This window comes from Pseudopipra pipra, chromosome 2 (assembly GCF_036250125.1).
Source record: "Pseudopipra pipra isolate bDixPip1 chromosome 2, bDixPip1.hap1, whole genome shotgun sequence".
Lineage (NCBI taxonomy): Eukaryota > Metazoa > Chordata > Aves > Passeriformes > Pipridae > Pseudopipra > Pseudopipra pipra.
The window spans coordinates 38,651,335-38,723,090 of record NC_087550.1 but is presented as its reverse complement, the minus strand read 5'-3'; the positions used below and the strand labels follow the sequence as shown (position 1 = coordinate 38,723,090).

Genomic DNA, 71,756 nt, shown 5'->3' with positions numbered 1-71,756 from the left:
CACTTGCCAGGTGGGTTTCCAAACCCTCCCTGTTTCTTGTCAGCTCACGCACAGCACCCCTGGCAGGCTGCCCTGCTGAATCCCAGGCAGAAGTATTGTGGGTACAGCAAGTTCCTGGAGTTTCCCTCTGTTGCATCAAAAGAGCCCAGCAAAAGTGACCGATCTCAGGGTTGCCGTGCTAAGAGAGCCATCCTCCCTGAGTCTTCTCATTGAGAGTCTTGGGGATACTTGTAAATGGTTGACACACAAAACACTGTCTTAACACTTTCTCAAGTGACTTTTGGAACTTTGCCATTTCGAATGTTTATTTGCTTTTGGAGTAACTTTTTTTTTGTTCCATCTGTGGAACTGAGCATGGAATAAAATGTAGATCTATCTGTTCAAACTATCAGTTACCTCTGACTCCATCAACAGCGAGGTGTTGCTGCACCGCCTGCAAATGTTTCTGGGAGTAGACATGACCTCTCCTCAGCAGCTTCATTCTTTCTCCCTGGGAGATCTCCACAAATGCTCCCACTCCCCACACATCCTCTCAAAGGGCTCTTGACTGTGGGGCACCACAAGGTGTTAATCCTGACAACCTCTCTTTCCTTGTGGCCATAAGAAAAGGCTATTCAGCAAGATGCAGCATTCTTTTCTTTTTATCGGGTCTGGAGTGGCCAAAGTCATGCCACTGTATCCTCTGGTCTGGAGAACACAGGTCAGCCTCTACAGGAGACCAATTGGTAAACTGCCAAGGACAACCCAGAAGGAACCCAAAGAAGGTGAGATGAGGGTGATTATGGCAGCATAGAGACATGGTGAAAGACATGCCCGCTCTTTTGACTACTGGATTGGACATTCTCATAATTCAGGGAAAAACTGCAGTTCAGAGCTGATTTTAGTTTCCATGCTTGTTCCCTGATGGGTTTGATTACAGCAGTGGCACAGACAGATTTGCAGAGTTCGGGTCTGCCCAGCAGGCTGTGAAAAGGGGAAGCCCATCTTTTCCTCTCTTTTCTCACCTGTGATCATGTGACTGCAAAGCCCCAGAGTGTTCTATAGATGCTGCAGTCAGAGCCCTGCAAGAGCCTGGCTCTCTAACCAAGTACGTGAAACATGCTGGTTCCCAAGAGGAATTCAAGAAAACCCAAATAAAAAAAAAAATTAAAAAAAAAAATCACATTTAAACATCTGGTGTTTTTTAAGCCAGTCTGACATTTTTCTGTTGAGAGAGGGGGGGATCTTGGGGATTTCATATGGTGCAGTGCCAGGCATAGCCAGGGAGCAGCCGGGAGCCCCTGACTGGTACAGGGCTGGGCTGGCAGCTGATCGAAAGCACTTGGTTCATTCTTTAAAGAAAAACTTGAAAGGCTCCACCATGGGGAAAGAAAAACACAAAAGCAGTGGTATGAGGAGCTGGCTGAAGGGACGGGGACAGGCTGCAAGCTGGGGTTTAGCAGCTGAAGTCTGTTAAATGGACAATTCAATCAATAGCCCTTTTAATGGGAAGGAAAGATCAATCTTTTTCTCTTTCCCTGCAAGGGCAACAAAGCTGATGAAGTTTATAGAGCACAAGTCTTATGAGGAGCAGCTGAGGGAGCTGAGGTTGTTTAATGTGGAGAAAAGGAGTTTGAGGGGAGACCTTATCTCTCTCTACAACTACCTAAAAGTAGGCTGTAGTGAGGAGGGGGTTGGTCTCTTTTCCCAAGGAACAAGGAATAGGACAAGAAGAAATAGCCTCAAGTTGCACCAGAGGAGGTTTAATTTGGATATCAAAAATTTCTTCACCAAGACGGCTGTCAAGCACTGGATGAGGCTGCCCAGGGAAGTTGTGGAGTCATTATCCTTGGAAGTATTTAAAAGATGTGTAAATGTGGCACTTGGGGACATGGTTTAGTGGTGAACTTGGCAGTGCTGGGTTGAGTTGGACTCAATGAACTTTGAAGTCTTTTCCAACCTAAACAATTCTATGTTTCTATGATTCTGTGGCTTACTCTTACTCCAGCTCCCTTGTATTCACTTCCTATAACCAGGTAAATCCAGAAGAGCTGGACTTGGGAGGCTGGATTTGGCCCAGAAAATTTGCACTGGAGCAGGACCCTGCTGGGCTGTGCTGGCTGCAGCAGGAGTCCCCAGTCCACCCCAGTCTAGCCACTGGTACTTACCAGCCCCTGGCACTGAACTTTGGGCTGTGCAATGGCCACACAACTTGGGGCAGAGAGGTAGGAAGTTAGTGACAGCCATGCTGGTATAACTTGTTAAAAAGTCGTACTGTTAAACATCAGTCAGGTACAACACCTGGTTTTGATCAGACTCAAGTGAAAGAGAGACATCCTTATGATTTATATCTGCAGCTGAGGGGGCCACTCTTCTGTTTCCCACAGTGAGCAAGGGTGGAAGCTTCACAAGAAGGATCAAGAACTTTCAGTAAGCAGATGTGGTGTGTATTGACTGGAGATTAGCTTCAACCCTACCATGTTGCTTCAGAAATGTTCTTTTCAGCATTTTGCAAGGATGTACTTGTTCATAGGCAAGCAGAAAGCCCACCAGCCTCAAGAGACTAGCCTTCAGCCGTGGCTAATTCTCTGCCTACTTAACTCGTAAAGCTCCCGGGCACAGGCCTGTGTGCCCGCCGGATTGCACAGCCCCCATAGAAACATGCAGTGTTCTAGACATGATTTTTATTCAGAGTCATGAAAATAGTCCACCCAGTCAGACAGCTTTGTATTGTTAGGAGCTGATTCCACTGGGGAATTTTTGAATTCAGATTGCCCAACTCTAGCTCGGCAGGGCGGGGTGCCAAGGTATTTGGGCACAAAACGGTCAAGTGAGGTTTCATTCTTTTTTTGTAGACAGACAATATTTTTATGCCCCGTCATGGCTAGGCAATCAAAACAGCAATTAGGTTGCATCAGCAGATGTGCTTGCTTTTAATGACTGTCAGTCTCAGCAGCGCACAAGCTATATTCGGTTTGGTACAAAGATCTTTTCATTTCCAAATAAAACTTGGACCTTTACAGTGCTTTGTCAACCATCTGAAAAGCTGAGCAGGATTGGCATTTGCTTTTAGCACTCTCAGCCCAGAAAAGTGCAGATGTTTATCTTTAGCACTCCCGTAAGGTGAGCAGAAAATGGAGACCTTGAACCTGTTTGGTGAAGGCAGAGCACAGCCTGTGCCCTTGCTCACAGTCCTGCAGAGGAACAACAGAGCAGATTTTGTTTTCACATCAGCACAAAATCAGCCCAGCTTCCCAGGTCTGGCCAGCACAGCTCCACTTTGTTGCTCTCTCCCTTGGTGTGGTCTGGCCCAAATATAAGCAGCTGTTCTGAGAGTCACTTAATGTCCTTCTGTGACTGGGGACAGTGGCGGTGCTGCAGGAAGAGTAACCTGCCATGAGTTTCCCAAGTTCACAGAGAGAAGGGGTGACTCACATGGTCCTGAGCATCTTAAACAGAGGGGAAAAACCCTCTGGTGAGGACTCCTGCCTCTGCAGGTGACTGGAGGAGATGGGCCACCAAAACGTGGCACTTAACTTACAGATGACCAAAGTTAGGTGCCATGAATCCTACCCTCTACCTATACATAGCATCTGCACCCATAATTTCCCAATCATCCTGCATTCCCAAATCCACCAAGCAGCAATGAAACTTGCTGGTACCTGTCACTTTGGAAAGTCAGGTCTCAGCCATGCCTCAAGCTTCACAGGAATTTTTGCAGGTTAGAGCAACTAGGGGATTAAGAACAATAATATTTAAGTACGTAAATTTCACTCAAATTAGCTGAGATGCAGCAGTGCAGAGGTCTAGGAGAAAGACTGTCTCCTACCAGCTCGTCATCATGGATGCAGCCACAAGCCCATCCTGGCACCAAGGGAGGGCAGGAACATCCACCTAGCAACATGGGCACCTTGTTTTACAGCACACCACCCTGGAAACATGGTGCAAGGAGACAGTGCAAGGAAAGCTCAGGGTTTGGAAAACACATAAGAAAATAGGGGTCTATTTTCATTTGAGCTTCTTTGATACTAACAGAATATGAACAGTTTTAACAGGCTATTATATACAGCAAGAGTACAGCCTTATCGTCTTTGGGTTGTCTGTAGGCTGCCTGCGAGCAGAACAGTTTCACCTCTTCATGTTACATCATTTCTAATAATGTTTGAAGTTAAGACCCTTATTTTTTTCATATTGATCTTATTTCTGTTATATTCACTTTGCTATTTTTTCCACCTTTCTCTCCTCCCAGGTCTGCACATGTGTATTTGCGCTGAGGACGATCAGCTTGTATGAAGTACATCATTAACTGGATGCTAAAGGGACTGGCTCAAAAATTAATTCTGAGTCTGAGGTCTGAACTAGAGCAAGTGAAGGTCACCTGAAAATCTCTTACTGACTTCAGAATAATGCTGGATACTTTGTACATGTAAGAAGACAAAAAAAAAAGAAAAAGAAAAAGAAAAAGAAAAAGAAAAAGAAAAAGAAAAAGAAAAAGAAAAAGAAAAAGAAAAAGAAAAAGAAAAAGAAAAAGAAAAAGAAAAAGAAAAAGAAAAAGAAAAAGAAAAAGAAAAAGAAAAAGAAAAAGAAAAAGAAAAAGAAAAAGAAAAAGAAAAAGAAAAAGAAAAAGAAAAAGAGAGATAAGCAAATTCTGAGCCTTCCAGATTTGGCCCTGGCCTATCAGTTAGTCACTACCTGTTGCAGTGTACAAAGCACCAGCTTTGTGGTGAATGTGGGACAAACTGGAGAAAGTGTTCATGAATGCTGAGAGGGCAGGGACTTCTTCATACGAAGTTGAGGCTCTGAGCTAGGGATGATGGAGTGGCTGTGATGGATGAGCCCAGCACTGCGGGCCAAAAGGCTCCAAGGGCGCCAAGGGGGCTTTCTCCCCAATGTGTCCATTGTGGGCAGATTTCATTAGATGCAATTTAAAAGATATCAAGCTCTTTCCTAACTTCATTTGTCTGTATAAATAAGTACTGCAGATGACAAAGGGCTGTTCCGGGATCTTGAAAAGGATGGCAGCTAGTAATCAGAGCTGGAAATGGGAGGACAGACTTGAGACAACAGTGTTTTTTCCAGATGGACTGTCTGGGGCATCCTTTAAGCCTTTGCAGCAACCTGAATCCTCATCACCTCCTGCAGGACAAGGCCATGGAACAACCCAGGAACCACGGGGTGTCCCCGAACTATGCTGACTGCAGTACTAGGGAGAGCATGGCTATGTGCACAGAACACATCTACAGTATAAGCAGGGTTCTTCACACCTAGGCTAACAGTGGAACCCAAAGGCCAGAGTCAGACAAAAGTAAACCCTGAAATACTGACATATTGTAAGGCTTAAGCTCATCCTATATCATCCACAATTATAGCAATTTCCGGTGACTCTTTGGATATCAAATAGGCTGATTTACCTTTTGGAAAGAACCATCCATCCAAGCTCACTGCAAAGGGAGTCCAGTACTCCTAACTTTAACACCTCTACTCTGCATATAACTTAGTTGAGCTGAATAATGCCCAAGAGTTGTCCGTGAACCTGTGCAAACACATGCTGAACTCCTGAGAGAAAAATGTTTGTTCATTCCTTGATCCCTTATCTGGTGCACTGCAAATGTTAAAACAGGCCAAGGAATTTGACTCTAGAATAGTGATGGACTAGGAATGGAGATCAGCTTTCTGTGCCAAACAAGGGTTCTTGATGCAGAATCCCTGTTCTGGCATTTTGAAACAGGTGGCAAAAGGAGGGTATGAACTGCAAGCGAAGGTGCGGTTTGGTTTGAAAGAAAGCCTGAAGCTTTTTTTTTTTTTTTTAATACAAATTCAGTTTTGAAGTTGCCTAAGCATCTTTTCTTTTATCCTACCTCATTCTTACATGATGGACAAATGTAGAGGGTAAGCAGGGGAACTGCAGCACCCTTTGTGAGTCATTTGTGTCCCTCACCATGCTCTGTGTTTCAGCAACTACAGCAGAAGTGACCAAATGCCTACCAGAGCAACTTGTAGCATAGTGCTGGTGTTGCATATATTCAATAAAAGCAGCCATTTGAACATTTTATTCCACCGTGGATTTTTCAAATTAGGTTTGCATCCAAGGACCTGCTTTATTTGAAATGATTAGACAGAAAGATGAACAAAATAACTTCTCATAGCAGTAGCTGTTATAAAAATACTATTGTTCAAAATCTCCATCTCACTTGTTGGATGCTATCCCTTTAGATGATGATTTTGCAGTATCACTGGGATATCCTGTGCAATGCCCTTAACAAAAGAGCATCTCTGCTGGCAATTGATTTTTCTGCTGGTGGGGGAGAGCTCACAGTACAATCTAAGAGTATAGTCAAGTCAAATGTTTTCTAGAGTGCGCCACTTTAGAAAGAGAGATCCAAAAGTTCAGTTCTCAGCTGTGCCCATGACCTGGGCCATGACCTGTGCCAAGTCACTTCATCTTCTCATGCTTCCATTTCCGTTCCAACCTTTTTGCATTTATCTCTGGCTTTTGAGCTGGGCAGATGAGTTTCATTGTGTTTGCACAATACATACTAAACCAGAGCTGTCAGCCTGATTTGTGCCTCTTGGCACTGCCAGTGTTAGAGTTCTTGGGAGTTTACTGAAGGTCTGCATGTTTGGAGGCTCTCATGAAGTCTCCTTTCCTGGGATGTTGCACTGAATTAATTTTTCATTCAAAAGCAAAGTAGATTTTTAAGCAAGCTCGAAAAGGCAAGCACTAGAAGTTCATAATTCAGAATACATGTAGAGGTGAGATGGTGTTATTTTGGGTATGATAATCATTATTTTTAACACTTGGTGTTAAAAATGGTAGCAGAATGGTAGTAACACAAAAAGAGCACAAATGACATACCCACAACAGTAAAATTAGTAGAGAGTCAAAATGCTCCTGTTGCAAAGGCACTAGACAAACAAACATCTGATTACCATGTTTCAACAGTATGGAAAACCAGTTAATTTACCAGGGGTTGCATAATGTGTCTGCATATTCTGTTTACAAAGGAAGATGCTGCCATTCAAAGACTATGGGGTTGTCGGTGGGGTTTTATTATGGTTTATCAGGCCAGCCTCACACTCCTCTGCACTCTGCTGCACACAACGCTGGCGGCCCAGCACTCCTCCCCTCCTCCAAACAGCACTGCCGAGCCAAAATCTGCCTGCTCCCTATGTGCTGCACAGGGCAGCCCTCCAGGGAATAAAAAAAGGGGCTGGCAAAGAGGAAACATAGACTTTCTATTTTTTGTTGTTGATTCCGTGGCTGGCTTCTTACGGAGTGTGATGTCCACTAGCCTGCCTCTAAAATGGGGATAATCAGTCATTATTCTGCCAATAACAATGTGTATCTTTATTTAATTCTCCTCCCAGAACCCTGGTTGCCAGCAGGTGATGCAAATGGCCCAGGGTGGGTGACAGGGAGCAACTGCCAAGCAGCTGGGGTGAGTGCTGAGTGCCTGCGGAGGGTGTACATACACCACGCCGGCAAGGTGACACCTCCCAAAAGCCACCTCACCCACTGGCCTTTCGGGAAGGTTCTCAGGTGGGAATCCACCACCCCAGAGAGCTGAGCACAGTGCAATGCGTGGGGGGGAGGTGGAAAGCCCAAGGGCAGGGCTGCAGTCCACAGCCAAATGCCTCCCATTGCATTCACTTTCCTGAATAAAATACAAAAGCAGGTTTCTGGAATTGCCCCTCTCAAGGTGGGAAGAGAAATTGCTTGCCACAGGGTCACCCCTGGAACCTGTGACAAAGTCCAGCCTGCAGGCAGATTTGTGAAGGGAGTGAGAGATGAGACCTTCCTCAGATCCTATCCACTTGCATATGACATCCTGAGACTGCAGGAGGGAAAACTGGTTAACTTACAAATAATTTGATAAATTTAATTTTGAGGTAAGCAAGTCAAATTGTGCTCAGATCCATCCTACCTTGGTAGTTTATGAGTTTTCCCCATATATCTGATGCTGGATGGGTGCACCGTGCAGCCCCACTGTGCCAGCCACCGCTGTGCTGTGCTCTGCCATCGGTACCTGCTCAGTCCCATCTCTGCCTTAACTTGGCATCAGAACTTGCTGTGCTGGTGTGCTGCGTACAAACCATTACATGCAATAACAAGCAAAGCACTGCTTGAACCTTAGCACAAAGAAGCAAAAAGCCAAAACAATAAATGCATTTTCCACAAGGGCAGAGACAGCGGCCTTTGAATAGGAATTGCTGGATCGGCTTATGACTCAGCTGGCTGCTCCCAGAGCACTTCAGCACATGCTCAGCTTGGGATGGCAGATGAGGCTCTGCTGGCTTTGTTGGATTCAAAGCGAAATGCACGCAGAGATGCATTGTAAAGAATATGGTAGCAGTCTGCAGCACTGTTGGGGCAGGGGGGATGTGTTGCCCACACATCCTCCCTCCAAGCAATGCGGTCACCCCGGTGCAGGCAGCCCCTCAGGAGGAGCCCAGGTGTGAAATGGCAGGTGAAGGGCAGCCCATGCTGCACAGAGGGCTCAGCATGGCGTGAGGTGCAATGCACAGAGCTTGAGGGATGCGTTTCACCACCCGGGTCAAGCCCTGCTTGTTGGAGTAGGAGGAGGGAACCAGCCCAGGCGCCAAAATGTCTGTGACTCTGCTTAGATCATACTTATGATGTTTTTCTGCATAGGGATCTACGTAAATAGAAAGGAACCATTCATCTCAGCTGGGAGGACTGGCAGCCTTTGGAGTCACCCTGTCCACTGATATTCAGCCACCTTACTTTTTGCCCACTCTTTGATTTCTGCCCTCCTCCCCCCACCAGCACTGTTCCCAGGGCATCGTCTTCATGAAATGGCCTTTTGTTCAAAGGTGCCTGAAGCCAACGTGCCTCTTTGACTGGCTGCTTCATTTCATGCCGACACCCTTAACTGCTGGTTTCATCTTCCTGGTAGCGATTGTCTCAGATGAAGTTTCAGTATCGCTGTTTCTCATCTGCGGCTTGAGAGTCCCATTTTCAGCAGCCAAAAGGCAAAACCCTTGCACTTGCCTGACCTCTGCAATTACTGGCAGGACTCTTGCTTCACAGCACTGCAGCCTCTGGCCATGGGGAACCTTTGGAGCAGGGGCCATTTGGATAAGCCACAGGAAACATAGAAATGGTGCAGTTTGTTTAAAATGTCTGGTTCTTCCTGCAGTTTCATTCAAATTCACTGCTGTGACCTCACTTGCGATTACAGTGTCATTTGAAAACTGCCTGTGATGGCAGAGTGCCTGTCCTCACCTGTGGAAGATCTTCCTCTTTTCTATTTTTTTGCTTCTTAATCAAAGAGAAAAGTTGCTAGCCACTTTAGGCTGCAAGCCTGCTGTGGATCTTCATGGGCAAGAGACACAGCAGAAGCACAAAGGAAAGCATTAAACAGAGCTATTTGGGGATTTCTTCCCTCCAATGCATATCTGTGCAAGAACTTATGCAAGTCTCCTGGTGCTGCTCAGGATATTCTGCTAGATGCACACCACCTTTAGTTTTCATCATACCAAGGCAAACCCCAAATATTTGCCAATGCCATCAGTAGTGTGAAGAGCCCACAGCATGCATTTCTGCCATCCTTTTAAAAGATGAAGAGCAAGGTATATTAATACTTCCAGAACAGATTAAGTGGGAAAATGGCAAGCACGCCACATGCCTATAATGCTCCTGCACAGAGTGGGTCTGTTTCTGATTTCAGGTAGCACATTTCAGCTCCAGAGTGTGGAAGTCAGGGCTGGAAACCCCCTGTCGAGCTATTTGCTTGGGCATGTTCAGGCCCAAATGTAAACTTTGCAGATCAGTAAGGCACACAAAAGCTGGTGGCCAGTGCAGCACCCATGGGAAGCCTGGCATTGGACCAGATCACCATAACTTCAAGTCCCCTGGAAATTTTGCAGCATTTTGGTAAGACATTTAGGATAATCAGTGGCCCAGGACCTGCTTGCCTTCATACAGGCTCTTCTAAAGCAGATCTTTGTCCTCTCAAAGAATAGAATGCAATGAGATGAAGACCCATGATGCTCATTGGCTGGAAGAGGGATGGGCATTTAAGCCACCATTGAGGAAATAACTGGCTCAGTTCATGGACCAGCCCCAGCACACCACTGTCTTGTGTGGCAGTACAAGCTCTAGGAAACACAGGCTTGTTGGTCTGGGCACCATGCTCCAGCACAGTCTATGGCCATGCCTTGGCTTACCCAAGACAAGAAGTAATCTCCTTTTCTGACAGCACACCAGCTTTCAGGGATGGATGCAACTGTGGTACTGAGGGGGAGAGATAAGCTGCCACTCAGCTTTTCCCCTGCACTAACTAGTGGCAGCTAATTAGATGGCTAATGTCTCACCAGGCCTCATGGCTGTTCTAGGAAACCCTGACTTGGCTAATCACTTTAGCATGAACTGCAGGAAAAGTGTGGATAGCAGAAGAGAATGAGCTCGTGATAAAACTATCACACTGTCTTTCTTGTGAGAAGAATAAAATTCATTTCCGTCAGTCACTCAGATAACTTCAGACACATTATGCATGATCTCTTGAGTTCTTCCCATTGATGCCACTGTCAAGAGCTCAGCAACCACATCAGCTTTGTCTTCAGTTTGAGTATTTTCCTGTTTTACTTTCTCTGCAGCTTATCGAGTATAGACACTGTTCTTTGATGACTTCACAGATAACTGCTCTTTCTGGACTTTTATTTTCACCATTCATGAAGCACCTTACATGAGTGGATCTCCATGTACTTCAGGAAGCGTTGAAAGGGAGTATCAGGAGGCAGATGGAGTCGATTCTCAGACTTGCCTCATGCTGCCCTTTATAATAACATAAAGCCTAAAGACCTTCAAAGCAATCCAGGTATGGGAAAGGAGAATCCAGTTTCACAGAATTACAGATCCTGACTGCTTTTCATGATGAAGGTGGATGCTGGTGAGCATTGTGTCTCTAGAGAATATTTCTTCCAGAGAAGAAGACACAAGAAGTCTGTGGCATTCCCAGAAGGCAGCAGTCAGCTGTCCCAGCCCCTCTTACCTTGCTTTAAGAGAGAGCCTCAGCACACAGAGCCAGTGGAGTCTTGGACTCGGGTACCAGGCTGCTTGGGAAGATGACAGTATTTTTAGTATTTAGGAGTTTCATTGCTGCCCAGATGCCCCCCAAGGGACATGTCTCCACAGCAGCCAACCAGCATCTCTTCTTGTTTCTGGGTAATCTCTCATGTCCATCTTCCCAGTGGGAAAAGGAAAACACGCTGCAGACAGGACTTGACTCGATTTTTTTTTTACAACTATTTTTTCCAATCTTTTCCATATTAAATGTCAGTTTCTCTGCTTTGGGACGGCCATCTACAAGTCTGCAAACCCAAAAATGTGATTTATTCACTTGTGACCCTCCCTCTCACCCACAGTCAAACAAGTTGGCAATGCTTTAACAACAGCTGCACATGGCAGCTCAGAACACAACTGACAAAATTACCTGGCACAGTTGCAAGTTGTTCACCGCACTGACAAACAGTTACCAGTCACTTTCTTCTGCCTCCCCTAGCTTAATCCTGTTACAGACACCACTTGTAAACCACATCCTTCTGCTGCAGTATGACTTTTTCCCACTGCTTACTACGTGTTTTCTGATTAAATTCATGAATGCCGTGTTTTATTGCAGGGAGAAATAGTTGTGGAGGTTCAGAGGATCCCCAGTCTGCACAGAGGATGCTTTGCCCACCAGCTGCAGGAAGTTGCTTGAGGCACCAGAACCCCCTTTGCCTTTAGCCAAGTGCTGTCTTCATCCAGTGGTGGACTTCTTGGCACTCTTTCTCCAGCACTGTTGGCTCACACATTATAGGCTCGATAGCACATCACTGCTGCTTTACTCAAAGGGAATCTAACAATCCTGCCAGAGAAATAAGGAAAGAAACTGACTAGAAAGAGACAAATTCTCTGCCTACCAACAGGAACTTGCCTATGAATAGTCCCTGTGTAAACACAGATTGCATATTGCAAAACGACATCGAGCACGGTTACTGCCAGCCATCTCTTCCTGAAATTCAATAGACATTGATATTTATACCCAGCCTTTGAGGTTTAGCATGCTTCAGCACAAATATACATTTATTAATATCGCATAACACCAGGCCTTATCGACTCTTATTGAGTCTCCTTTCACTCACAGATATACATTTTTTCCAGGACTGTCATGCTCGAAATAAGTTAGGTCAAGAGTGAATGATCTTTCAACAGAGTAAGTAATATGCTTAAGGCCACATTCAGAATTATTTCCCTTACTACCCTTGACCAAAGTGATATTTATAGAGAGGTCTACATTCTGCTCAGCAGTAGATTAGTGCTTCTGATATATGACTCCAGTGGTTATAGCAGAGTGGGTCTGAACGTATATTGACAAAAGAGAGAGCGGGAATTTGGCCCAGCATTCTCAGAATAAGAGCACTAGGACTGGTTGTGCCAGGGAAGAATTTGGTCCATACTGTTTCTGAAACAAGAGAGCCAAATAATACAAAAAGGAAGCTGATCTGTAGTCTGTTTACAAGAAAATCCATAATCTCTAGTGATTTAAAGAGTCTAGATAGAAGAAGGTTAAGTTTCAAAAGCAATACTGCACTACTAAAATAAGTTATTTCTCCCTGTAAAAGGACATTTTAATAAAAATGAGGATAAATAAAATTCTTAAGACATGACCTTGCTATGGAAATACAATACTTTCATGTTTCCATCTCAAATCCTGCTTCTATGCTGTACAAAGACATCACTTTGCCTATCAAGCAGTCATTCCTCTGCCTCTGCTGTTCAGAATTCTCCCAAATCTTTGTCAATATAAATGCTTCAGTGGCAATAGTAAGTAATCTAGTCTGTGTGCCTGAGGTTCAGTTATACCAGATGGATCTGGCAGTTAGCAGAGCAAGATGCAATGACCCTTGTTATTATTCATTTAGTTGCCCAAACAGTAGTTGGTTTCTGTCATTTCCAGCTCGGGAGTCCCAGCACTAAAACAGTGACTGCCAGCACCAACAGAGCAAGGTGCATGGCTTAGACTCCTTTTTTTCCTTCCAGACTGAGACTCTCTTTTCCCTCTCCTGATATTATAAATAGAGCTCACGTCTACTGCAACACTGGGCTGAAATAGGTCAGGAAGTCTTCAAAGGAAAATCTCCATGCAGGAGTCATACATTTCCATCCGGCAGCAGACAAACAGGCAGGCTAGAGGAGACAGGAGCAGAAAGGAGTTGGCTGATGTTGGTCCAGGGGAACTGCTGCTCCTTTTCTCTTGCTCTGAAGTGCCAGATGGCTGGGCCCATCCTGTGTGCTGTATTTTGGTGTATCGCAGCAGGCACCACCTGGCTGTGCTGGAGGGAGGGAGGCAGAAGTGCCAAGGTTAGCAGGTTGCGTGGCTCAGCACAGGCACACTGTGCTGCTGATTCAGTCAGTCGACTCATCTGCAGGGGTCTTTCTTTAAGGCTGAATCTCAGAATTTGGGACCTCTCCTGTCCAAAACATCTCCAGCATCCAGATAGCGATCAATGAAAGAAGAAACACACCATGCAAACAAGCCTTCAGCACTTTGTTGATTTTGCTGGGAAAGATCCCATGTGCTAGCTGCCTCCACTCACATGCCTAATTGCTTCTAAGTGTGGTACCTTCTGAGAAAATCCCAGTTGCACTGACACTCTGGTTTTCCAGGGTGTAACCATCAGAAAAATAATGAAATAGGGTAAAAACATTTTTAAAATAAAAATAACCAAGTCAATAACAGATGCAAATCTTTCAGCACTTCAGCTCTTCTTTCTCTAGAAACAAAGAATAAAACTCCACCATAATTCAGCCTGATCTTCCAACATATTTATGTTGATATCTCATGGTCTTCAATGAGAAATGGACATAAAGTATGTGCCATATCCCAAAAGTTGCTGAGTTTTGTATTTGTTTTTTTCTGTATTTGTATTTTGTATTTGAAAATAATGAAAGCCATAACTCTACCAGTGAACACAGGAAGCTAATTTCACTGATCAGCTCCATCCTTAATGTGTCATCATGCTGTACCAAGTGCTTAATTTTCAAAACAAATAGACAAGTTCACTGCTTGAGAAATTTTAGGGGTTTTCAGTCAGACAAAGACATTTGTGTGCTCTGCACTGGCCGGGCACAGATCCGAGCCAAAGCAGTGGGAGGAAAAAGGCAGCAAAACCCCAGGTTCCAGTTCGCCTCCCCAGCCAGCAAGTAGCTGAACCAGCTGTGTCCTGCTTGCCCTCTTCTGTCTCCTTGGCTTTTGAACTCTTGGCCTTATGGTACCCTGTCTGCAAAAGGAAGGCTCGAGGTGCTGTACCCAGCCTGACATAGTCAGGTTGTACTCTTCAGTGATATGTAATGTAGCCAAAGCAATGGAGCCAAGGCAGGAGCTCCACTTTCCAGTCAAAGGCCAGCAGCATTTCTTGAGGAAATCTTGCTGCTCAGACCCAGGCCCACAGCACTGGAGGACACCTGCATCTCACAGAGATGTCATAACTGCAGCTTTGATGCAGGTACACATGCTTAGGAGAGGGATGAAACCTCGGGCACATCCGTCCCAGTGCTGCAACTCGTGCCTCATGTTGTGGTTGTGCAGCCAGTGCTGAGACCCAGACTTGTCCCTGCTCCATGTGTATGACCCCAGGCATCCATGTCCACCCTGTGAACTCCACCTCCAGTCCTGGAAGGGAGAGGCATTTCTGTCACCAAAGGTAGTCCTGCTGCTTCATTAAATCTGCATGGTAGGATTATCTTCAGTATTAATAGGAATACATTACAAGAGATTATTTGCAATTCTCTTTTTGCAGGGAGAAAGACCAGGCTACCTTTGTCCTGCTTTTCAGATACTTTTTTTTATTTAGTGCATTTCCACACTGTATCACTCCCAAAAATTCTACAGGCTGAAATAATTCCTAAGTTAACTTGAAGCATAACATATTTTTTTTCCAGATGATCCCTCTTTACAGACTCACAGCATTGGCCAGTGTGGTCTCAGAAGGCTGAATTGAAGTAAACAACATGTTGAAATATATTTAGCAAATTGTCATTCAAACCACAGAAGAACATGAACAGAGAGAGAGGAGAATAGGTTTCTTGGTTGTGTAGTGATTTCATATTTTTTTAGAGTTATTTAACTGTCAAAGTAATTAGCTATTAAAAAGGCATATTAGGTCAGTGAGAGCAGCTCTCCTGGCCCAGGCTATAATTGTTTTTTTATGATAAACATAATTTGAAGTGCTTTCTCTAGTCAGGGTTTAAACTCTGCAAATGAAAAGGCATGTACCCCCCCCCCGAGGAAAAATTCCACAAATCATCCCATCTCCCTGTCTCACACAATTATCTGAACACCCATTTTGCAAATTAGGATGTGTAATTGTAAGGATAGGAAGTTGTTTTGTAGTGGCAAAGTGTGCATAACATCACTCAGGGCACAAACTTTATCTGTTGCCCTTCCTCCCCATAAAAACACAATATAAATGCTGCGCAAATGATATTAAAACGGTGCAACAAAAATTATGATAATGACAGCAGGACTATCACTCAATTGACATCATGTCAAGGGGCTGGATTTCTGGCCTGGAGCAACTACATCTATTTTCCTGTGTATGCCTGTTCAGTATGGCTTTACTGAATGACTCATGGAGTCATGAAATGTAAGGCATGTGACATGTGTCAATCACCTCGTTAACCAATGCACTTTACTGTGGCGGTCAGACAGGGAGAGTGGGTAAGGCTCCAGAGCCAGGTGCTCAGGCATGCTCTCTCTTCCTGCTTCTGGGCAAAACTTGAAGATCTTTTAATTTCATGTGGGATTTCTAGTCTTGCAGCAATCCAGTCAGAGCTATTGCATGGCAGCTGCCCCCTCCCATCTTTTCTCTCCAAGCTGCTGGATGCCTGTGTATCCCAAACGTTTTCACTGCATAACAAATTTGATTTTACAGCACTTGATCTTGTCAATCCAACCTTTTCAGGAAGCATCAAGCTGTTCATTAATGTATGAACAACAAAAGCACTGCTCACTTTTAGAGTAGGTGCATATCTTAGGGAAGCATCTTGTGGATTTTGTAAGCACTCGCATTGCACCTGCACAGCACATTGCAGCTAGGCTGACTGTTCTGGGACACACAGCATGGTCAATACTGTACAGTCAATCTACAGAGCATCTTCTTTTTGCTCTTGAAATAATTAGTTTATTGCTCTGTGCTCTCTCACAGAATGGTTGTGCAGTGGATGGTTGTTGGATGTGATGCTTTCTGGAAGACAGCAGGGACATATTGTGTCCAAATTCCTGGTGGAAATATTGCAGCCCAGCAGAAGCTCAAAGCTGGCATCTCGCTGTTAAACAAACAATATGAGTACTTGCTCTGGGGGAGGAAAGCAGCTCGATGTTTGGATGCACCTATGTCTCCGAGCTGATCCGTTTGAGCCATGTTAGCTTGAAGGCTGCATAAGGTATTAGGAAAACTTTGACCTTCTAGCAAAGGCCATCACACCTCATCCACTCCTATGGCAAGGGCAGCAGTCCATTCCTGACTGCAATGTGTCTACCAAAAATGTATCTGATGATTTCAGGAGGCAGAGAAATCCTTACCTCCTTTGGAAGTTTGTTCCTGCCTTGTTGTTTCATCATGGTGTTTGTTTTTTGAACTTTGAAAAAGTTATGATCATTGATGATAAAAGTCTATTTAAACCAGGATGTGATGGTCTCAAACCAGTATGCTCCATATTATCAAGATGGAAAAAAATCTCCACCTTACCCATACACAGCAATAGCTCACAGCCTGTCTAGGTGACCTCAGCAGAGAGGACTGGTTTGGTTTACAGAATTGTTAATCTTAAAATTTTGAGGCAGGTCAAGACATCATGCTGCTTGTAACTCAAATACTTTCTAATTTCAGCATTCTACTTTCCTTAATGACTCAGTAGCTGGGAAAAAACTGAAGGAAATCCACAGCAGTGGATGGTGAGACGCAGTTGGATCATAAAACTGCCAGACAATTGTAAAGAGAGCACTGGATATTTTTGCATACTTCTTTGAGAAATAAGTTTAAAAGGAGAACTTTCAAGAATGTCGATATGTTCACCAAGAAACCAGCTTGTACAAAGGCAGGCTTTTATTCTGCAGCACTTATCCACATGTTTAACTCAAAATGGAATGAGTCAAGAGCTCAAAATCAGGCCCACACGCACAAGCCTTTGCAGGCAGCAGGACTCTGCAGATGGCACATACACAGCGTTTTACAGGATCGGTGTCACACGGATCACAACAGTTCATTTCCAAACACTGCATCTAGACAGAGTTCAGATGTTTTGAAAATTCTGATACTCTCTCTAGTTTGTACACTAATTATCTGATACCAGGTAAGCACTGTGTCTGGCCCTGTTAGGTATACTTCTGATCTCTATTAGGCATTAAAACTCTTTATAAAAAGAAAATGCAGTGGGAAAAATGAACTTCAGAAAAGATATCCAAGAGAGTTTTTGCTGGGTGCAAGAAAGGGTTTTAGGCAACTTCTATTTGCTGTATTGTTTCCAAAAACAACTAAACCCTTTCAAAGTTTATGCTTCTCTTGACATTTCTCAGATACAAATGTACTGAAAGGCAAGACTGGGAACCACAAAGGTACTTAAGTGCTTATTGTTTAAGTGAGGGTTAGTCCACCAAATACTTCAAGCATCTGGGCATGCATGTCCCACTCTCTTTCACAAGACCTTTGAGGCACAACAGAGACTAGATATCAAATTTTTTTAATTTTAAATTGCCTTACAAGTCAGCCTAACTTTCATGCCTGGCTAATGCCAAATTTTCCTGGGTTTAATGGACTTTGCTAAAGATCCGAAGTTGTCACTCAAGGCAGAAATAATTTCAGCAGGGGAATGGGACCCAACTACATTTCTGAGGATGTCTAGTCATGTGCACTTGCCATTGCCAATATAAAATAAATGAATGGATGCTATTAATGAAATCTGAGTATTTGCCAATGTTCCAATGTTAAATGTAAGGAGTAACACAGCCAAAATCTTCCCCTTATCTGTGTTTCAAACTTGAACCAGACGCTTTAACAGCAAATGATTCAAAGTGATCTTGCTTGAGCTGAAGAGTGAACTCTCCTTTGCTTGTGGCTTAATAACTGATCCTCCTCTGCTTCTTTTAAAAATTCTTATTTCAGATAACATTACAATGGAGTTCAGCAAGAAATAAAAAGCTATTTACATAACTCATATTGTTTACTTAAATTTTAGCATTACATTCATATTAGATGATGGAAACTAACCTGTTTGGCTACACATCTTCCCTTGTTTAAATAGCACCATGCTGCAGTATGTGGGATTCAGACATGGCACAGCAAGTACCTCCACTCAAGCAAACTGTTTTCTCGTGTTGGGATACCATTTCTAGTACACTGCTTGGGGGGAAAAAGAAAACAAAAAAAAAAAAAAAGACAACCCTCCTCCATTTATTTCTCTCCAAGCATTTTGTACGGCTGCCTGTGACTGTAACATTTGGATGCATTCCACACTGAATTCAATGGCAATAGCGAAGTCCACAGAGCGCCTGTCTGCTGAAGGCTTCATTGCCTGAGGAAAAGATCCCTTTGGAAACCCATAGAGGGGAAAGGATGGAGGCGAATGTTATTGTAGATGGGGTTTTGTTTACAGTGGCAAAGTCTGATCTGAGAAACGTTTCAAAGTTCTCAAAGACAGATCTAGGTTCAATTAGTCTCCTTTAAGAGATGTAAATTACTAATTGCATTGTGCTCTTTTTAGCCAGTCAGTTGACTAAATTACACAACGCTTTATTTTGCAGAAATACAAAGTATTCCCAGACAAAGCAGATCACAGTTCTCAAGCAGCTGATTGAAAATTGTTCTGCCGGGAGAAACCTTGAAAACAATATAACATTCCAAATCTGCTTAGAAATTTCATAGGGCAATAGCATTTTGCTCCCGTAAAATACCCCAATCCTTCTACACCATCATGTTTCAAAATAGGAATTATATAACGATCGACACTTAATGAACTTTTATTGACATCGGTGTGACTACTCATGTTAAAGCTCTTCTATGCGCATCTTAAAGCTGAAGAGCACACGGGCAAGGGAAACTGCAGCGATGCCGTGATGCAAAAGAGAGGTTCATAGCCTAGCTCTCCGAGCCTGCAGATTACAGATTTGCCTCTGTCCTAATTATACACTCCATCTCCGCTCATTAGCATGGAGCCCAGAAACCCTGACTCATCATTCCTAACAATCCCGGCGACCTGAGGCAAACACACACACACACACACACACACACACACACACACACACACACACACACACACACACACACACTCGCATGCGTGCTCCTTCCCCTAGAGCAAACACCTCATCCTGCTCTGCCTGGCAGCAGGGCAGTCGTGTCCCTACATGTGCAGCCCGCCGCCCCGGGAGCGCAGCCCGCCCCGCGCACAGGCAGCCCCCCGCCCGGGGGAGGGGGCACCCGGCAGGATGAGGGTGGCGATGGTCCGGCACTGGATCTGGCCCCGGGGCCGGCAGGCAGGCAGGCAGGCAGGCAGGCAGGCAGGCGAGGCGGGAAGCTGACCCCAGGCTGGGGATGCCTGGGGACCCTCCCGGAGGGAGCGGGAGCGGCGGGACCGACTCGAGGGGCACCGCTGCCGCCACCAAAGCCCCTGCCCTGGGGGCGGGGCCTCCCCGCCTCGTTTGCATAGTGCCCACACTATTGGCCGGGGGAAGGCACGCGCCGAGGCGCCGGCCCCGCCCCGCTCTCCCCAGGCTGCCCAGAGACGAGGCCGGCCCCGCCCCTCGACAGCTGAGGTCCCGCCCTTGACCCCGCCCCCTCTCGCAGGCTGCCCGGAGATGGGAGCCGGGCAGGGCGCTGCCCATTGGCCGGCGGCGGGCGACCCGCCGTGATTGGCCGGCGGCGTTGGCGCTGGGCGGTGCGGGCGTTGCGGATTGGTGGGGCCCGCGGGGGTGTGCGCGGGGGGCGGTGGCGCGGAGCGGGCGCTGGGGCCGCGGCCGGGGATGGGGGCGGCCGGCGGCGCGGGCAGCTGAGCGCCGCGGAGCCGGAGCCGTCCTGCGCCTCTCGTCCCGCCCGGCCCTCGCCGCCACCGCCGCCACCATGAACCGCCTCGGCTCCGGGCCTGTGGGCAGCGCCGCCGCCGCCGCCGCCGGGCAGTACCGAGTGTGCGGCAATTGCCGGAAGGTGCCGAGACAGGTACCGGAGGGCGCCCGCTGAGAGGCGGCGGGAGCTGCGAGGACTGCGGGAGAGGCTTCCAGGAGGGATCGGTGGAGCGGGCGGCGGTGGGACAGAGACTTGACTGGGGGGGGAGGAGAGAGGACGCACGGACAGCGAGAGTGGCGTGAGGAGAAATGGGCCGTAGGGCAGCGTTGCGGCGGGGGGATGGAGGAGGGCAGTGGGAGAGCTGGGGGGCAGCTCCCCAGTGGGCTGGGAGCTCTGCCGGGAGGTGAGTGCCCGGGGAGCGTGGGGTGGGGGGCAGCGGAGGGGCCAGGGGGGATGTAGCCCCAGGGGGTGCCCAGGGGTGCTAGGTCCGGGCCCCCATCGCCTCCCTCCCCCTCGGGTCGGCTGTCACCGACCCCTGCCCCGGGCTGCCCCCCCCATCCCGAGGGGTTGGAGGGCGCCCAGCCTCCCCGAAGGCTGGGGGGGGGGGGGGGGTCATGGAGCCCAGCCAGGCTTGGAAAGTTTATTATCCACGTATTTCAACGGTGGAATTCACCACCACGATCTCCGTCAAGTGGGGGGGGCTCCGAGCTTAGAGCCTTAAAAAAATATAAAAGCGCCGAAGAACCCCCCGCCCCCCAGCCCGCTAAGCCCCCATCCCTGCAGTGCCCAGCCGCTTCCCTGCGGACCCCCCGTGCCCCCGGAGGGGTAGGATGGCTGCACCTCCTGCTCCCGACATCTGCCTCACGGGGAGCATTAGTGGAGGTGCTTTTTGTTTGTCCAGTGCAAATGAATTAAAATTGCTGAGCTGTTCAAACGCGCCGAGTCCCCGAGCGCCCAAGATGAACGCGATGCCGGTTTTGGTTTTATTTTAATTCAATCTCTCCCAACACATTTTGCTCCAGGTTGGTTCTTGCAATTGCTAAGAAAGCCTGTAAGTCAATGAGCTCAAATATTTGCGCTCTTTGTCCAAAAACTGTTTTTCTTCCTCTGTGGGTCAGGCCAAGTGCCAATCAAAGTTGTTTTTCAAGCCTCTCTTCCCTGCAGTAGGACTGCTTTTTTTCTTTCTTCCTTTTTTTTTTTTTTCTTTAAGGGTTTGGTTTTTGGAAAGGAGGTGTGTATTTAGGGGAGGGGGAGGAGAAACGTTAAAAATCGGTGGAAGAGAGAAGCAGATCTTAAAAATCATGTTTCTTGAATATTTTAATGGAAACAAAATCTTATTAAATGTGCACGCTTGGTATGTGCAGTTATTTTTTCCATAAACTCTTGGATCATATTACAGTTGATACTTGGTGCTCAGCTCTTAGCTCAGCTTGCGAGAAATGTAATGGATCAGAGAAGCACACATCAGCAGAGTCTGATTTTTAACCATTTCGTTGCAGGATCGAGTCCCTTCTTGGCTTTAGCTTGCTGCTGTTACTGCTTTAAGAAAAACAAGTACTTAAAAGAGAGAAGTTCTGCGGGGTTAAAGCCTGAAACAGCTTCAGACTTGACATATGTCTAAAGACATACAAATTAACCAGTGCCAAATATGTCTGTGGAGAAAGCAGGGAGGGAGCTTGCTTTGTTCTGCCAAATAATCAAAATATTTTGTTGACAAATAAAGTGGTGCTTGGCAGCACTTGTAGATCTAAAATTAAATTTAAATTATTGAATTTTTTTTGAAGCTGTAGTCCCATCCTGTTGGGTGGGACTTTTTTTGTATACCTCTTTAATATCAGTGGGAGGTGGGGACAGGGCTAGATGGCATTTTTCTGGTAACAGGAAACTTGCTGGATTTGATGATTTGATTTTTTTTTTTTTAATTTTATTTTATTTTAAAGTAATTTAGGGATGATGGTGAAACATAGGTACCCAGCTGGGTCTGTTGAGGAAGGCAGCTTAGCACTGTCCTGCTTTGTCTGTGGTCATTTCAACCACTCTCATTGCAAAACTGAGGAAAGAATAAAGAAACTGAGTGACAGCCTGTAAAAACCTCCTGAAACATAGTTGTTCTCTGCTTTCAGTGGTTGTATTGGGACATTGTTGAATCTGTGTTGTAGGCTGAACAATAAACATAGAAGTACAAAGCTTCTGACTACATCTGTAATTATTTAAAAGTTGGTACAATAAAAATCACTGTAAATGTTAACCTTTTGCACTTCATTGGCAAGCATGCAAGTAGAAAACATGAGGGAAAAAAAAAGAAAAGGCTTGATGGAAGCGAGGTGCAAATTTGACCTGAGTCTCAGAGTAATAATCTTCAGATGAGTGCTGCCTCATCTGTTCTTTTGATGGTGTTGGGTTTTTTTTTAATGCTCATGTGATAGCATACTGGAAAAAAATGATTGGCCTTGAAATGTGTTGAATCTCTTCTGCCCTCCTCAGTCTTAAGTCTTTATTTGAAGCCACTTGAACACTCACAGTTTAGGTAGTGCTGTTGTCAAAATTATAAGGAGCAAAGTAAGCTTTCTAGTCAGTGGCATGTAATGAAATTTGAAATAATCCATAAGTTTTTGGATTCTCATGGGTGAAGATAAGTTTCCCTTTCATCAGGGAAACAGGAAAAGCTAAATTCAGCACTTTAGGTTTCGGCCAATTGCAAACTAATCAAAGTTACATTTTATTCTGGAAAGTTCTATCAGGCACTAAGAGTATGCTAAGGATTCAAGGGTTAAATTTGCCTATGAAGGTTTTTCATGTTAAAAAGATACCATTTCCGGTTGGGTTTATTGTTACAGGACACTTTAGATAACCAGATCTACTTGCAGAACAATTGCTGCTAATCAGAAGGGCTTAGGGAGTCATAGATACAACAGCTACATAATTATTTGATTTAGGGGGAAAAAAAGTGATTAAAATGGCACGTGAGTTCTGTCCCTAAGAATTTCCTAGAGGTGGCTGCGAGTTGCTGCCATTGCAGTAACCAGGACAGCTCCAGCTCTTCCATTTGAAAATGTGATATGTAAGGGAGTCCCTGGGCAGGGGAAAGCTCCTGGGTGTAACCCCGGAGGGGATCTGGAGCCTTATGGAAACCCAAGGTTCTCCTGCCTAAACAAAGTCCAAGCAAGTGAGAAGAAAACATATAGGAAGGGCTCAGTATTTCTTTGGACAAATACCTGCTTCAGAAAGGCTTTTAGGAATAAGCAAAAAGTCTTTGGGGATGGAAAAAATCTGATACGTCAGGAAGTGTAGGAACAGGGAGGGTTTGCCAATTGTTCAAGCTTAGTTGCAAACTCCAAGGTATGTGAAGTAAAAGGTTCTTTTACATGTACATACAGGTCAGTAGGATAGAAAAGAAAATAAGTATAAACATGGTTCTAGGATTAAATATTTGGTTTGTGTTAGATTTCAGTGAAGGAGATAGAAGGGCAATGGCAAAATGGGTGATGGGGGCATGCAGTTTAAAAAAGCCAAACTGCGTTGTTGGCAAGGTGGAAATGAACCTGGCTTAGCTGACCCTCCTGGCTTCAGCCAGTCTCTGTGCTGGAGTCCTAATAAAGATATAAGAAATCTAGGATCTGTTCCTACCCAGTCAGGGTGATCCTGTGAGAGGGGGAATACCTATCAATATGATGGACAAAATTTTCAGTGCTTCTCATCCTCCCATGCCAGTCTACTTCTTTAGTACAAGTCTCAATACTGTACAAAGCTACTAAAGCAAATATGAAAAAATATGTATGACATGATAGCACCAAAAGTAGGTTACACTAGACTAATGTAGTGGTCTTTTGCTAATAAGACAGATGCATGAGTGTCCTCTTCTGAAAGCTTTGGATGGACTAAAACTACACTTCTTTCATTAAATATCTGAAGTAACATCAAAGGTTGAACTCGTCACTGCAAGTCAGCTCAAATTAAACTCTGGGATTTACTAACGCCAAATGTTCTATATACTAAAAGTTTTAACTGGATTTGAAAAATATTTGGGCAAATTCATAAGAGAAAAATTAAACAAGACCTGTAATATGAAATAGCAACACCCTTCAGTATAGTTTCTGTATGCTTTCCTGGCTGTTATATGTCTGCTACTGCCCCCTGCTAGGGAGAGGCTGCTGGGCAATAGGGACCTTTGATCTGACACATTTTGTGTGTTTTGCTGTTCCTGTTAATTACAGTGATTGGGAACTGATGGGAATGGGAATGATGATGGGCTGTGCTGAAAGGAGAAGTCACTGTGCTGAGAGGAGAATGCCAGTGGGTTTTCAAAGGATCGCTTGAAACTAATCTGGTTTAACCCTGTTTAGAGTCACAACGAGAGTGTGACTATTCCTAAAAGACACAGCAGAAGTGGTAAATGTTGTTGGTCCAGAGAGAGAGGGACATTTCATGGAAAGCTGGGATACCTTGAGCACTGGCATAGTTAAAGTGGTGTGAAATCCAGTGGTGTGAAATGCAAGAGTTACAGATTTAGCTGTTTGATACCCATAACTTTTAATAAGAGCAGCTTAAGAAGCAGGGAGAAGGATGTTGGTACAGGAGGACCAGCAGCTTACTGTCACCCTGCAAGGGTGTGGTGCTGGAGAGCAGGGAAGCTGGGAAGGATGGACCCTAATTTAACAGACACAGAGGTCAGCTGTCTGAGTGCTGGGAGAAACAGAGTACTGGTTTTGCAGAAGGAGACTGAAAGTTTGCTTTTTTAATCCAAAAAAAACAAAAGCTGAGAGGGGATATGGTCCATGTCGATAAATACATCTGATGGTGAGAGCCAGTGAGAAGAAATTATCTCAGGAGTAGATGGAAGTAAAATGGTCACTAATACATTTAGGCAGGAAAATTGAAGTGTCCAGAGGTGAGGTTCTGGAAGAATTTGTTCTGGGTCTGTTGCAGCCAAAAAAAGCACCTACTTTTAAGATAGAAAAATGTGTGAACGTCATTAAATGATGCAGCGCTTACAATAGCACTAGCCTAGGCTCAGGGAGTTGAGGTCATATCCAAAAAAAAAAAAAAAAAAAAGACACACTTTCATTCACTTTATTGTTCTGTGTGGGTGAGTAAGAAAGTAGCCCAAAAGTGAACCAAAAATAGTTTAATGTCAGGTCTCATAAGCCCGTGTAAGCTAATATATATGTGTCACCGTGAGTCATGAAAGTGTATGGAGATGCTGTTACCTGCACTGTAGAAATCAAGAGGCCTTTCAAGGACTTTCCTTGAAACTATTTTGAGGGAAGTCAGTCTGGTTCGATCTATTCTGAGCATAGGCAAATCAAAGTTGCTTGGAAAACACCCTGGGTTTTCCACAGTGCAGCATCTATTTTTTTTTGTTGAGTTGCATAGTCTAGCTGGCTTTGGAAATCAGACCAACAAGCCTTGGCTGTCACAGAAAATCTTAATTTGTAGAATCAAATGATGTCTTCTGTAGTTTGATGCCTCTTAATAATAGTTTCCTCACAGTACAGTTGTGAGGGGTTGCCTAGATGGCTTTGAATCTCCAAGTGTGCCTTTTCCTAAAGGAGTTCTCAAAATAGTCATGAAAGTCTTTCATGAAAACCCAACTCTGTTTGCATTGGTTCTAATTTTAGCAACATTCTCTTGTGTAAAACATCGTGTCTGCCTTCATTGTTTGTGTCTTCCAGTCCCCTGGAGCACTGGTGAAACATAGTGAAACCAGCTCGGGTCACTCCTTCAACTCCTCTTGCCTGCACAGCTGGGGGGAGAAGATGGGTCTTTTAGGATCCAAAAATGTAAAAATATAAACCAGGAGCAACAAATCCAACTGTTTAGGGCAGTTAAAATTGGCAGCAACAGGCCCCTCACTCATAATTAATTCTTACTTTTTCTTGAAAGATTTGGTTGAAAAAACCAAACAACTAAGAACAGGACCATTTCCTGTGAAATAAATGCAGTGAAAATCCAGAGTTGACCTGTTTATCTCTTTCTTCATCCTCACAAGTGTTTCACTAATTTGTGTCTTTTCAGAATCTGACCTGTTTAAATAATTGTTCTCCCACCTCCTGTGTAATTATTGTCTTTGTGTCGTGGAATCGAAGTGCAGTATTGCTCTTTGCACATATGGTCCTGAGGGTTCCTGGGTTCTTTGATTTTTGCCCTAAAAGCTAGTGTAAAGAAATTTCCTTGTGTCTTCCTAGTCTTACAGGCTGAAAATGAGATGGCAAAACTATTAAATTTTCATTGGACCTGTAATGAGAGAGTCATGAGTGAAATGAACCTCTGGTGAAGGACGCTGTTTTGCAATGAAAAGCTGTAAGAGGTGGCCTTGTAGGAACCACACTCATTTAGAATAGTCACTTTTATTTAAAAAAAAAAAAAAAAAAAAACAAACAGAAGCACAAACACAGTCTTCTCTGAATTACAGGGAGGGAATAGAGGTGAGAAAGGAAAGAAAGTGGGGGGGAGGATTTTCTTCAGAAGAAACTTTGGGGTTTAGAGTTGGGGAGTGGGTTAGCCAAGAGTGGAGGTTGTCCTCTGCTAAAATTTACTTCTGCTGGAAGGAGTGGAGTGTTGCATTAGCCAAATCAACTGTGGTTTGGAGATGTGGACTCTGTGAACATTTGCTTTAAATTTATGCATATTACTTAATTAGGGCTTCAAATCTCACATCTCTTTAAATGGCAGTGTTTTGAAATCTGAAAAACATAATATGGTTCATTAAGCATCCTTGATTTTTTTCTCTCTCCCACATTGGCAAGGGAGCTGCTAATACTCATTTAGTTCTCTAATACTCATTTAGTTCTTTATTTGAACCTTTTTTTCCTGGCTAGGGAGATTTGAGTGAGAGAAGATAGTGGTATAATTCTCCCCTGGCTGTGCGTAGCTAGGGGAGTTGGTCTGGAGATTTTATTATCAGATTTCCATTTGCAGGGCTGGAGAATAAGGTGGGATCTCAAGCATAGTTTGCATGGCCAGGCTGAATACTGGCTTTTGTCTAAGTGGGTCAGGATACACTGGGGGGAAATGGGGCATTTTTAGTAGAAAAGAAATTTGTACTGTCAGGAGGGAGACCTCAGTTAATGAGAAATTGCACCTCATCAGCTTTGGAAAAACCTGCATGGAAATAATTTATGCTGTTTAATTTCTCTGTTCTTTGCAGGTGTTCCTGTTTGTATGCAGAGGTCCTTCCCATTGTTGTCTCTGCAGCCCAGCCTGATAGTCTTTGTGCTTTAAGTAGAAGCTATAGGGAACATCATGCAGACGAGTCAAATATCTTATGAAATGCCATTACAGGGAGGTAGGGATACTCTTCACAAACAATTTTTTTTCTGACTCTTTGCCTATCAGTCAGTCTCTGAAATGCATTCACAATAGTTCAAGACATTTTATGGGGTTCTTGGTATGCCACCCTGGGCAAACTAGTGTTAGTGATAATAGGGGAGGCCATGATCAAAGTGCATTAATTTTAAATGTCTCTCTTAACCACTAGTTGCAGATTTTTATTACAGGATGCTTCTTGCATATCAGACATTAGATAACTATCAGTTGGGGCAAAATACTGGTATAGATGGTATTTAATTAATTAAATTAATTAATATTACATGTTTATGAAGCTGAGAAACTATTTTGTTCTTGTTACAGACCATATCAACCAGTGATTTATTGAAATATCTTCATTCTCACATCTTATTTAAATTGAAAGTAAAGTGTTTTGGATCATGGGCTTTTTTCCTCTAGGGCATAATCCATGTGACAGTCAGGGACTTAAGTTAGGGCTGATCAGGGTGTAAATGATGGTGCTCAGTGTAAGAGACAGAAGTCAGTGCTCTTAATCTAGCAAGATATCATGAATCTTTCCTGAATGTCCCTGGTTACCCAAATTAGGGTAAGATAAATAAACAGATACAGCCTCTTGATTAAACATCTTTTTGTTGTTGTTGTTGTTAATGACACTCATATTTCTCTCAAGGTAAGCATCTTGTTTTGTTAGACCAACAATGGATTTCTAATGGATTCCTAGCTAGTGAACTTGGTAATAGTGTGAGGCTATGAGCAGTCCCTTTCCTCAGGGTATCAGGTGGGAAAAAATAATAATGGAGTGGACTATGAAGTATTCCTAACTTCATATGTTGTGAGTAGACTGGAACAGAAGTAATAAGTCTGCATCACACAAGAATACTGTGTGGTCAGTGTGTGGATCACCCTATGGGTTCTGGTTTAAGTCTTTCAACATGTACAAATGTTAGGTTAACATGTACGGAAGCCAGGGGAAATCGCGTTCTTGAGAATTCTTTGGAGCCATAGGCCTCTGTTATCTCTTCAAGTGCAAAATGCATTTGGAAGAAAACTAAAAGGTGACTTGAAAATCACGTTTTCATCTATTCAGAATGGGCAATAAAATCATAAATACAGTCAATATGTCTCAATTGCTGCACTTTGGAATCAAAATGTGTAATTGTGTATCTGTTTTAAAGCATATGAAATTCAAACTTAGTTTTGACATGAAACTAGAGAGAATTGTAAATGCTTTTAGAGTCATTTGACACTATAAATGATCAATTAAATTGTTCCTTAGAAGGGAGGCATGGTTGCAAGAATGACTCCTCACTTAACATTTTCAAAATAAGAATTCATGCTTCTGAGCAAATCCACATGACCTCAGTAAAACAGAGATATGTTGATGACAGTGAAGAAGTACTAGCTGTCTCAGTGTAACCTATTCTTAGAGCAGTACAGAGCTGGTTACTCAAATTCATCTTTTATCTGTCTCTGGGCAGTTTATTATTGCATTGGATTTGCTCTGGCTGATGCTAACCAAACGATTGAAAGCCAGCATGTGTTCTCTCCTCTGTATGAATTGCGCAGTTAAAAATTATTTAATAAAACAGTATCTTAACAGTGTTGAACTTAACTTAATAGCACGTACTTGTAAATATGTTGAATGTCTCCTGCTTTAGTATGTGGTAAAGGGAATATAGTTACATTATTGTCTAAATGTATCTGGAGGGGTTTTGGCCATATGGTTCTAAATCTGTTTTAAAGTAATTATGCCTATTAACTAAAAAAATAAAAAATATTCCCTCTGAGTTGATTGACATTCCTCTTTCTAAAGCACTCTCATTGCTGATTAGAGGTGTGGAAATAGTAATTTGTTCTAGCATTTAGAAATTTCATTAGACCTCTAATGAAATGGAGCACCTACACACTGTCTAAATATTCTGCCTGACACCAGTTGGATCTCATCCAGCATGGAAGAACACCTGAAATGTTGCTTTACTACAGTTTGTGTCTTGAAGTCAACCATGCTGCCTGCATGTGAATACTCTCTGGCTGTTCAGCAGGCAGAGCAAACCTTGACCCTTCCTGGAAATCGGCATCAGGATTTGATTATTGCAATGAGCACTTACTGTGATAACTGGCTTAGAGCACTTACTGTGATAACTGGCTTAGAGTTAGAAAATTAAGGCAACTGTTTATGGGGAAGCACCTAGACCTCTAACTCAGTCAGCTGGACTTCAGAGTGGCTGTGCACATGCGTTACACACAGCACGTGTATATGAGGTAGGAACATGCTGAAGGTCACAATTTGTCACTGTTGTTGTCTAGTAATAAGGTGACAACAACACACCATAAATAAAAACTTAAAGCACCACATCTCTCCCTGTTATGAGCTGGTTCTTTTCCCTCCGAAAGCTAATTGAAACACCCACTGGGTGCAGTGGCAGCTGTTTGAGCATCCATGTTTTTAAGTCCTCTTTCATTCATTTGCAGCTGTTTTCACTCCAGACCAGTACTGCTAGAAAACTCTGAATCAGGACTCCGTTAGTATCCTGTGGTGGAAATTTCCAGTCCCTAGTGGTAGGAGACATATTAAAACTCTTGAGGGACACTAGAGGTGCATGATGTTCATTAATCAAAAGTTCGTTTTGACTGGTTAGGTTTTCCTTCTGAAATTCAGAAGACAGGCTCTAATGCATCTGCACTAGAATCAGACATGGCCTTTTGTGTTCTTCCTTGTGGTTTTGTTTTGTCTTTTTTTTGTTCTGTTTCTCCACCATATTTAATATTTTTACATTTTGCAGTCTCCACATTTAAACAAATGCAGTAGTAGGGTTGAACCAGAAAAACTCCCAACTACTTTATGCCATATTAATGCTTCAGAAAGTATTTTCATCTTCTGTTCCCTCCAGAAAACCCAAACAAAATGTTCAATTACATTAATACTTCAAGTTTTGCGTTACTGGATGAGGCAGTAACATAAGGGGTCATTCAGGTAGAATCTGCTTTGAAATAAGTGACTTTTATTCAAGCAATTTAAAACTTGTCTCACTTCTGTGCTGGCGCTTCACAGGTAGTTAGGAGGAAAGGTGTGTTGGTCGAAAAGGTCATCTTAACATAATTAAAGGTTGAAGGAGCCTGCAGCCAGCATTGTAGTTCTTCAGGGGAGATGGAGCTTGGTGCTTGTGCCAACTGAGCAGAGGATAAGTGTAAAGAGAGCAGGTTGCACCCACAGAGGGTATGGTGGAATGGTCTTTCATGCATGGCTTAGTAAAGCAAAAGGGGAATGGAGGTGGAAGGAAGGTCTCCCTCCATGTCTCTGCTCTTTAGGCCACTTATGCAAAAGGTATTAGATAAAGGTGTAGTTACTTGACCTATTTATCCAACAGAAACTTGTCGTACAAGCAAAAGCAGTTTGACTATCCAGTGCTGTTGCTGTTTTGTATGGGACACTCCTTTGGGTTAAGTTGTTCCTCATGAATACATAGAGGCAGCATTCAGCCCTCCAACATGATTAATTTGTCTTGTTTGAGAAGGTAGGTCTGTGGTGTTGGTTCTTCAGAACTTTTCTTCAGAAAAGTTGGAATAATCATTGCATGGATTAACCTTTGTCCATACAGAGCTAAGCTGGTTGCAAGTATAGGTTGTGAACTTACTCTGATGAAAAGGTCTCAGTTTGGGTTTGGTGACTTCATGAGAAGGAAGGGCAAGTAAACTAGAGCGCAGTGGAGAACCTCATTAGGCAGTGCAGGTTATTCACTCTTCCATAGCTACAGGAGTCTTTTTTCAGGCAGGGTATAAAATAAGTGGGTTTATTATTTCTGTAGTACTTGCTGGTGCTTTTCTTGTAGAGTTGTTAATTCACCAAAATGTAGCAAAAGCCCTCTTAGTAAAAGTGTAGGCAATGATCTGAGGGGGTGGTAGTACCATCAGCTCTGAGGTTGGAGGTAAATCTGAAATTCTGTCAGTCTGCTGGCCTGGGTGACTGGAGAAAGCAGGAATAGCTGATCTGTCTCTGGACAAGTTTTTTATTTACGTACAATAAGTCTTCTCTAACAGTTATGAGTCTTCATTTTTGAAAATCAGAGTGTCTTTTAAGCTCTATGAGGAAAACACATTTGTACCTTAGGTCTTCACTGCCACCAGCTCAGCTACAAGTCAGCATGTTTTGGAGATTGTATCTTACTAGTGACTCACTTTGGTAAGATGTCACTTAAAATGCAAAATGTTCTTTAAAAAAAAAAAAAGAAGAAGAAGAAAGAGGAAGAAACTGCCAGACTGCAAGTATTCTTATGGTCATTCCAGCAAAGTTGGTGGCTTGTGAATGTGCTACTGAGATGAAGCTGTTCCTCTGTCTGTCTCTTGCCCAGACCTCTCCCAGACTAATCAAATATAAAACAGTTAGTGTGTCAGCTCCCTGCTCATTGTACAACACAGTCTCCAGCCTTTGCAAACGAGACTTCTTGGAGAAATAATTTTCTCTAATTGGTGACCGTTTTAGGATTTCCCATCAGGTGAAGAAGCAAAATGGCTCACCCATGGTTTTCCATCTGTTGCCCTAGCACCTATACAGTTTTTATGGACTTCTTTCAAGGAGACTGTGTAAGAAGACTTCAGTAAACTCAGTCGTGTGGATGCCACCTCCTTCTGAAAAATGCTTACGAGTCAACTAATCAAAAGAGGCTTAAACTCCTGGCTTAGACAGCAAGGCGCTAGCTCTTGGAAATTGTACCTTTAGGCTAGAGGTAAAGCGTGTTAGTCAGGGAGATTTTATTTTTCATCTGGCACATTCTTTCTGTTTGAGTCATCGACCAAGGAAAGATGGCAAAAAAGGTGCTTCTCTTAAAGCAGGAGGACATTGGTCCTTTTGGATGTCCAGGAGGACTATCCCTTTCCAGGCAGAGCTAGGAGAACAGCATCAGCATTCCTTACATTATTTGAACTGTAGCAAAGATGGTCAGTGGTCATCAGTTGTATACAAGCGTTTGTCCAAGAAACTTGTGCCAAGAGTGCTTCTCATTTTCTTTTAAAAGTTTTTCAATGGATTAACTTAAAATTTAAGGAACTTTGACCACAAATTTTGTTTGCTGTAAATTAGAAACCTTATATCAGCCTTGTGTTTTAATGTTTTGATGTTGTCTTGAATGTTAACATGAACAGCTTAGCTAAAGTTCTTCATGGTAGGGTAGCATAGCCAGTATGTGCTTATTTTCTTCCAGTTAGATAGTATCCATCTAAACAAACATCACCTACCCATCAAGTGAGTAGGGATGGTTTGTAAGGATATTGTCTTCATGTTTTAACGCTTTGGGTTTTTTTTCCTTCACCTTTTTCAGATATAATTTGATGGAACTTCTGGTGAGGTGCATTCAGAACAGGGGAAGAATAACACTTGCTTCCTAAAACCAGTGCTAGTAAAGAATTGAAGTGTAATGTAGTAAAGATTCTGAAGTAAATTTTATGATACTAGCTGTGTTGAACAGACAGTGTACGAATGGGCTCACCCAGGCACAAAAGAGCTCCACAACACGTGCTGCATCTTCTAGACTGGATTAGCACAATGCTTATTTCTACAATGGTCCAGTTTAGCTAAAATATATCCTTGTTTGGGGAATGCCAATTCCTATCTTTATTAGAAAATAGGTTCCACTTTAAAATAGGATTTATAGAATAAGTAGTATTCTCAAACCAATCTGCTGCAGATATGTGACAGCATTAGGGCAGATATAGTGGGTCAGGTTGAAACTCAGTGTTCTGTCTCTGACAGTGCCCAAGGGAAGATATTGAAGGAAGAGGATGCAAAATGGAGTGGTTTGTCATGACGCTTCCACAACTCTGTCTCCCAGTCTCCCAAGTATTTGCAACTTGTAAACTTCCTGAGCTGGAGGTGATTTCACCATATTTAATAAACATTCTTGTAATTCTCTTCCATGAACTTGAACACTTTTAAACACGCTGACTTCAGGTGTCTGCAGCATCCTACAGCAAGGTTTTTCACAGCTTAGTTGCACATTGTGGAAAAGGTTAAGTGCCTCTGCTTGAGCTTGTCACCTGCTGGTTGGTTCCTAATCCTTTTATTGGAGGTGGTAAAAGCACACTATGCATGGACTGTGACAGCTAAGAGGCAATCAATTAAAATTTCTTGACATGCTTATGACAGCAAGCTCAGCAGTTCAGAATTGCTTTCCAAGACTCAAGCGACTGTGTTTCACAATCCTGTGTGAAAAAGATGGCAGAAAACTAGCTGGGGGAGCTTTAGTACTGAGGGGAGCACATTTCCCTCCTTAATCTGTGTGACAGGATTTGGTTTTCTGAATTTTGGCAAGTTACTTCCATGACACTTAAGATAGTTCCTGCACGCAAATTTAAAATAACTGCTATTATAATTCTGTACATAAAATATGTGGGAAAAACAGCTTGAAAACCCATGCTTGTGCCATTTGCTTGACTTTCTTATGTCTCAGAATAGAGTTTGGTTGTATATAGTAGTTGGTAAGTGAAAGGTGCTTGTACCGGCTGTACCAGCAAATAGTGTCCTAAAAGTTTTTATCGAGCTGAAAACATTACAAGGATACAGACTTATCAAAAGGGAGTGTTGGCTGGGACACCTGCTAAGTTTATTTCTGGAGTGTGGGGCTTCTGTCCCTATTCTGTCCCTTCTGTCCCTATTCCTTGAGATGCAACCTGTGATGTGCTCCAGATAATGAAATGCACCTCTGCAGCAAGTTTGCTGCCCTTGATAAAATTCAAACTTTCCACCTAAATGTCCTGATTCAATGGCTGATTAGGGAAGCAGGCAGAGGGTGTCTCGTCCAGAATTTTAGGAGAACAGCTGCAAGAGAGAGCTGTAACCATATAGTGACATTACTTGGTGAAAAGTAGTGGAAGTGCCTGGGAAACAGGGCTGTATGATCTGAGATCTCATAGCTACAGATCAAACAGCTTTTCACATTGGAAACCTCAAACTTTACCTTCTTGGTAGATTTCCACACTTTACTAATGAATATTTTTCAGTGTTTGGTAGTTAATAAACAAGTAGAGGCCATTCACTAAAGAGTTGGGCTTAATGATCCTTGTGGGACCCTTCCAATTCTGAATACTCTGTGACTCTATGTAGTGTTTGACATTAGTCACAAACATTGCTTGACTAACACATTAGCCAGCAAAATACCTTGTGTGGCCAGGACACCAGTGCAGCCTTGTTGCTTCTGCCAGCCTATCATGCTGGTAGTTGAAGCTGGGAAAGAAACAATTTTAAAGAGCTGGTGTAGGGGTCAGAGCCCAGCTTCCTCCCCTGCAGCTGTGGTGGGACTGATATGCTAATCAGAGGAGGATATTGTTATTATTTTTTACATTAAAGTGCAAAGGTAGGACTCCATACTCGTGAGCAGCTCTCTTTATGGTACTGTTCACTCCAGACTGTCAAGCTTCACCATTTCAACTGAAAACTTGGCAGTGGCTGATTTAACATTTGTATGGTTTATCAAGCTGGTTGTGCAGCTGAGTTTCATGTGCTCAACTGACTTAAGAACTGTTAAGTAAGGACTTCTTAAAAACCACTGAAGCCAAGGATTTTTTTTTAAGATAGCTTTAAATATTTATAGAAGAGCAGCAGTTGTACTAGTGACTGCAGTGGAGGCATAACTGTAAGAGTCTTACCTTAGTAAAAATCCAAATTTTGATGTTTTAAGTCACACTGCACATGAAAAGTCTCTCTCTGTGCTCTTTGTCATAATGGATGCAATGGAAGTACCAAAGAGGAAAGGTGAGAGAATGCAGCCTTGATGCCAGTCCCTGGTTAAAAATTCTCCCAGTCTGCTTTTATAGTAACCTGCAGTAAAATGCATCTTCTTTCCTATAAACCCTTGGTGATGATGATCTCTGCTGAAATGCTGTAGTACTGGAGGTTTTTCTAGAATGAATTGCAGTCTTTCTATAAAAAATTGTTGGAGTATTTTGATGTGTACTGCTTTTACATTAATCTAGTATTTCAAACATCTAGCATCTTCAAAATACATTAAAAAAAAAAAAAAAACAACAAAAAATCTCCACACCCTAGACCACTTTCTTAACTGTAGGAGGATGCCATTAGACATTTACAGTATGGATGAATGCCATTCTATTTTGCTTGCTTACAAGGCATGTATTTTCAGACAATACTTCTATTAAAAATTCGGTAGAGCATTCTTGGGAGACAGTTCTGCCAGGGATACATGATGGATTTGCATAACCCTAGGGGTCTTTCTCTCTTTTTGTTTTTTAATCTCCACCAGTTAGGCCTCTCCAATTGGCAGTATGCCCAATAAATCGAATGTGTGTTTGATGAATTGAAGTATTTAACCATTTGATTACTATATTGTAAAGAGGCTGTGCTCTCAGTAGTTAATTTAGGTATTAATTCAGGCCTGTCAAAGCAGCTGCTGCTCTATCTGCACTTTTTAGCAAACGTTTGTTGTACCTGTTGGTTTGCTGCATGGATTGAATGGGGAAGTCAATACGGTCTCTCCGTAGGAGAGGATGGAGACCACGCGCTTGACGACACAGTTGCTGCCCTTACCCACACCAAACCTGCACCCTCCTGTGCCCGTGGGACCCCACTGGCAGAGCGAAACCAGGCTTGGTTAGATGGGCTGTGCTCAATCAGGACAAGGCAGCCCTCTGCATGGGAGGCAGTGGATTAAAGGATACGCCATGCTGCTTCCGAGACTCTTCATTAACACACAGCACTATTGTCCTGGCTGATGAGGAGGCAGATTAACTCAGTGCAGTTTTGCCAAGTTAATGGCTAAAGGCTATGTTCTCCAAACTAGATGATATTGATCGGTCTAGTGTATTGTCAGATTTGGATTAAACCTGAAGGTGGAAGGGAGCCAAGGTACAGATAAAACAAGTCCCAGCTAAAACCACTGAAGTTTTCCACTGTAACTTTTGCTCCTAATATCTGATGCTGTTGAAAAATAGAAAATGCTTTTCTGCTGTGCTTGTAGTATATTGAGTCATCTAGACACTCACTCACAAGATCTTCTGTCCTGAGGGCATTTGTTGGGGAACACACAAGCTCCAGTGTTACTTTTGGGTGTGTGGGGAGGGAAGGAGGTGAAGTTCTCCAGGGACAGATGACAGAAGGATTGTTTCTCACTTTTTAATTACTTTTTCCCTGTTGTTTTTTTTTTTTTTTGGGGGGTTGGTTGGTTGGTTTTGGTTTGTTTTTTTTTTTAATTTTTGTTTTTTGAATGCTGAAGTAGACCAGAAGACCATTTTTGGTCTGCTGGTGGTACATGCCTTGCCTAGCTTCAGATCACTACCTGCTTAGCCATAGATTCCTGTTAGTCTATGGAGGAAATTCAGGCCTTTCCATGACACAGTTGATCTCATTCTGAGTTAGTCATCACGTTTCTTTTTTAGTTGTAACCAGAATCCAGCTGGCTAACTCTAATTTGGGTGTCTGATTTAGGTCAGTTGAGTTTCAGCCTCGGTATCTGATAAGGATTGGGGCATGAATACGAACTCAGATTTTGAGGTTTGGCTTAAATTAAATGGAAGTGATTCTTGAGCAACAAGAAAGTAGAAGAAGTAGCTATTTGTCTCTCATCCTTTTTATGTGTTAAGAATCAATATTCGGGTTTGACTTGGCACCATTAATTGAGCAAATTTCCTTGAGGTCTTTTCATTTTTCCAGTCAGGAGCCTCAGCCTTACTTTCCCAGTTATATGTACTCTGTACTTCAGTCAATATTGAGATACAGGTGTGTCTTTTACTTGGTATATTTAGGTCTATTCTGACAAAAATGCAAAATGCAGTTTGGGTTTCTTAAATAAAGAAGTGTTTTTCAGATCATTTGTTACTCTGACATTTGACTTGCAGTCCTTACCTGTCTGCTCCCAGCTGAAGGTTGGTTTTGGTCCACAGAAATTATCTCCAAGACAGAGAGAGCAATACAGCAGTGGGAATAATAAGGTTGCAGATGTAGACTTTCTTTATGAAAAAGGTGATAGGCTTTTCTGCCAGTAACTTCATGTTCAGTTCTGAGTTTTTCTTCTGTAGGTCCAAGTGTACCAGATATCTTTCAAAGAACAAGGAACTGCTGTGGGACTTCGGCTGCCTGGCCATCCATCTTGGGTTGGGTAGAAATTGCTGCCCTTTGGTTTCTAATTAGTGTGAATTGTGTTCTTAATAGCTGGTGGAGGGATGGGAACTTGGGATAGGCTTCCTTTCATTGTGTGAAATCCAAAAGGTCTGTAACCTGTTACCGAAGCAAAAGCTCCCCATCAATTGTACTACACTGGCTCTCTTCCCGGCTCTTTGCACCACTTCATCAGCTGTGAGGCACAAAAATGCCAAATTCTTAATGTTAAAAGTGACTGTTTAAGTATTTTGAAATGCTGTTCCATAAAAAAGATTTCCTGCTGTTTGACTTCCTCTGCTTATTTTCATCTTTATGGCTTAGTTTGCATTTTTGGAGTTGTACAGGCTGTTAAGAGGAAGAAACTGTTGCAAAATCACTTGAAATACCCCTAACAAATGACTGTAGGCTAGGACTTTTACTTTGTGAACTCTTAATATTTTGACATTGTTTGTTCTGAACATCTATTGCCTCTGGAGGTGTGTCCAGGGTTGAATTATAGGAGCAGATCAGTCATAAAGATGAGTTCTGGATTGTCATCAAATAAAGTGTTGTGCATCATTCAGATTATTTCTCTTCAAATTTTTGGGGTTTGGCTTTTCTTTCTCAACAGAAATGGTTTGGAGTAACAGCACATTGAAGTTTACCCTTCAACTGTGTATCCAAATTTTTGAGGTTACAATGCAAACCTCATTTGAAATGAATTGCAGATATATTCTGAAGCTATAAAGCTCTCAATTTTATTACATTATCTGCATAAAAACAGATTTTTTTCTTTAAAAAAATGATGCATCAATAAATGTTTGTCAATAAATGTCGAAATTTCACAGCTTTGATGAATACAGTTTTTTGTTCTTGTCAGTCAGAGCCTCACAGAAGTACTGACATGTGAAGACAGGTAAATTGTGAATATTTAGTTTTCTTTTTAGTCAGCAAGATTATGTGTATCTTTACCTTCTATACTAATCCTCTGTAAATTTATGAAAAGTATTAAAGTTTCCATCTAAAATGAATTGGGTACATCCTAAGCTTCTTGCAAAGCATTTCTTCTGCCTAAACATTTCTAAACTCTTCTTCCTCTGCCAAAATGCAACTTGGATGCATAAACAAAATCCCTCCTGCATCCTAAGGAAGGATTTGAATAAAAGTAGAAGCTAAGACAAAATCAGTGTTCAGACAACTTTTCTTTTTTTTCATGCTTTCTTCTGTCTTCAGTGAGGATGGAATGAACAGATGGTCCAGACTGTAAAATTGTGTTATAATTTACTGAAACCTGGAGCATTTCACTGTGATCAGAGCCAGTGAAGGTAGACCCTGCTCCAGGATCTAAGAACTGAAAGTGAAAATGTGTTCAGTGAGCAACAGTGGGAGCAGGAGAAACCAGTTTGTAGGTAGGGTTTTAACCAGCATCAGTAGCAAATAACACTGCCTGTACTGTGTGAACCAAAACACAAGGCATTTGTGTCTGTCACACTGAAAACCAAAAGTGGGCTCCGCAGCATTAAATCTGTGAGATTGAACTGGTGTATTTTGAGTTTGAAGATTTATAAGATAAAGATGGGAAAGTGGGAAAACCGGATGCCTTTGGGGAGATTCAGCCCCAGACAGGGAGTCCTATACCTAGTTCTCCACTCCCATCCAGGTGTCTCAGTGACAGACTTGACTCAGATTATTGCTGCAGATGATCATGTGTATTAAAAAGAGATAGAACACTGAATTTAAATAATAAAGATTCCTATAAATGCTGGATGGTAGCAAAGTTGCTTGTAGATTATAATATAAGAAAAGCTGTAATAAATAATTTGTACTTACTACCTTACCCACAAAAAACATTCCTTCTTGTTTAAGAAAGAGTTTTTTCCTCAGGAAAAGCTAATTTTGTGATGCCTTTAGGGTTTATATGTGATCTAGTGCTGTTTTATTATCCTGATGTCTTCGTAGCGGTGGCAGGTTTTGTCAGAGGGGAGGCTCTGAGCCCATTCATGAGGGTTTCTTGGAACTGCCCTGGGAGTTCAGGGACACAAGTGGCAGCATTGCCACAGCTTACAAAATTCTATCTTGATGTGCAAAATTATTTTTTTTTCCCTAGAAGCATGACCACCTTGATGTCAAGTTCAGGATGAATCAGTTTTTATGTGCCACACGTGTGAGAAGCGCCTGTGCACCTGCAGCAGTGCGACCACTTGCTTCTTGCCTGTGTTTTCTGCATTCATAGGCATTCAGAAGTACTTCCTAAACCAGCTCTTTGATCAGCCCTGCCACCTAGCACCTCTATTCTCAAATAAAACAGCTTCCTTTTACAGCTTGCTAAAAATAGCCATTTTTTTAAAGCCTGAGGACACAGTGATTCATGTGATAGGGAAGAGGAAGAAGAGTTATTTCTTTTGCTTTAGGCCTTGGAAGGAAAGCTGTTGTGCTTGTTCCAGTGCCAACTGGGCTCTTGCTTGCTCCCACTTGGACTTCATGGCCGCATCGCCAACCAAGTGGCTCTGGCATCCCTTGATCTGCCATGGCAGCCCAGCAGCTATTTGAGATGCAGGTGCCATGTCCCAATGCCCATCTTGGCTCTGGAGAGAGGGTGCACAGTCACTGCCATAACTGAAAATAAACCCTTGAGATGGCAGGTTGCAGCTTTTGTCTCTGTGGGGTTTGTGCAGAGCTCACCCAAGGATGAAGATATTTCTTGCAATTTATAGACAGGGAAAGGGGAAATGCTTCCACTTTGTCACTGTTAAAATTCCTGATGAAGCTCCTGATACCATTGCAAGTGCAGTGTAAAGACAGGAAGAAGTCACAGATAGAGCTTACATAGGCCTGTTTATTCATGAATTCCTGTAGCAGCTCTGCAGAGGTCTCGTTCTGCTGTCTGATGCCACAGTGTACGACTGCTAAACCTGCTTCTAGGCTCTGGCTTGCAGCGGCCCCTCTCTCAATAACCTGCTCAGGTGCAGTTTTTTCTGCTTTGAAGCTCTTCATCTTCTCTTTTCTCCTGAAGAAACAGCCCCCAGAAAGGCACTAGTCTTAATGTAAATGGAATTGGTTGCAAACCTTTTAAGATACTTATTCCTACTCTGGCGATGTGTTTCTGGAGGAACATGACGCAGAAAATGGCTGGTATATGTGCATACAGCATTTTAGTTGCTGAGCAACCTCTTTCTTGCTTCATCCACTTAGCATAAGAATCCCATTTCAAATAAGATACTTGGGACCTTGGCTGACTTAGTGATAGCTTGTGTAACCTGCAAAGACTACTTGGACAGGAAAACAAAACCACTTTCTTGAAAAACAAAAAGCTTTGCAAGAACTTCCACTGTAAAGGACCATATATCTGCAGTGTTGCTTTCTAATTCCTGTACACAGTTTTTTATATTTGGGTTCTTGAGTAGACCTGAAATCACTGTTCTAGATGAAGCATGCCCAGAAGCAGTGGTTCTTATCTACAGCTCAACAAAGTTATCTTTCTTAGTGCTTACCATGTTTTTATTAATAGCATCCTGAGAACTTGTGCAACCAGATGATATTTGCTCCTTTTCTCCTGACAAGCTTGTTTTAACCAGTTTTAATAAAATAAAAGCTTTGGCATGAAGGCAAAATAATCTTTCGTGTTGATGGAAGGGGGAAGAGTATACACTTCTAATATTGAAAAAACCAAGGTCCCTGGAAGTGTGCAGTGATAAGACTCACCAACTTGAATAATCGTGTTTTGGCTTTTGGTTTTTTGTTCTTGTTGTGGTTGTTTGTCTTTTTTTTTTCTTTTCCAGGCTTGTGTTTGTTAGAATTGCCACCACCCAAAAGGCACTGGGTTTGTTCTTTTTGTAAAAGATTTAACACACATTTTTCATGTCTGACTATCTTCTTGGCTTTCTGTCATCGTTCACAGGAATTAATTGTTGATACTTGCCTATATTCATCCACCCAAGTACCATTTCCTCCTTTCCTTCTCAGCAATAGCTTATCTGCAGGGTCAAAGGAGTAATACCAGTCATATTGAATGGGAAAACAAGGGAATGGAGCCCAGATCCTGCTAGAAGCAACATATGGATTTTTTTGCCTTGGTCTGCCTCAAGTATCAGCTTTTGCAGAGCCTGAAGAAGGTACAGATCAGAGAGCAAGATGGAGAATTCAGTGGTTCAGCTCTGGTTTAGACCTGTGCTCCAGCGAGAGCTGACAGTGTGCAGATGTCCACGTTGTGTCACTCATGCAAGCTGCTTCCTCCAAATTATTCAATATGAAATTAAGGTTTTAAGCTTTAATTTTCAGATAACCTTTACAAACCAAGCAAAATGCAACCTTACTAGCAATCTTAGAAAGCATTTCTTTTTCTTCAGTGTTGGCAGAAATGACTGGCTGCTGGCAAGATTGTGTATTTGAAGTGAGAAGATGTCTTCCTTTGCCTTGTGTAACTGTGTGAAGAAGGGGTTGCATGTGCAGATACCCGGTATCTCTACATCCTACTTTAGATTGAGTACATTTTATACGTAACAAGTATTTTACAGGATTTTTGTGGATGTGACAGCAGGCAGCAGATGCAGTAAGTTGTCTCCTGGCTGCTAGGTTTCACTCAATTGATCCAGCTTGTTTCTGCATCTTTTAGCAGCTAATTGTTCCAAAGTCACAAACTCAATTGTCCTGTGAGAGTTTGCTTTGGAACATCTTTCCTGAATAATCACTGTTGATTTTTGCATGTTATTTTTTAATCTAATTTAGAAAGGACAGAATGTTTTTAAGGATCAGGACAATGGTTACGCAGCTCCAGTGGCTTGATTTTCCTTTGTGGAAATCAGTGGCACATTCATTCTGGGACTGGCACTGCTGTTTGTGCACATGGTGGTTAAGCTTAAGCCTGCCCGGTAGAGGTATTTAAGGCTCATTTGTTATGGAAAACCTCAGGCTTTATGTTAGGGGCATGAAATATTTAGTATGCAAATCCAATACTGCTGTTTATGGATAACATATTAAGAGTCACCAATGCTGTAGTGCAATTAGGGACTTGAGACAAGTGTGCAGTCACCCAGATAGGTGGAAAATAACCATAAAGAGGAAAAGAAGAAAAGATAACAAACAACTGCTTTAAATTACTGCAAGGGAAATTCAGATTAGATGTTAGGAAAACGTTTTAACAATCTGAGGGGTTAGTCACTGAAATAAATGACCCATGGAGATGGAGGAACCTCCGGGAGGATTACACCAACATTGGTCAGGAATGAGGTGGACAGTGCTGGTCCTGCCTCTGATGATCCGGGGGAGCAGGCAGCCTCCCCAGGTCCCCTTCACTCCTCTGGCTGACAGCAGCCATGCTATAAAAGGCTCCAGAGTTTATCTTAGTTCAGTTTCTTATCCCTAAAAAATCTAAAAAGTCCTCTGGCTCTTGTTACATTATCAGCTTGTTCTGTACTAAATATATCCTCATGCCTTGTATCTGGGGTTTGCACACCGAGGCTTGTGCTGCATGCATTTTTCTCCAGGCTCGGCAGTGAGCAAGGTGGCCATTTCATCAGGTTTCTAGAACAAACCTGTAATTGGGTCTTGCTAGTTTGCTTGGACTGTGCTTTTCTTGCCAATATTTGGCACACAAAGTGCTTATGCTCTTCACAACACTAAAGATCTCATCAGATGCTGATATTGAAAAAAAACCCAGCATCTTGCTTATAATTTCCTGAGTGTGGCTTTTTTTCCCCTCAGTTTTCAAACTTCCATTCAGTCCAGTAAATGGCTAATTTTAGCATTGTGCCAGATGTTCTGTTGCTATTGTCTATGTATCTTCAAGCTGGTCTGTAAACCAACTGGGATTAGATTTTTTGAGGTTTTTTCTGCCTTATCCCTTGCCAAAATTGGTGCCGTTCCTTCATGCAAAGTACATTTAAAAAGCTGATTAAAGCTGATTTAAATGTAGCGTGGTGGCATCACCTCCTCAGTGGGCTGTAAAACATCCAGGTGGCTTTGGGAAGAGAACTGAATCCAGACCTTGTGAGATAAAGCGAGTTAGTATGTTATTCCTGATGCTGACTGAATTATGTGACTGTTTTACAGGAAAAGAGAGTACAAGTCTCCCCACCATTGACAAGAGGACCAAGTGCCTTTATACCAGAGAATGAAGTAAGTTTGCAGTTAGCTGGGCCAGGCGGGTGGTAGCTTTTAAAATAGCAATACTGAAAGACAGTTCTTTGACCCTGCTTGTTCCATGGTACCCAGATGAGCTCCCTTGAGAGCAAAAGTGATGGTTTCTCTGGAGCAGGTTCCAGTGGGTAAGAACCACCCTGTCCTTACACACAAGTGGTGCTGTTTGACATCTTTTCAGTCACCAGCACTTCTGGAGACAGCCATGAGTGACAGCTCTGCTCTTCTCAGGCAGCAGTTGAACACATTACTCATAATGCCAGACCTGAGGGGAGGCCTGTTCACTATTGCAGCAGTATAATTAAACTGAAGTGTCTGACCTTCAGTTTGAGAGAGTTTGCAAGTATGACTTCACTCCTCAGACTGTAGCTGTGGCTTTTGAGAGAATTTATGGTTGAAAGGTATGGTTGGATTTCAGACTCAAGATTTCTGCCAATGACTGAATGTTCGAGGTAAGGCCTGATTTGCAGTTTGCTGCAGTAGGTAGAAAGTTTGCTATGGTGGTGTTCTCTCGTGGTCTCAATCTTCGCAGAGTCTTATAGTTGCTAAAGACAGATAATTCACATGCCAGAAGGGCCAAAAAGACATTGTGAAAGATAAGATAGCTGCTGTTCTCTGAGTCTCTCTCCATGTATACGCCAGCAAGGTTTGAATTTAAAACCAAATGGAGAGGGTGTAAAGGATGCCAACAAGAAAACATAATTAAGCAAAAAGGAGGAGAGGTCAAAGAGTCTTTTAAACTTGGGAAGAGAGGAGTAGAATGAGTTCCAGCCAGTCAAACTTGTGGAGAGAACGCCACCCTTTCGCATGAAATACAAGGTGAACTTGAGATGCCAAATTTTGTAATGACCTAGTTTTTCTCATAAAGTCAATAATTATATTAAAAGTAGAAAAATAAATGTAGTTAAAATTGTAACATATTTTGAGAGAATTGTTAATGAATTTATTTCAAAGCTGAGAAGCTGAGACACTTGGTATAGGCACTAACCAAGGGTGCAGGAGAAATCTCAGAAGGGAGTAACCCAAGCGGTTGCCCAGTACAAGCAGGGACCCTCCAGCTGTATGGATAAAACAGCTATTCAGTATCACAAACAAATGCTAACTGTGGTTTGTTAAGCAAATTACTACCTTTTTCCCTCACTCCTTGTCATGAAATAACGGAGCAAATAGGAAGGATTTAGTTAGAGACTAGTAACACACTAAATGTCTCACAAATATTGATAATAACACTGCTGGTGTCAAAGCCTGTTTTATTGTTGTAATGGAAGGAATATGGAAGAGCAATAACAACTTAATTGTAAAGGTTTCTTTAAAGCTGTTAAAGTGCCATAAGGCTTTAAAAGCAGAGCAAAAAAATATGTTTATGGATGGTAATAAATCAGGAGGAAATACATGCACAGTATGAAGAGGATAGTAATAGAGGTAAAGATAAATCTTAGAAATAATAATGTGGCATATTGCTATGCCTAATATAGCAACAGTGCAGTCCTATCTGACTATATTTTGAAGCTGTCAGCAGAATTTCTATCCATAATTTATACTGTTACAAGGAAAATCCCTGGCAAGCTGAAGAAGATTAGAAGCCTATGTTTGAAAAGTATGATTTCCCCAAGAAAGCACTAAATGAGACAAAGATCTCTTAAATATACTTGCTGAAGAATAAGGGGGACTCTTTGCAGTAGAGCAAGGGATGTACAGTAGTAAGTGAGATAAAGTGATCTCTAATGTGTGAATAAACTTCTGACAGTAAAAACATTATTAAGGAAAACTGAGAAGGCGTCATTTTGAGTACAAAACACAGAAAAGTTGTCATAATGAAGATGCACATGTAAAAATGATGGAGCTGCCTAACTGTATAGCTGTTCCTCCCTTTCTTTCTGGGCTCATGAATTAAAATAGGAAAGTACACTGGTGAGAAGTGAAAATGTAGTATGTTGTTGATGTTTCTTTATATCTAACTTCTATATGAGATCTGATAGAAAAATATTTGAGACACGGTCCACTCATCATCCCATCACAAAGAAAGAAAACGTATTTGAAATAGAATATTGTGTCGTCTTGGTTTTGGGCACCTTCTAGCTTCATGTGCAGTAAGCTATCTAAAATGTGTTCTCATGTCATGATGTTTGCAATAGTAAACTGGCTGACTTATTACTATGCAGTGTCAGAATAAATACTGGATACTCTAGTCTTGTGCTTGTAACTTCAGTGGTGAACATGTTGAGAGTGGCTGTTCTTAGTGATAAACACTGAGTAATAACAGTAATACTGTGTCAGGGCTTGCAATGCAAGAGCTACTTATTCTTCTACTGTTTCATTTCATCTTGTGCCCAAGGTTTGGATTGGTTGGAATAATTAAAGAACAGCTTTTGTTTAAAGAAAGCATTAAATTCCTATTCTAAATAATACTTCAATGTTATGGACAAATTAGCATTTGATCTCCTCTTCAATTATACAAGCACAGAAGGGGTAGATTGCCAGGCTGTTTCTATAATTTAGTTACATAACCTAGTTCCTCTCCATTAATTTTGAAATTGGTTTTAGAGCTGAATGCTCGAGTAGTATGTGTCTATACAGGCTGTCTTCCACAAAGAATTTACTTTCCATTTAGTTCTTACTTACTTCCAGCTCTCTATACAGGTTTGACTTTAGCTGTTTTGGACAGATCTACAGAAAAATGTTTTTGGTTTTTGTAGAAACATTAAAATAACAGAGGTTCTGTATAAAGTGCTCTTCAGTTCTCAGTATACAAGTAGGATCTGTATGTGTGTATTTGCATGCATGCAAGCATGTATGTTTATAAATATACATCCAGATCTCCATCATTGCCTTTAAATCTGTACACAAGGAAACCTTTCATACCACAGTATGTTCCTCCCTGGAGCTAAAGCTAAAGAAAATATCTCTCTCTGCTAAAATGTGTCCATCTTATTTTTAGGTTATGCAAGCAAATGGTTTGGATGAACGTACTAATCTTCTTGTGGAAGAATATTCTACGTCTGGTCGCCTGGACAACATCACACAGGTCATGAGTATCCATACTCAGTACCTGGAGTCTTTCCTCCGCAGCCAGTTCTATATGCTGCGCATGGATGGGCCCCTTCCTTTGCCCTATAGGCACTACATTGCTATAATGGTATGTACCAACAGCCTGTGTATCTTCTCCTGCAACTTTCACTTTTGTATTTAGAAAAGGAAGAAAAAAGCAAGACTTTAGAAAGGAGAGATTAGTGTGATACTTTGACAGTGGGTGAATTTTTGTAGCAGATTTTTATCAGAATAAAGCATGCCTAGCCGGAAAGTTTTCAGTGAGAAAGGAAAATAGGCAATGTACCTCATTCCCTGTTTCCTGCAGCGATACACTTCTCACATGCCAACATCACTGTGCAGCAGTAAGATGAGTGGACTCGACTCACAACAAATTCCAGGTAGACACTAGGAGAGCAATTTTTACTGTGAGGATGTTGAGACATTGCAGTGGGGACCACGACAGGTTCTGTGATCTCCAAAGCTGGAGATCTTGTCTGGACAAGGCTCTGAGCAACCTGTTCTAAGTCAGCCCTACTGTGAGCAGGGGGTTCTCCTCTAGTGTTCTTTTCCAACCTAAATTATATTCTCCAGTTCAGAGTAATCAAGTGTATTTTTATTAGAGAATCCTCCATACTGCATAGAAATGCATTGCAATGTAACACAAGGCCTTAGGAATGACATTGTACTTAAAACATTGTTTTGTGTTAATAACTTGTCTTCCACCCTCAGCAAAATCAGATTACATGATAATGTGCTGCACTTTTCCCTCTGTGTTTAATTATTCCAGGCTGCTGCCAGACATCAGTGTTCCTACCTAATAAATATGCACGTTGATGAGTTTCTAAAGACTGGTGGGATTGCAGAGTGGTTGAATGGTTTGGAATACATTCCCCAAAGACTGAAAAATCTGAACGAAATAAACAAACTCCTTGCACACCGGCCCTGGCTAATCACAAAAGAGCACATTCAGGTACCTCTTCAGTCATGCCCTGTAAATAGCAATAAATGTGTGGTAAAAAGGACTGCCAAGTACTATGTGGGTGTCGGGTTAGGCTCCATTACCCTGAGTTAAAAAATTCAGGGAAGTACTAGTGCATCGAACAAGCTAATAAATTCTCCTGTGTGACAGGAGAATTTGTGTGACAAAGCCAACAAGATTTTCTTTCTAGGAATAGCATTGGCTAAAATGGCCCCAAAGGGAAAGAGGTAATCTATTAGTTGTCTCTTTTTTTTTTCATCCAGTGAAGTTTGTGTGCAAGAGGAATATGGTATTATTGGAAGAAAATAATTGATCCCTTTTTAAAATGCATAGTGTTTTATAGAAAAGCTAGAGGCCAAAGGAAATTTTATATTTACACATTTTTTATTCTCATTTCAGAAACTTGTCAAGACTGGGGAAAATAATTGGTCTCTTCCTGAACTGGTGCATGCTGTTGTCCTGTTGGCACATTATCATGCCTTGGCAAGTTTTGTATTTGGTAGTGGCATTAATCCAGAGAGAGATCCGGATACATCTAATGGAGTCAGACTTATAGCAGTCAACAACTTCTGTGTCTGCGATCTTGCCAATGACAACAACATAGAAAATGCATCCCTCACAAGTAGCAACTTTGGGGTTAGTGTTGCAAGAAAATTCTTTTGCTTGCCTCTGTTTTGCATTAGAAAACTTTCTTCCTTTCTTTCCTGCTTAAATTTCACGGTAGTTTGAAGGTCTTTGTCTACTTTAAGGGAGTGCTCGAGTCTTGTAATTCTTACATTCATTCTGGCAATTTTCTGTATAATCCATGGAAAACCAGGATTGTAAGTGTGGACGGTAGTCAGAGGAATGTGATTTTGATAGTTAATCTCACAACCCATTTGGCAAGACTAAAACTTTGCTTTCAGTGGAAAGCTTCAAGTTCCAGTTTCTTCAGACAGTGTGGCATTGAGTGGGGCATGGTGGCATCCATTTTCTAATGTGGAATAAAAAAAAAGAAATGGAAAAAAATAGTAGGAGTAGTAATAATAATAATAATTTTAACTTCAAGGCCTACAATCACAAAACAGGTCAGTTCTGAAACACTTCCATGTAGATTGGAGGAAATGTCTGAAATAAAATTACTTAATTCTTCATGCTGGCGTTTCAGTCTTGAATCAACAGAGAACTTTGATTACTAGTTAATTAACTTAAGTGTGAACTTTTTTTCCTGAAAGGGGCTCTATAATGCTTTTGAAGACATGTTCTTGAATTAATGCTGACTGATTAATTAGCCTCGTTGCCTTTGATGGAAGATCAGGACTATGAGAGACTCGCTAGATATAATTTTTACAATTAGCAGAAGAATGTGCACATGTGATCGCTTAGTTCAATCGCTGTGTCTTAAACTTCTAGCCTGTAAGACATGCTAGCTCATACAACAAGGGTGTCTCACTCCCCATTTGTACTGGGCCAAGGGTTGCTGCTGAGTCTGTGCTGCTGGTTAAGCACTGAGCAGCATACTAGAAAACAATTATAGCTATAGGCAGAAGAACAGACTCGAAAAGGTGGAAAAAAACCACTCAAACAATTTATCTTATGAAAAATCTGAATGATAAGTACATTTCAGAGCACCCAAAACTTTGATGTATTTCTAGGAAAAAGTGGTCTGTTTTCCTCACAAAAGTATGAAAAAGGGTCAACATAATAGTTATTTTGATCATACATAGTGAAAAGCACTGATTTGCCATCTGAGGTTGTGTTTCTGCATTGCAGTATTGCACTGTATCTCTTCAGAAACATATTTTCATTACCAATAGACTGAAAAAAGTTACCTTCGTATTAAAAGTTGTTTTCTGATAGATGTAGGGCCCACAGATGGATTTTCTTGAGCTATCTACATGAGGGAATGTATAAGTGACTGTGGTTCCTACATTCAAACACCACCCCTATGCTGTTAATCCCACTGCAGAAATTACTGCAACAGGTTACATTAACGCTTCCCAGCTCCTGTCTTCTTGCTGTCTGAAAGCTGTTGTCTGTGCTGTATGTGACAAAATGCATTCTGGCTTCAGTTTTTGTGTTTGCTGCTGCTGTCTGGTTTTGAGAGCACTTGTTGTCAAGCATGAAATCCGAAGATGACACACATTGTCTATCTTCTAATTTTGCAGAATGTCATGGTGTTTTTGCAGATTGCAGATTCTTTAAGTGAGCTGGAGGCCTTGATGGAAAGGATGAAGAGACTACAAGAAGATAAAGAGGATGAAGAAGCCTCTCAGGAAGAAATGGCAACTCGCTTTGAAAAGGAGAAGAAGGAGAGTCTGCTAGTAATTAGTGGAGGTATTTGTGCTTTTCCAGTTCCGTTTTGTTTATGCTTTGTAAGAAAAAAATACTTGAGGGTAGTTCAGTGACTGAAACTTTTTCTGTTTCTTTATTCTGGCTCTTCATTAAGTAGGAGTGTATTAGGTGGTCTTGTCACTTGCTTCATCTGCTTAAGATTTCTTGATCATCAAATAACACCATCCTTTTTACAACTTGAAATTCAGCTTTTGTATATTAAAAAAAAAGACTGTAGGCTTTAAAAAGTAGTGAGTAAATTTCTTTTTCTGTATATGTTCTATATCTTCAAAATAATTCATTCATATAAATATTCACTAATACTTCAAAGGTTTACCTTCTACAGCACTTAGAACTTCAATGACACTCCTAAGTAGCCTTCAGATATGACATTTAGTTTAGGAATTAGATTGGAATGAGACTCAACTTCTTCACCGATTACTGCCCAGCTGGAAAGGACATTCATAACTTGCCGTTCTGAGTGATCATACTGCCGTGCTGTTCCACTGCCTGTGTTGTGATAGAGATTCATAGCATTTTTTTATTTTTAAATAATGTTCAAAATTCTGAGCTGAAGCCTTCTTTTCCATATTCTTCATATGCTCTGGAGGCTGCCATCTCTAACAAACCACAAAACAAAGTCTGCTTCCTGTAGACAGGAAGATGGGGTTTTGTTTGCAAAGAAAGTGTTAGAAGAAAGAATATTATTAAGGCAATCAGAATCTCCAGCTATTTCCTCGTAGTAGAGGCTACTTGAAGGTGATTGCTTGTATCATTTTGAGAAGTGACCCATAAAATGCTTCACATTTTACTACACTATTCTTAGCTAATTTAGTTCTCAGTAGCTTTAGACCAAATGTGTTTTAAGGTATCAGTGTCTTTGTGCAATGAGCACAAAAGGGAGGAAGAATGTGTTGCAGATCAGCAGAGAGATTGTTTTGTGGATCTCTAGGAACATGTAAAGTCTCTGAAAGAAGATACATCCAACAACATTGTGGCTGGATATTTAGAAATGGTCATGGTATATTCTTGCTCTGTTTTCCTATGGTCAGGCAGTGTCAGCAGTGCAGATAAACAGACAGCCATTGCAGCTGCATTATCAAATCATGACTTCCATGAGTCTCTGCAACTTCAGGCATATGAGGAAGAGGACTGAAGGGTTTTTTGGATGAGGTTGCTAATAGTTTTATTGACTTTCCTCCCCCTTTGCCTTTTGCTGATTTTACTTGAGGAGTCTGTGTGTGTTAGGCCTTTGCCCTTTCATGAAATTCAGTGCTTGTCAGGTGAGAGGAGTGTATGTATACAGTTTTTTTATTCTTTGCTGAGAATTTACTGTGGCAGATGTTGTGCAAGCTTCTTCCTACACAGTTATGTTTTGATTGTTTAATGAGGCAAAGAGGAGATAAAGCACTTCTGCAATTCTTAAATTAACTGACTTTTCAAGGTGCTAACTGGGGACATATGGCAACTGTTCTGTCAATGCATGTGGAAGCGAGCCACAGTTTTAACATCAGGGTCAAATGCAGTCAGCTATGCAGTAGTCAACTTCTGCAGAGGTAGTTACACAATCAAGCCACCTGTTTATTCGTGAGGGAAATATTGATTCCTGATAGAGAACCTGTGCTTGCTTAGTGATATGTTTTGGAGCTCTTTGAAGATGCTTAGTTACTAGAGCTTCTGGCAGAATTTCACCCTGATGTACTGTAGAGCTCTTTGCTTTCATATAATCTTCATCTGATATTTACAAGTGGAGTGTTGCATTGCTGTCTGGTTGCTCATACTCCAGATTATGGAACAGAGCTGGTGTGATTCCTGACACCATACCTGCTCAGTGTAGCAATCCTGTTGTCAAGGGTACATTTTTCTGTTTCTTGGCCAAACACAATGACCTTACTAATGGGATTCACCTTCCTGATTTAAGATATCTAGCCTCCCTCAGAAGTCAGCAGAGAGAAGAGCAAACCACCAGTTTGAAGTTTAGCCCATCTCTTCCCTTTTTGTAGAAGTATGTTGTCTGCTATAGGCTGACGTTTAGTGGGCTCAGTGAAAGCGATGGATCCCATACAAGCAGATTAGGATTGAAATGTTTCTTTCCTTTGTACCACTATTCTCCTTTGTATCACTCTTCTCCTTTGCACAACTTCTAAAATTGTCCTCTAGTCCTGTCATAGAGTGGTAGATGGAAGTCGGCACTAAATCACATGCTTGCCTAAAGCAAAGCATTTTGCTGTTTTATTCACAGCATTTGATGATGAAATAGTTTCTACAGATGTCTCCCGTTATATTGAAGATCCTGGGTTTGGGTACAAAGACTTTGCAAGGCGAGGAGAAGACCATCTGCCAACATTCAGAGCTCAGGTACCGTCACTTTAAGGCACATTCACTCAACAAATGTTCATATATCTCAATACAGGGCAAGTAGCATAAAAGAGGTTGTAGTGGGGCATGTTTTTTGCATGCTCCTTTTCTTGTCCTCATCCATTAAATAACTCACAAGGTTCCACAGATGTCCCTGAGATGGAGTCTTTTACTATTTTTAAATCTCAGACAAGGTAGTACATGGCTTTCTGTCTTATGTCCATTATTACCAGTATTAATGTTTTAAAACTGTAAAGCATATCACTGCATCTAGAATAAAAGTGAAAGGCAGAAAAGAAACAATTTCTTTCCCATCCCTCTAGATGTTGTATTAAAAAAAATCCACTGGAGGAACTCTTTATTCCTGTCATTTTTTTATCTAGTATTCTCTGCCCAGTGGTTATCAATACCTGTGTATATATATATATATGTCTGTGAGAGCGATTTAGTGGGTATTGTTCTCATATGTGCACCATATCACTGGATTTTGGATGCTAGGAAAGAAAAGGAGTTCCTAAAAATGATTACTAAAGTTTTTGATGTATTTTAATACATCTTTTCCAGTGCTATTGAGAGAACAGCATGTACATTTTACCTGTACATTTTCTTATATACTGGCATCTTTTTCCATGACCAGAATCCTGAACTTTATGAAATATATAACAGGAGGGACATTCTAAGTTGTTGTGTTCTGTCTTAATAGAGTACATTATTGAACAGTCTAGTAATAAATTGAAAGCAATGAAAGAAACCTTAAACCAAATCAGACAACTTCAATTAAAACAACAGTGGGTGCAGGAAAACTTCATGGTCAGAAGATGTATCTAAGACTGTAAAATACAGAATCCACGATCACTCTCAGGAAATGTATTTATCTGTATAGCAATCTCTACCTAGCTGGAAAATTTACTCTGTGGTCTTTATATGAGCCTGAAGTAACTTGTTACTGCCAAAAAGAATAAGGCAAAGTCTGTGCCTCTAAATCAAACCTTCTGCTTAACTACTTTAGGAGCAGCAGGCTCCCTTGGATAAAAGCTCCAGAGAAGTTGAAATTGGAACTAAAACATCTCTGCTCTTAAATAAACAGAAGAGCTTTTGGCCTACATTCAAAGGAGTCACCTTGATAATTTAACTTTTTTATGTCTGGCTCTTAACAATTAGGTGTATATACCCACAGCCTCAAAAATGCTTTGCTGCTAATGGTATTTAAATTGCAGTAGTATCCCAAACTCCTGCAAAAAAATCTAATCTTTATTCTGATAAAGCAAGACTGCTTTATCTCTGTGGGTTTAAATTCAGTAATAGAAAAAACTATTCTATACACAGCAGAATGTGTTTAAACTTGAGGGGTTTTTTTTGTTTTTTTCATTGTTAGTGAACAGCACTTTACCGTTTCTGGGCCTTTTGGCTTTCAGAGGCTTTTGTGATGCCCAAGGTGTCCTGGACACCTTTCCAGGGCTGTGTAGGTAGGGCATATTTCTCACATGCCTTTTGGTCTTTTGTACGGGGAGCCAGAGGCCCAGTGTGATGTTGTGGCGTGTTTCAGATGTCACTGAATGCCTCTGTTAGGCAACCGAGTAATATCCTACATGCTCTTCCCCACTATCCTAATCAGGGGGACAGTAGAGTAGACATGCTCCAAAGTGCCTGGGAGAAGACCCTTGCCCAACAGTACCTTTTGAAAACAGCTAGGCACAGGAAGAACGTGGAGATGATGCCCTTGATTGTTAAAGTTGCCATCAGTGATTGAATGATCGAACACTTGCCAAGGATGTGGGCAAACTAACATGTTCTGTGTGACCACTGCACAAACTGTGGCTGCACTCTGCTCTGAAGCAGAGTGGTTCTCCACTGCCGATGCCATGCAGTCTGCAAAGATTTCCCGTTCCTGATAGGAGCAGGCAAGCTTTTATCCTTGCAGTCCAGATGATTGTCTAAGACCAAAGCAGCCTGGATTTTATAATTTTTTTCAAGGACCGTTCAGTGCTTTAACCAATGGTTTTACATCCTATCTGGAAGTAAATAGTCCATCTCTGCTCAGAGCTAAGCATCAAAGCCTTCAAGAGACACAAGTTTTTAAACTTACAGGCCAATCCCACATAGAGTGATACTTTTCAGAGTGACAAAGCAGAAGAAAATTCCCTCAGTGCTTCAGGAGAACCTTAGGGTTTTTTCTACTGTAGGCTAATGATATCCAGCTGGAGATAGGGTGTTGCAATATGATATTCATTGCCAAGAAGTCTGGGGGAATGGAGCAGGTGATGTGGATGAAAAATTCAAAATGCAAACTTTAGGAAGATATTTAAGTTATTATTATCAGACAACAAAAACTGTTGAGCCATAGAGAGGATCGGATAGGGAATTCACTTCATTCGTACATTTATATTTCCTTCTCTTCCTGCAGGACTATACTTGGGAGAATCATGGCTTTTCCCTTGTAAACAGGCTTTATTCTGATATTGGGCATCTTCTGGACGAGAAATTTCGGATGGTATATAACCTCACATATAACACTATGGCAACACATGAAGACGTTGATACAACGATGCTAAGAAGAGCTTTATTTAACTATGTCCACTGTATGTATGGAATCAGGTATGGAGAAAAATCCCCTGGCTTAGGAATAGACTTTTAACTATGTAAACAGAAAAATGAACCATGTGAAAAGCATGATTTTAGACTCTGGGTGTTTAAAGTGAAGACAATACCTCAGTCTGGAAGTTAGAGTGGGTTTTCTGGCATATCAGTATAACTTTTCCTTCCAGTACAGAAAAGAATTATCAGGATATCAGGATAGAAATTATTACAGAAATGTCTTCTCTGAAGCCAGTCTGAAACCATTGATCAGGAAAAACAACATCTCAAAGCAAGTTCACAAACAACACAAAGTTGGGCAGGAAGGGTAGGAAGGCTCTGCAGAGGGATCTGGACAGGCTGGATCGATGGGCCAAGGCCAGTTGTATGAGGTTCCACAAGGCCAAGTGCCAGGTCCTGCACTTGAGCCACAACAACCCCAGGCAGTGCTACAGGCTGGGGCAAGAGAGGCTGGAAAAGTGCCTGGTGGAAAAGGACCTGTGGGTGCTGGTCCAGAGTGGCTGAACATGAGCCAGCAGTGTGCCTAGGTGGCCAAGAAGGCCAATGGCATCCTGGCCTGTGTCAGCAATAGTGTGGCCAGCAGGAACAGGGCAGTGATCGTCCCCCCTGTACTTGGCACTGGTGAGGCCACACCTTGAATCCCGTGTTCAGTTTTGGGCCCCTCACAACAAGAAAGACGTTGAGGTGCTGGAGCATGTCCAGAGACAGGCAGCAGAGCTGGTGAGGGGCCTGGAGCACAAGGTCTATGAGGAGTGGCTGAGGGAGCTGGGGGTGTTTAGTCTGGAGGCTCGGGGGGCACCTTCTCACACTCTACAACTACCTGAAAGGAGGTTGTAGCCAGGTGGGTGTCACTCTCTTCTCTCAGGTAACAAGTGACAGGATGAGAGCAAACAGCCTCAAGTTGAACCAGGGGAGGTTTAGATTGGATATTAAACGTCTTCACAAAAAGGGTTGTGAAGTACTGAAACAGATTACCTAGGGAAGTGGTGGAGTCACCATCTCTGGAAGTGTCCATGTCCACCTTGAGGACATGGTTTAGTGTTTATCATGGTGGTAGTGCTGACTAAACAGTGGACTTGATGGTCTTAAAGGTCTTTTCCAACCTTAACAATTCTATGATTCTGCTAAGCCTTTTAGATGTTAGCAGGTGGTTTTCTGTCATGTATAATAAATGCTCCAATTCCCAGGCTTAAGAACATAATGCTGCAAAAGACAATGCTTTTAAAAACTTATATCAAACAGAGTGATTACCTGTGTTATTTTTAGGTATGATGACTATGATTATGGGGAAGTTAATCAGCTACTTGAACGCAGCCTGAAGGTTTACATAAAGACAGTGACCTGCTACCCAGAGAGAACTACCAAGCGCATGTACGATAGTTACTGGCGTCAGTTCAAGCACTCGGAGAAGGTATGTATCTCAAAGCCAAAGTGGCTTCACAGAGACCCCTGTGCTGTTTAAAAATAAAAATATGGGGACACCTAAAAACAGCAGTATCTGTCAAATGAACTGTTTTAAATCAGAGAAAACCAAATGAGATTAATTCATTGAGTGTTAGTTACCAGTTTTACAAAAATACTTCTTAATGTACTGGAAATACTTTCATTTTTTTATTATTATAATTTTGAATGGCTTCTTTATAAAATGGACAACTGTAAAAGAAAAGTAGATAAACTTGAGAATGCAGAAGTGGTAAACTATGCCAATACTTGGGATCTAGAAATCAAAAAATACTTAAACTCATATATACATATATATATATATATATATAATCTTCATGGTGTTTTTTAGCAATAAAGATGTCAACATGCCTTCAGATATCCCCATGAAATGCTTCCTGACAAGGGTTCAGTGCTTGTGTGCCTGCTAGCCTAATCTAGAATGGAAACTGTTCCTTATTCTATGTTCCTATAGTGCTCAAAGGTGCTAGTAAAGAAAACAAAATACAATTCAGGAAGAACTAATGCTATTAAGATTTAAAAAAGGTATATTGGGAATTCTCGGATGGAAGATTGCTTAAAGCAGCAGTTGAGGCTAGTTTCTTGCAGTCTTGGGATGTTGTCCATATTGGCATACTACACAGCTGTCTCAAGAGGAACTGCAGTACTGCAGGAGAGTACTGGAGGAAAGGACATAGTTTTCTTCAGCAATACTTTAGTAAAGGTAGGAAATTTTAGCCTAAATGAATAATGATGTTGCATTCAGAGGTGAGCTAAATGGCTGATTTAATTTTTTTTAACAGGTTCATGTCAATCTACTTCTAATGGAAGCTCGGATGCAAGCCGAACTTCTGTATGCCCTTCGTGCCATAACTCGTCACTTAACCTGAAGGATTTGCTGGGCAGGAGTAAAGAAGTTTTTACTGAGTATGTAAAGACCTTTTGAAATAGATACACACCAGAAGCTGTTTGTGATGTAGCATCAGGTTATTCAATTCTCTAGTGTCAAAGTTTAGCCGTGCTTCTTGGCGGCTGTAATGTGCAATGACGTGTTTTATTTTCTTGATGCTTAACATTACTAATGATAACAAAAGTAACACTGAGGAGCACTACTCTGCATTGTTTCCGCCTGGATTTCTGCGCGGTGGTCAGGATCCTGAAACTGTTTTTATTATATCCAATCCTAGCGCTTTGTTCTTTAGGCACTGGAGTGAAGTGCTTAGAGACTTCTTTTTCCAAGCAATCATTTTTCAGATTAGTGGAGTCCAGCAGAAGATCAGTTCTGCCTGTCCTGAGAACGTACCACCATGTCCTGACTCATGACAGAGACACGCGGGCTGTGTTGCATTGAAATGCCCACTGGATTCTTCTGTGTCTCCCGGAGACTGCTGCCAGTCACTGTCTTACTACAGCAATTGGAGGTGATGCGAGATGTGGATGCAAACATCGAGCACACTTTAATGTGAAATTAATCTTGATAAATCCTACAGCATGCTACTGAAGTGCGAAATTCATCTGCTTTGTCATGCCCCTTCCCAAGAGAAGAGGCCTCATGATTTGCCATTTCAGTCACACTTACTGTGTTTCAATCATGCATAACCTTGTTTTACTGACAGTCACCCTCAGTTGTCCTGACAATATCCATGCTCATCACATGTTGCAATTTTTTTAGTTGGCACCTATAAAATTAATACGCAGGCTGACCAAAAATAGGGTTGTGGGGTTTTTTGCACTCTCTCCTTTATCAATGTTGTAACTAAGGAAAGTAAAGGAAGGCTAGCATATCTGTTCTTTCATATTGGATGTATAGAAATCTACTTCCCATAACTTTTTCATAGCATGAAATTGTAATATTCAAAGTTTAAAAAGTTTCTATGCATTAGTGTGAGTGAACAAAAGAAAAGTGCAATATTTAAAAAGAAATCAAGCTTTTTTCCCTGACATGCCACTGCTAAAGTGTCCTTTTTATATAGCCATAAAGAAATTTTAAAACCAAATTTCTTTATTGTCTAAGGCCTAGCAGTTTTGTTTTAGCTTTTACGGCTTAAGACAACCTGATACTGAGATGCCAAAGCATCCCCAAAACAAAGCATTTTTGGACAACCAGTAATATTGGGGAAGGGAAGAAATAAGCTGCCAAAAATGTCACACTTTTGTGCTGGTTTTTGTTGCTTTTGACTAATTTTTAAGAGCACAAAATGTTGATATTTATAGCTTTATTTTGTATTGCATTAATGAACCAGTGAAGTGCCTAAAGAGATGCTTAAACTTACCCAGTAGAACACAAGTTGTCACTGCTTCAACTTTTGTCTGTTGGTTTGGACTTTTCATATTTCTTTTGAGGAGGGTGGCCTTTATTTCTGTGGCATACATTCAAAACTAACTAGTCAGGTTTGATTTTAATATTCCGTTGGATTGTAGAAATTACTACAGAATTTTTTTTCATTAGTGATTGCAGAATAGTTGAAAAAATACTACCAGTCATATTTTGACACTTTTCATTTACAAAATCCTGGACCAGTACTCTTCTAAAGTTAGTTTTCTCTTTTTTCCCTTTTATGATCCTTGCTGTGACTTCGCATGTTGGTTTTTCCGCTTTATCTATCTGTTCCAGATTGGAAAGCTAAATGATTGTACACTTTTCTGCACTTTCAGGCTGCAGACTCTGCATGTGAAAACCTTTTGAGGAAGAAATCAATAATTAATTTTTTTAATGTCATGTTGGCTATTTAGAAAACTACCCAACAGACAGCATCAGACTGTCTTCTAGAGAGAGCATTGGATAGAACATCAGATTTATTTATCTTGTATAGCTAACTGCAAAGATTTCTCAGAATTATTGAGATGCTCATATGTATGAACTTAGATTAACTTTCTAAGTTGTTATGATTCTTTTTCCTCCCTCCTGTGATTGTAGTGGCCATACATAATGGCTTTTGTGCATAGAACAGTTCTGCTGAGAGAAGTTTTCATGCAATACTTTTGCTTTTTTCAAGTGATGGGAACTGTTCAGTACTATTTTGAATTCCTTTGTTTTGAAAAGTCAAGTAGTTCTCAAGAAGCACAGCTGAGCTCTGGAAAGGAGGTGAAATTAGACTTGGGTAACTAATATGATGGCTTAGTTTCCCTTCAGAAATGCAAAGACTTCTTGGGTAGGTTGAGTTTTACATTTGGAATCATGAGTGCCTTTACTTCTTTCATATGAAATATACTTGCTAGCTCAAATGCCTTCTGAGCAAAGTACATGACCAGATTTGAAATACAGAAACCATAAATGGATTGCTTCATAAAATTTGTAGTAAATCAGTGTTTTGTTTTGGTTTTTTTAAGGTGCCATATCAAGTCACATATGGCCTGCAAGACATTCCGTCATAGGAAATGTCATTGTACAACTAGTTTGCTATTTCAATTTTTTTTTTAAATATTAAATGCAAACTTGAAACATCTGGTAAAGTTTTCCACGTGGCATTTTTTTTTTTTCAAAGTATTGCATTTACAGTGCAAGAATTTATAGCCTAGTTTTTACAATCAGATTTTGGGGTTTTAATAGATGTTTGTTCAGAATAGGTGTTTAAAGTCAGACAATACTACCATACTCTTTTTGCACACTTTAGGTTCACACTGTGCCAAATTTTAATGTGCAAGTGTTCTTGGATTTTTTTTTGCGTTTTTAAGCACTCGTGAATGTGAATCTTCACACTTCATTAATATTTTTCCTAAGAGTACGGTAATCATTGGAAACGTAGATACTCTCCCTCTGTGTTCCTTTACTGAAATTGGTAATTACCAGCATTGTTAGTCTACAAAATCCCAGCCATGACCAACATAAAAACAAAGTGTACAGTCTCCCGTCTACTGAAGAGAAAGCTTGGTAGGTACAAATTAACCAACTAGCACAGGAAACACTGTAAGTAGGGAACAGAGCTTTTGAGCATGGAAAGCTTCTTATCATTGCAGAGTCACTTTAAAATGTGTTGCAATAGAGTACATCCTTGCTGAAATTCCTGCATTCTTTTTTGTAATAAAGAGAAGTGAAAAAGGTGCCAATTGGAGAAAGCATTTACATTTTCTGGAACACTCTACCCACAGCTGAACATCACGAGACTGTCATCATACAAGAACAGAAATAATTTTTAAAACAGAAATAATAATTTTAAACTTGGGTGCATTTTGTGCAGATAGCTGCTACAGCTACTATTGTAGCAGAATTTTGGTGAGCTGTAGATGGATTTATTTTCATCAAGGCTGAACTGAAACATATATCCTTTGCCCTAAAGCCTTCATTAAAATGAAAATCATAGAATCATAGAATATGCTGAGTTGGAAGGGACCCATCAAGATCGAGTCCAGCTCCTGGTCCTGCACAGGACCATTGCCAAGAGTCACACCATGTGCCTGAGAGCACTGTCCAAACACTTCCTGAATTCTGTAAGGCTTGATGCTGTGACCACTTCCCTGGTGAGCCTGTTCCAGTGACCAACCACCTTCAGGGTGAAAAACCTTTCCCTGATATCCAACCTAAACCTCCCCTGACACAGCTTTGTGCCATTCCCTCGAGTCCTGTCACTGGTCATTGGTCTTGAGACTGAAGAGATTGGTGAGGTCTCCCCTCAATCTCCTTGAGGCTGAACAGACAAGTGACCTCAGCCACTCCTCATATGGCTTCCCCTCCAGATCCTTCACCACCTTTGTTGTCCTCCTTTGAACACTCTCTAATAGTTTAATGTCTTTTTTATATTGTGGTGCCCCAAACTGCACACAGAACTCAAAGTGAAGCTGCACCAATGCAGAGTAGAGCAGGACAATCATCTCCTTTGACCAGCACCTTGATCCTTGAAAAGGATGTACTTTCAGCTGTAAGAGTTAAAGAATTGCCACTATCAGCTCTTCCTATGTATTAAAAAAAGCCTTTAAGGACAGGAAAATCAGTGATTGTAAACAATTATATATGTGGGTCTCTATAAATGTAAAACAGATCAGAACAGAACAAAAAGGAAAACATTTTGCTGCTCTGTTACTTGAGTGCAGAAGTTCAAAGCACCAAATTCTTCAAAAGTATTTTTGTTTGTAGTGATGCTGATAGATATTTTCATGGGTTTGGAAAAAGCAGCTAGCTGCCTAAATTTCAGTGGACATTTAAGCACCCAGGCACTCGGCAAAATCCTAGCAGGTGCCCACTTGCATTTTTGAGTCAGATTTTTAAAGAAACTTAGTCACCTAAATTCAACAGAATACAATTAGTTTCCATAGAGATTACAGGAATAATGTGTACCAGATCCATGTGATTTGCAGCAATTGTTAATGAAATGGGTTGTTTTGGGGACTTAATGTAGGCTTACAGAAATCTCTCCCAAAGCAGTTAAACTGTAAGCTGCTGCTCTTGCAGAACAGGTTCTCAATGTTTCTCATGCATGTGTGTTTTCCATGAACATGGGCATGCATTTCAGGCTCATGTTCCAGAATTTGGACTCCCTTTCAGAAGAGCTGGATTATTTAACTTCAACTTGCAGAAAGATTCATTTGAGGTAGTAAGTGGATAACTTGTGCCTGGGCTAAAAAGTTTTGGCTAGAAAGAAATACTGAAGTCTTCTTGATCTCAAGTGATGTTCTTTCAGTTACTTTCCTTAGAGGTTTGGATCCTTCTCCCGTAAGGGATGCTGTTGCACAAAATAAAGGAGGAGGGGAGTGGATTCATTTTAAATGAACTTTCCCAGAGCAGATCTGAATATAAAGGTGTAAGAATTAATTTTCTGTTAATGATCATTCCAAGAGCTGGACAAAAATGTCAGTTTTCACTATCTGAACTTCAGATTTACAGTCCCTAATGTCCCCCAGCACTATGTCTGTCTGAAGAGATGCATCCACCAGCTTTTCTATATCTAGGAATTGTAAGTGAAAGTTTTTATCTCCAAATGAAAATTAATTTAGCATTTCATACCTACTGCATAGATCACAGGTGTGGGAGATGGAGAGAGCACAGTAGTATGAGGAAACTTTAGGAGCATCTTGATCAGTGTTAATTTATTCCGTAGAGCACATTTCCTGTCATGTGGTCATGCTGCTGCTCCCCAAACACACATCAGGTCTGTTTTGCAGACATTTAATCCTTCTACCACTCATTAGGGGCAAAAATTGTCATTTTCCAACCTGTCACCACCCCCATCCTTCATCAAGTGCTTCCTGTCTTCCCAGTTCACAGCCCTGAGCAACCATGCAGGGACAACCTCCCAGCCTTAACTTTGAAAAAACAAGATTGAGTTGAGTGCAGAGGCTCCTTCTTATGTTTAGAAACACTTAATTGCCATATTAGGTTATTTCTGGACAGGAAAATTCTATATGTGGTTTGAAAGGATGAAACTCAGTATATTTAGGTAGCATTTGCCAGTAGCATGTAAGAGCCCATCTCTGGAGTTACAGTAAAAATCCAGTGGATACACTAAGGAAACACTTTCTTTGGCGAAGCACCCCATGTTTGAGCTATTCAACTGTGCAGGTTTCTCTGAGGGACATCTAATGGGGGATTTGAGGTCCCCTTGTGCCAGGCAGGCTTACAGGGCCATTGGGTCAGCATCCCCTCAGGTGTCTTGCAGCCTGGCAGACTGCATCCAGCCTCTGGAACAAGAGGATTTGGGTTTTTCACTTACCAATGGGAAAAAAATCCAAATGCACACTGTGGAGCGGCTGCTGGAGACAGCGGCAGGGTCGGGTGTTTCTATGGGTACTGAGTATCACCAGGGCTTGTGGAAAATAGAAACCTGAATTCTGCCCTTGTTCCTGATGGTAGTTAGAGGTGGTACTGAAGATGCCAATTATTTTACTAACTGTGGGGAGCAAGCTGTGCTATCAGCATCAGGAGGTACAGATCACAGGCATTCTTGAGGGGACACGGCCAGCACAGGAGGAGTTGATGTGTTGGTCAGTTGCAGAAACTTCATTGATGTGTCCAAGAGGTTCTTTTCTATGCCTGTGCATAGGGGAGGTGGCGGAAGATACCTCCTTCTAAGGTGTTCAGAGGGCTGCTTTGGGAAAAGGGCTGGGACCCTTTGCTTACTCCACAGGTGGAGCAGGGGAAGGGAACCAGTCACTTCTGCCCAAGAAAAACTTCCCACTGTTGAATTGCATTTTCTTGCCCCCATCAGGCATTTGACGGGAGTTTTCAGGCAAAATGGGTGAATCACCAAGCATTGTGTCTCCAGCTGAGGGGTCTGAGGGGCAGCGACAGCAGCAGGTCCGAACATGCACTGTCCAAAACTGTTTCTCATTCCTCACTTCATGCTCATGTCGTGCCACCAGACCCAAACCTCTTCCCTCCAACCCAGCTGCCACATGCCCAGGTGCCTGCAGGAGCAGCCCACTCAGGGTGGTGAGTAATGCAGCCACTTTTAGGGAAAAAATAATAGTAATTAGGCTACAGCCCTTGGACTCTGCAAGGCAATGCAGTCAGAGATCTTTCCACAACTGTGACCGGAACTGGATATAAACTGTAGCTTAAAAAAATAGGAATTTTGTAAACTTGAAATCTCTTGGTTTTACCCTCTTCTCCTTTTGCTGGAAAGCCACACGATGAATGTATACGCTTTATCTTTCTATCTGACATAACTGAAAATCAGACTGCCAACTCCTTGTTTTGTATTAGCCTTTTTTTTAAAAAAAAAAAAAGTTTGTGAGCAATATATGTAGCATGCTGTGAACGTCTGTTTTGATCTTTATAGTTACTCTTTAATCCATCAGTATTAACACCAGTTCTTTTTTGTGTTCCCCTTGGTACTTCGTATGCAGTGTAAGCAGAAGCTGTGATCGGCTTTGCAGTCCTGTGCCATGTTACTGTAACTCCTTGATTTTTTAGGAAGCACCTGACTGTGGGCCACCCTGGGGCAGGTAGCGTGCCCGTACACGACTGCCACTTTTCGGTCTCTTGTACTATGTATAGTTTTAAGTAGAATAAGCTTTTTAACAGAATATTGATGCAGTTTATGAATCACGCAGGCTGCAAGTGTCTGGTGTGTGAGAGTCTTTGTATTTATAGTTGTTGGGGTTTGGTTTTTTGTTTCGTTGTTGTTTTTTGTTTTGTTTTTTTTTTTAAATTCATAAAGTAGCAAACTTGATAAACATAGCCACTTTAAACTGCTCTTGCTAAACAGACCCTGCTGTAGATAAAATACCACTGTAGATACAGAGAGGAGTGCCAGCTGTTCTCTCTGGACTGTGGGTGAGCTGAGCCCCTCTCTGCAAAAAGCAAGATCAGAGCTGCACGGCCACCCTGTGTTTGACTATATTTGAACCCAAACACCAGGAAGGCTTGGGTCTGGCATGTGTTTCAGCCCCCTGTGCCCATAAGCCTGCCGCTGGCTGTCCCCCCACAGTCTGCTCACCAGTGCTTGGGGGGGAACGTGAGCCTTGCTGGTGTGAGAGGGATGGATGGACAAGCCGCTGGACTGCAGATGTAGTCATGGTGTTCCTGCAGCTGAAAAGCTTCAAAGCCTCTCTAGAGTGCAAAAATTAGCCGTTGGTTTGCTGTCTGCAGAGCCTGGCACATCGGGGAAAGAAGCAGTGCTGGCTCTCTGTTGGCAGCCGTGGGTCTGAGCCCCCTTGGCTGGGGTGGCAGGCAGGCCAGGGCAGGCCAGGGCAGGGCAGTGCTGTGCCCGGGGAGGGGTGTTTCATTGCATCTCCCACCTCTGACCCTCTGGACAGGGGGTAAATTGTACCCAGCCCAGCAGCTCTCAGCTTCTTGCCTCCTTCTGCCATAGCCATGCAGGTGTTTCAGGATGGAGGGTTAAGGACAAAGCTCTGATCCTGCTGCTCCCTCCCACCCCCACAAAGTGAGGAAGCGTGGTAGCTCTATGGGTCCCACAGTCCCTACAGCATCCTGCAGGCAGGTGGCACATCACCTGTCCTGCCTCCCGGCCCACCTGCCCTGAGCTCTGGAGACAGGCTACAGGCTTCATACTTTCACAGGAGGTTTGCCTGCAAGGTGAGGCAGCTGCTAGGAGCTCACTGTGGGTTCCCAGAGCAGCTTTTATCTTTTTTTTTTTTCTGTTGTTGCTGGTTGGGTTTGTTTTTTTTTCTGCAGAGGACAGACTGACCTAGTGGGATGGATTTTTTTTGTGTGTGACTTTTGTTAGTTTTTAAGTTACCCGACTTGAATTTATCTGAACAGATGCAGAAGGAACTTTTTTTTTTGTGAGTTAAGAGACAAAAACGCATTTTTAAACAAAGGAATCATGTATTAACATTTTAACAGCAATTCATAAATCTGCACTTTTTATGAGGTTTTGAAAAATCTATTTATAGGTACGGAACAATGGGGTTTGTTTAAAACTGTATCGCATTTATACTTGCTGAAATTACTTTCATTGTTATCAGTAGGAATTTCATTGGTTAAATAAAATGGATAAAACCTGTTTCCTGTTTGAGCCATCATTTACCACATGCTGGGGAACACATCTCTGGAGCAGAACATTCTGTGTTTTGGGACAAAATCCAGTCCTTGAAGTGTCTTTCCCCTTCACGCCCTTGTTGTGGGTTTTAATCTATGTATTATTTAATACAGAGGTTATTTAATTCCTCTTCCAGGATGCCCAGAGTGAACTCCAGAGCAGCAGTGGGTGAGATCCATAAAACCATGAAGGAAATGAGAAGGAGAGAGGAAATGTGTGCCAACAGTGCTGGCTCAGGGCAGTGCCAAGCTTATCTAGCAGCCAGATTGCCCCCAAGTCACCCAGTCCTGCCCTCTGCCCCATTCAGCCCCCAGGGAAGGATGACTTAGAGCTGAGGGGTCACTAGTCGGTTTGTCCTAGGAAAGGTGCTCAACTCCCCTCTGAAGAGACAAAACTAATTAACACAAGCTGCAGACCTAGGGTTTTTTGGGTATATCTTATCCTCCAGCTGCAGGGTGCTCAGCTGGCCTATCTTCACAATGGAAATAACTCCTTTAGTTATTTAAAGTTCAGAGGTACTGTGTGTGCTCCGAGGAGGGCTGTGACCAATGGCCATTACCTGCTGGCATCTCTGACTGGTTCAGCTTCATCCTGCCCTGAAAAATGCACTGATCACAATAAAATAATTACATACATAATACATATTCTTTAGAGAGAGAGAGAGTATATATATATATATACATAAAGTGCTTATTTATTTACTTTCAGTGGGAATTTCAAAACACTGAAAATATCTGTCATCTTAGGTCTAGGCAGAGCTTTCAGTCCCCTTACAGGCACTGTGGCTGTCACCTCCAGGCACCAGCACTGTTGTGAAAAAGATAATAAACTTTCAGTATTCCTCAAAAACAAGGGCTGCTGTAGAATTCCTGCTTTAGTTCCTAGAAGTCTCAGAGGACAGGTGAGCAGCAGGGCAGGATGGTGCTCTCCTCAAGTCTGCCCTACCCTGATTTTGGTCCCTGCACCTTCCCCCAGCACGTGGTGTGAGTGCTCAGACAGAGGTACCCAGCACAGGCAGAGGATAGCCCCACTCCCCCGCACCCTGTCCTCACCTCTCCAGATGGTTCCTCCAGGAAATCCAAAGCCAAAAAATATCTCTGTGTGTTGGTGATTTCCCAGAACTTCTCCTTGACCATCCACCTGGCTGCCATGGCTCTGCTGCCGTCTACCCACCGCCTGCTGCGCCCGCACTGCTCACCCTGGAACCAGCCCATGGCCAGAGACACCCACAGACCAGAGGGCAATGGCAGACCAGGGACCATGTCACAGGGATGCTCATGTGACCATGCTGGTGGCTGCGGGGCAGTTCCCTTGCAGCCCGTAGGTGACCCCTGTGGGATGCCCCTGGGATCTGGGAAAGGGCCATGGCTGGGATAAGGGTGGGCAGCCATGGGCTGTTAATTGGCTGATCATCCCTGGGGAGACACCCGGCTGGGCTGACCCCAAGCTGCACCAAGTCCCTCCCCTTCTCACAAAGCACGGGGAGACACCCTGGTGTGCCCCATGACCAGCATCAGCTGGGAGTGCAGCCACGCTCATGCTCCCAGATGCATCCAAGAAGGCATGAGCAGCAGCAGGCTGGGCAGCAGCAGTAGCCTGTCATTGCAACCAGAGACTGGCTCTCCACTCATGGCCCAAGCAAGCCCACATCCGTAGGGGTGGATTTCCACTTGTGCTGGGGTCTCCTTTGCTTCTTCCCGGCATCGCCTCAGGCTCCTCGTGCCTCCATGGCATTGGGAAGAAATGGTGATTAGCCCTGGCCCCCTGTACAAAACTATCAGTGGATGTATATTCTCCAGAGTGTACATGAACTGCTACTGAAGTGCACCCACCAGCATGACTTCATTTCAGCCACACACACTAAATTAGCCCAAATTATAGGCAAACGGGGAGCATGCAAACTCCCCCAAAAAACTTCTAACGGGATCATGATGGAGCAATCTGGTAAGGCACCTGGCCAGCAGAGCTTTACAAACCTGAGCTAGAATTATAGAGGTTTAAGTAACATCACTCATCATCCTAATAAGCTCATTTAAATATCATTGATTTTTGTACACTTTTCAATATATAAAAGAACATAATCACTGGATTAGTATTTCCTTCTAAATTAAAATCTACCCTCTGTGTCCTCTGCATGTGGTTTTTGTCACTGGGCTTTCTTCAGACCCTTGGAGCAAAACTGGAACATTTCTGACATGCAGGAAAGTGCTTTTGCAGAAGGGAGGTTCTCCTCCTCCTCCTGTCTGGAACTGGTGTTCAGAGTATCAACATATCTAGCCAATAAAATGTTGCCAAAAACTGGATACAGAAAATACAAGAAAATACATGATTTCATCTAAAATGGAAGCGTTTTAGCAGTCGTGACCTGTGACATTCAGTTTTGAATTGCCCAGGAAGGAGTTCCCCAGTAGTAGTTGCTGCTGCTGCATGTGACCCCAACCAAGAAGGGTTTAGCGTCAGCCCAGACCCCCTTTCCCATGCTGACCTTGTGGTGCCGTGTCTCTCACGATGCACTGAGAGCACCAGGACAAGAGCTGGGCTGGAGAGATGGTGCTGCCTCAATACAGGCACTTAATTTGCCTTGCTAAATTGCCTAGCTAATCTCTCTTGGCTTCCTCTCCCTCCAGGAGAGAGGGAGAGACTCCACCAGAGGGTGACATCTGCCCTGAATTATCTCCTAGGAGACTCTGATCCACCTCCATAGGGTTGGCATGCAGTGTTCAGCTCACAGAAGATTAAACTGCAGCTTACATCTGCAATACAGCACAGTGATTTGAAAAAATCAGCTCAGAACACAGTATTAGATTTAAGCTAACTCCTAGGCTTTTTCTTTTCTAGTTTTTTCATGCCAAAAAAGAAAAACAAAACAAGACAAATACAATTTTTGGAAAAAGAATGAACAGAAGCAGCTCAGCTGGAGGCATAATTACCAGCTCTACTTAGTAGACCTAAATGCAGAATCCCCACAACAACAAGAGGTCCAGAACCTCAGTGTTGTGTCCTCGTGAGTCCCTGCAGTGCCAGCAGGGTACACTGGGGGAATGTGCTCTGTGAGGAACACCTGCATCTGCTCTCAGCTGTGAATGGGAGACAGGAAGAGTGAGACTTTGAATACACTTCTGAGAGAAATAAAAAAAACAAGTACCAGGTTCCCAGATAGATCCCACACCACTAAATCTCCCTTAAGGATCCCGCCCATGGGGGGATGATTTGAAGCATTACAGGATCTGAGAATGAACAGAACTGCCTTTAATCACTGGAGCCTGAGCACTTGTTCCCTTGTCCTTGATGACACTTGAAAGCAGGTTGTAGCAAGGTGGGGGTCTGTCTCTTCTCTCAGGTAACAAGTGACAAGATGAGAGGAAATGGCCTCAAATTGCACCAGGGGAGGTTTAGATTAGAGATTAGGAAAAATTTGGTCAGGAATTGGAACAGACTGCCCAGGGAAGTGGTGGAGTCACCTAGCCCAGGAAGTGTTCAGGAAGCATGTGGATGTGGCACTTGGGGACATGGTTTAGTGGTGCACTTGGCAATGCTGGGTTAACAGTTGGACTCAATGATGTTAAAGGTCCCTTTCAACCTTAATGATTCTATGATTCTATCTGAGTTGTCATCCTCCTTAACTGGTGGGATGATGAGCCTCAGATACCATTTGCACCCCTCTGACACCAGGATGCCTGTTGTTACTGCAGCCATGGGCTCCATGCTCTCACAGATCCTCGAGAAGGCAGCCCCTTTGCTCCACATCAGATACTCATCTCAATTTTGAAAAGTGCAATGGTGTTTTCAAGTGCAGGCTGTCACCTACAGTGCAAAGGTGTACAGTTTCACCCCGTGGATGCTTGAGGGTGAAGGATGAACTCAGCCACCCCACAAATGCGCATGATTTCCATTAACTCAAAAAACTGTGAGCCAAGTTCTCTGGGGTCTGGAATCATTCCACACAGGTGAGGCCAGCTCATGTGGTTGAGGTGCACACAGGGCTTAATCCCATCTGTTTCAGTGGGACCACACACAAATCCGTACCCCCATCCAAATGTGGCTACAGGCACTGTGGGTCATTTCAAGCAGCACTCGGGAGGCATCAGGCACTGGTATCAGTCCTGCCTGTATGGAAGGACTTAGTGATACAAGAGCCTTCCACAGGACTGTGGGAAAGATCACCCCACCTGTACCATCATTTGGGTGAACCACATACATGGACATCTCAAAGGTCTTCATGGGTGGAACAAACCCCGTCAGCCACCAACCCCAGCTAAGCTTCATCAGCCCCAGCTTTAGGCATCCAGACAAGGTGCCCAGGTAAAAGCCTGGTGAGATAGTCATACTGAATGGAAGGACTCTGGTGCCTGCAGAGAAGAAATTTTAAATGACTACATTTGGGTGGCATAAACCCAGAAAGTGACGTCTCCATGAGTCCATCCCTCTGGAGCTCCTCCACTTGTCTCAGCAGCTTTTTGATGTCAGGACCAAGCAGAGACCTGCTGCAGCTCCTGGCTTTGGTCCATAACTGTCTTCTACCAGTAAGACTGGTAGAACTGTCTTTCCAAACCAGGGTTTGGAAAAGTCACACAGTGACATCTGCTCCAGATGTCCATTCCCCACCATGTTAAATTAGTTTAAAATATCAAGTTATTAATAAAGATGATACTGAAGAGGATTTTGAAGCCTCTGCTTCAGTTTTGCAGACAATTTTGCTTGTGGCTCAGTAGAAAATGGCTTCTACCTCCCAGGAATATTGTCACAATTTCAGTATTTTTGGAAAGGACACAGGGTTTTTTCTGCCCTTACAAATGGGAGAAATTACACATATGCTAAGGTGGGCCATGGCTGAAGGATACTCCTCTGAGATGGAGACAGCCATATTCACATGCCAAACCTACTGTTAGGCAGAAGCAGGTGCTGAATGTCCACATCCAAATCTCTAATCCAGACCCTGGGCTGCTCTTGGATGATTCTCGGCCTTGCTTGTTCCAGCCTGGTCCTGAAAAATCTTTTCCACTAAAAATGGTAAATTGCCATGAAAAGAACTCTGTTTGATAAATCATTCCATTCTGACAGGATATCTTTCCTTGGAGATTTTCCAAACAGCTGTAACACTAACACCACTGGAAAGTCTTTAGGCATTTCTGCTTGGCTAGAAACACCAGTTCTGTGGAAATCAATGGCAGATGTTGCCCAGTGAATCCATTCCCAAATCAAAGTAACTCCAACAGTCTAGGAGACTGTGCAGCAAAGAGAAATCGTCCCGTGCCAAACCCACAGTATTGCAACCACACTAACACACACACCGTGGACACACCTAACCTTCCGTGCTCCCAGACAATCCCTCCTGGTCAAACGAGTTACACTGGTATTTATTTTCCAATATCTTTCCCATTTTCTGGCACGACTATGCTGGAGAGATAACCTGTGAACAAGCATGGCTCGATTCCCTGCCGAACAGGAGCAGCTCCCTAGCTGGAGGGAGGGACGGATCTGGTGATGGAGCTCCACACAGAGGTGAGGAGCTCCAAAACACACAATGGCAGCAGAGGTGTGACCCAGAGGGCCTGAGCCCAGGGCTGTGCTGCTGGGGTTGCTAAATCCCTCTTCCATTATCAATGCCTGGTCCCAGGGTGGATGCAGCAGAGACCAGGGTCACCTCGAGGTGCAGAGACCCCTGTGTCGAAGCTTTGGGTGACGTGGTTGAGGCAGGGACACCTTCCACTAGACCATGTTGCTGAAAGTTCCACACAACCTGCCAACCTGATCTCAACTGTTTCCAATGCAACCTGTACCTGTGCCTCACCAGCTTCTACACACCTGAGACTGATATAGCCTCAGCTGCAGGGGTTCGTCTGCCCAAAGACATGTATTTGCAAAATGTAGGTGTCAACATCTGGTTTACTCGTCCCAGGATCTCCATACTGTCAGAGGAGGAAAATTGCCACTTTCAGAGAGTGCTTGTTCTCCTTCTAAAGAAGTTGTGATAACAGGCCGGTCCAAGGAACAGCACCATACAAGAGGAGCTTCTCTCTGTCAGCTGTGAAGAACCATGCTGCTGTGATGTGATTTC

The 71,756-nt window shown here is 42.5% G+C and overlaps 1 protein-coding gene across 3 annotated transcripts; it reads left to right on the top strand.

Annotated features, from left to right (window-relative positions):
* Window positions 1-19,995: 19,995 nt before the first annotated feature.
* Window positions 19,996-65,662, top strand: SESN3 (sestrin 3). 3 transcript variants are annotated; one of them, XM_064645109.1, is made up of 11 exons: window positions 20,136-20,193; window positions 41,375-41,523; window positions 43,460-43,525; window positions 46,485-46,682; window positions 47,364-47,546; window positions 47,955-48,191; window positions 49,703-49,871; window positions 52,111-52,226; window positions 54,631-54,821; window positions 56,088-56,232; window positions 57,065-65,662. In XM_064645109.1, the coding sequence occupies exons 2-11, from the start codon at window positions 41,467-41,469 to the stop codon at window positions 57,149-57,151; spliced, it is 1,449 nt and encodes a 482-aa protein (XP_064501179.1). In that variant the 5' UTR covers window positions 20,136-20,193; window positions 41,375-41,466; the 3' UTR covers window positions 57,152-65,662. The 3 variants fall into 3 exon arrangements, with proteins under 3 accessions (XP_064501177.1, XP_064501178.1, XP_064501179.1); XM_064645107.1 differs by lacking the exon at window positions 41,375-41,523 and having other exon boundaries at window positions 19,996-20,193; XM_064645108.1 differs by lacking the exon at window positions 41,375-41,523 and having other exon boundaries at window positions 19,998-20,193; window positions 49,724-49,871.
* Window positions 65,663-71,756: the final 6,094 nt, after the last annotated feature.

Coding starts and splice junctions, on each gene's coding strand:
- SESN3 (XM_064645107.1), top strand. CDS start 20,098: ATGAACCGCCTCGGCTCCGGGCCTGTGGGCAGCGCCGCCGCCGCCGCC. Junction 47,547..47,954: donor TCACAAAAGAGCACATTCAG/GTACCTCTTCAG, acceptor TTCTCATTTCAG/AAACTTGTCAAGACTGGGGA. Junction 48,192..49,702: donor TCACAAGTAGCAACTTTGGG/GTTAGTGTTGCA, acceptor CTAATTTTGCAG/AATGTCATGGTGTTTTTGCA.